The sequence below is a fragment of the Diospyros lotus genome, chromosome 11, assembly GCF_014633365.1.
Source record: "Diospyros lotus cultivar Yz01 chromosome 11, ASM1463336v1, whole genome shotgun sequence".
NCBI lineage: Eukaryota > Viridiplantae > Streptophyta > Magnoliopsida > Ericales > Ebenaceae > Diospyros > Diospyros lotus.
The window spans coordinates 7,494,782-7,566,870 of NC_068348.1; the positions used below are offsets into that span (position 1 = coordinate 7,494,782).

Consider the following 72,089-nt stretch of genomic DNA (forward strand, 5'->3'; position numbering starts at 1 on the left):
CTAGCCAATTATTGGCTATGCATATAATAAATAGCCAAGGGAATATTGCATATTCCTTATCCACCTTTTCCCGCCTCATACCAGGCTAGGGCCAAATTTTCACTGTTGTTCTCCTAATTTAATTATCTACAATCCCCATGTAGAAATATTTAAGGTTTGGTTCACCGAAATACGTGATTTCTGCAAAACAACCCTTAGTGCTCGAAATCAGGTTGTAAACAGTGCTATCGAAGGGTAAACCGATCAAGGTGAGTGGTTCCAGTGCATGCCTCCTCTAGATCAATCATGATTTCATTTGTGAGTGGTCCTTGTGCATGCTTCCTCTTGATCAATCATGATTTCATTTGTGAGTGGTTCTTATGTATGCTTCTTCTTGATCATTCTTAGTTTCATTTGTGAGAGGTTCTTATGCATGCTCCTTGATTCCTATTGATCACTCTTGATTTCCACTTGTGGATGGTTGTTGCTTACATCTCATGTTTCCTTACTTTCGAGCATTTCTTTCCTAATTTGCTTGCATCACAAAGTTGGTTGTTGTGGTTCATCGATGGGATTAAACATGACTACTCTTGCACGTAGCTTGTGGTTTGCATAACATATTTTTCTTGGTTTGTGCACCATGCCTACAGGTGAGGCCGTGCCTACCTGATATTCCTTAGATTGTACATATTCCTTTTGCTTTGTCATAGATCTTGTCATTTGGTGGTTGTGGCTAGTTGGTGGCTTGTCGTGTGTGAACTACCACAGGGGCCTGTGTAACAGAGCTGACTACGTGGGCCTGTGTAAGGGGGCTACCTCGAGCTTGTGTAAGGGGGCCGAGGGGTTCATACATGGCAAGTAAGGAGGATATCTTGTGCCTGTATAAGGGGGCCGAGAGGTTATATCTTATGTGTTTGTTGCGTTTTAGCAAATCTTGCCTATTGCACATACATCTCGGTATTTTTATTTGTGGCTACTTGTTGGGGTATCACAGGGGATCTCGTGCTCTTGCAGTGAGCTGTGATCTTGGGAGATTTTGTTCTTATTTCTACATGTCTCTTGACAAAACTGCATATTACTCTTGCATGCATAGTTTCTTTCTTACCACTCACTTAGATGTGATAATCTAACTCGGGTGTTTCTTACCCTGGCACATTCATCGTCCCAGCTTTATCAGAAATATCAAGTGTTTCAGGTTCCAGGTCAAAGCATGGGCAAGGAGGTGGAGCTTCGCTAGCTTTGGGATTTTGATTTCGCTATGTGTTAGTGTAGGTGCTCTAGACCCAATCAGATTGGGCATGTTGTACACTGACAATTGTAATCATGTTTATTATTTGAATAAGGAGTTGTTCAAATTCACAAGAAGTCATTCTATTAGTTTCTTGTTATTATTGTAATAACCGAATGAAACTAGATAGAAGTCCATATGATGTATACTGTGATTAATTTGTAAAAATGTGAGATGATGCATCATAGTTTCTAGATATCATTAAACGTCCCAAATCATAGCAATGTCAAGAATGGACATTGACAATTGTGGTAAGACTTGTATGTGCTATGTTTTTGCTATGTGATAGCAACGGAGGTCTCACACCCATAGGCATGGGGATGCCTAAACAAGTACATAGGTGACCAATGTTGGAGAACGTCTCATTAGACATGACTCGCCATGAGAATCTATTTTGGTTATATGTTGATGGAATTCTCATACGAGATGGGTGTAATTAATCCTTGGACCTGAGGTTGTCACGGTCATCTCATAAGAAAATTGATATGCTTTGACATCATTTCGATGGGCCTAGATAAAGGCTGCACGTGGGCGATCGTTGGGCATATCGTGAGGCTTATGGAGATGGGCGCATAACCAAGATGGGACTCGTCTATCCCTTGATAGAGGATGATGTATCTAAGGCTCCTTCGGTAGATATTCACTTTAAATCCATAGCCATGGTGAAAGAGATCAATAAGGAGTTATTGATTTACTTTCTAATTAAGTGAAGATATCCGAAAGATCGAAGAAAAACTCATGTGATCGTTATCAATCAACACATCGCCATACTTGAGATCACATAAGATACATTGACGAGAGGATCGAATTACACAGTAACTATGCTCATGAAAGGTTATTTGCAGATTATGAATCCTTCTGAATAATTGGGTAGGCATGATGCCTTGCTAGAGGCTAATCTTGTCTTATGTGTTTGTACCGACACATTGCTAACATATTAGGAAGCCTAATAAGTCATACGCAATAGGCACGGTCCCTGGCTTAAACCAGGAGAGTGGACGTATGGTTAAGTGGGACACTTCGGCAAGAAATTTTGCCGTCGTAGATTCTCACGAAAAAAGAACAAATAAACGTAATGACGTCGATATGACGAGAAGTAGTCATAATGGAAAAAGTTTCCTAAAATGGCAATTGATTAAATTAGAAAGAAGTTTCTAATTTAATAATTTTTTATTTGTCGGAGTGACAAATAGGAAATAAAATATATTTGGGCTTAAGTTAATATTTAGACTAAATTGGATTTGGGTCAAATATTAAAATAAATATTATATTTGGACTAAATTAGATTTGGGCCAAATATTAAATATTAAATATTATATTTGGATCAAATTAGATTTGGACCAAATATTAAATATTATGTTTGAGCTTAAATTAGATTTGGGCCAAAATATTTTATTTAAACTTATAAAAAGATTGGGCCATTTAATTATATTCTTAGTTGGACTAAAATAAACCCATTTAATTAAGTTCCTAATTGGACTAAATTAAATGGGTCGGCCCATGTCCATTAGGGTTTAAGAAACCCTAGAGCTCCTTATAAATACCCATTTATGGGTTGCCCAAAAGTAGTGAGTTTTTGGTGTCATTTTTCAAGAGTTGAAAAATGTATTACCGTTCACTCTTCCCCGTTTCTTTTGGCATCAATATGAAACGAGGGCGTTCTTTTTCCGTCCATACACAAGCCGCGCAAAGGAGAAGGAGCTAGCACTCCTATTCCGCTCTCCTTGCCAACGGACGCGTACCGCGTATCACGAGTTAGAGGCCGAACGCTTAGACGGCTCAAATCTGCAAACGACTCGATAATCAAAAGATTATATTTATTTATTTGTTTGTGAATGATTTGATTTCGACGTTGATCCAATCGCCGGGATCGGGGTAAGGTTCAAAATTTTTGAACTACGCTGCTTGCCCCGTAGCGATCTTGCTTTATTTTCACTATGTACCCTTGTAACCTAAGTAATGTTTTGTGAATAGCAGATAGGATACTCAAGGTTGTAAAAAGTGTGTGTATGTGGGTGTCCTACAACTGTACCTATAGTGGTGAGTTGTGTTTTTGGCGTATTGGAAGCCATGTGCATTTATTACTCTTATAAAGGAAATCTAGTGGAAACCCCTTCATTTAGCTTTAATTAAGCTTGCAGATTCGATCCAATACTTCTGTTGGTAAGGGTTTCCATAACGCCCGAGGTGATGTTAGCTTATATTTTACATCATTGTGTATTTGAAAAAGTGGGGCGTTACAGTTGCTCTGATACTGAACTATATGTAACTGCAGCTTAAAAGGGCTTAATTTCGTAAAAACGGTGGACCGATAAGAAATACAGCAAGAGTGAGTGGTTTCTTGCATTATTTGTGCTTCATATTGATCATTGCTTAAACCATTTGTGTTGAATGTGGACATACTCACTTGCTCTCTTTGATTAGCATGTTACTTTACCTATTTCATCATTTCATGGCATGTGGTTGTTTGTGGCAAGCTAGTGGCCGCCATGAGTGACTCGCGGAGTCACATATGCATGTTTGATATGAGCATGGCGTGCGCGGGGGTGATTGCAACACTCTGGCATGGCTTCCACAAATGAGGTTTCATTTTTGCATACTTGCATTTTCATACATGAGCTATTCTCTTCTTGAAACCATCTCACTTAGATTCTTGTAATCTGACTTGGGTTGATGCCCTTGGAACGTTCTGCGTTCCAGGAATGTTTGGTGTGCCAGGGACTAAGGAAGCAAGGAAGGCAAATGGAAAAAAGTCTGTGGATGTTTAAGTTCCTTTTTTGTCATTTTAATGTAATTTTGTTTCAGAAGCGATGTACTTCTTCAAAGATTGTACTTCTTTTGTTAGGCTAGACTCATATTTTGTCTTAACGAAAGGTTTGTGCGTATTTAGCTTGTATAGGAACCATACAAATATTTCGGCAAGTTCGATCCATTGTTTTCGCTGCTAAGGTTTCCTAACGCCTCTTGGATAACTAGGTGTAAACCTACCGTATTATTTGAAACGAGGAGGCGTTACAGTGGTATCAGAGCGAGGTTTATTATGGTTTTAGGTAAGGTATGATTCACTAATATTGAGGTTTTTGGTGTGTAATAGGATATGGATCCTAATGACATACGCCAGAGGGGTATCACAGGATGGTGGACTGCAATACTTCAAGGGCAGGTCATGAAGCTTGCTGGTGCTTTAGGAACTTTTCTTAACTTGGTTGTTCCAGTTATACAGGAAGTTCCACCATGCCTGACACTTCCATACATAATAGAGCTCCAGATAGGTTACTTAGTATCTATACTGACCCCAGCTATGCAGGAACTGGCACATGGGCTTTTAGAGCAAGCCATCTACCCGAACCTCGAGACCTTTGCAGACCATTTGCGTGAGGCGGAGCAGAATCAAGGGATTGAAGATATGCCGATAGAGGCGAATGATCTTGTGGATTTTCCTGAAAAGAGGGAACTCACGCCTCCCTCTACATCTGAATCTGAGGAAGAGTAGTCTACTAGGAATTAGAACAATTTTGTGGGATTATAGATATGTAAAATAAAGGACTAATCGGATATGCTGTAATATATTAATGATGGTAGGATAGGCGTAACACTTACCCCTTACTTGGGGGAATTTTGGATTGTACGACGGATAGTATAGCAAACTTGGATGACATAGGTGGTAGTGTTTAACAAAATAGTTGTGCATATATAATAAGGATGTAATGAGTTGGTAGTGATATAAAATATGGTGGTCTAATACGAAGTATAATAGTACTGTGTAAATGGACATGTACAGAGTATGTAGACCTTTGGGATTTTGGACAAAGATTAGATGGAAGAAAATGGGTGTTAAGAAGGATAGAATTTGAGATCCTTGGAAGATGCAGGTATTTAAGGACCTAAGGAAAGGTAGTTTGTGAGGAGCGGTTGATCTAACCCTAGGGGTGGTATTATTTTCTTCGATGATTTTAGTAGCTTCAATTATGATTTTCATTAGACAAGTTTAGTTACTTTATTGTATGAGTTCAAATATATGATTCTTAAATATTGTTCTTATAAACTTTGTGGATGTTTCAGATGGTGAACACTCGTCGATTCCAAACTCTTAGATGAAGGGGTGGAAATCAGGAGGAGGAGACACGACGTCCCTAGGAAGAGGGAGTAGAGTTGTCTCAGGGAAATTCTTCTCAAGGTGGAGGTCAGGGAAGTGAGGATCGTATAGAACGGGTGGAGCGAGTTCTGGAACACATGGTCACATATATGCAAGGGACTCGGCCAACGGGTCAAAGTATTCCTCAGGCCCCGGATGTCATCAACTGGTTCCAACGATTAAGTCCCCCTGTTTTTCAAGGAAGGGCAAGCGCTGACCTGAGCGAAAGTGAGTATTGGATAGAGCAACTCGAAAAGATTTTTGATTTTATTGAGTGTGGAGAATGGGAGAAAGTAGTTTGTGCCACTTTCATGCTTCGAGATGAGGCGGACCATTGGTGGCGAACGATGCAAAGGACTTTGCCTGGCCCTACGAGACAAGGTATGCCAGTTGTCACATGGACTCAGTTTAAGGAATTATTTTACACTAAGTATTTCCCTTTATGCAAAAAGTTGGAAAAGAGCCGAGAATTTATGAATTTGAAACAGACTGAGGATATGTCAGTCGCCCAGCATGAAGATAGTTTTTCTTGGTTAATTAAGTACATGCCTATTTATAATTTGGATGAAGAGGCAAAATCTCATAAATTTCTTGACGGGTTAAGACTTGAGACACAGCTGGCATTGTGTTCCTTAGGGGCCCATACTTATTCGGAGGTTGTTATGCAAGCTTTAACTGTTAAAAGTAACCTTGTTCGAATGAATGCTTTAAAGACAGAAGTGCAGGAACCCGAGGACAAGAACGCAGGAAGGAAGCATCACTTAGGAGTCCGAGGAGGAAACTTTAAGCCTAAGAGTAGGTGTCCCAAGTGTCAGAAGTTCCATCCTGGAAGGGCATGTCAAAGCCAGACTCAAGGATGCTATTCGTGTGGAAGAAGTGACCACTTACCCCGTGATTGTCCCAAGGGACCCAAGTGTTTTAACTGTCAGAAGATCGATCATCTTTCAAGGGACTGTCCACAGAGGAAACAAGTCGAACAAGCGGGTGTAGGCAGAGGAGGCCAAGAACCGCGACAAGGCCGGGTGTATCATCTGACAAGGGAGGATGCTAACGCAAGCCTGTCAGTCATACAAGGTACACTAATCTTTCTTAATACACCTGTGCAAGTGTTAATTGATCCTGGATCGACACATTCATTCATTTCACATGCGTTGATACAAAGTTTGAATATGAAATTGGAGGATTTGGAGTGTCCTATGCTTGTGGCTACTCCTTTAGGGAAACAAGTAAAAACTAGCACGGGATATAGGGAAGGAAAGGTTGAGTTGGGTGATAGTGAATTTGCACTTGAACTCACGTCATTAGAAATCCAAGATTTTGATATGATACTTGGAATGGATTTTTTGTCCAAATATAAGGCCCGAATTGATTGTCAGACAAAAATAGTAGAACTTCAAAATAACCAAGGAAGTTGGGAAAAATTTCGGGGGCAAGAGAGTGATAAAAAGATTAAGTGGATCACAGCCCTCAAAGCTATCAAAATGCTAGAGAATGGAGCTTATGGGTACTTAGCAGGGGTGCAAGTAGAAAATAAGAAAATGGAACTTGAGGAGACACCAGTAGTTAATGAATTTTCTGATGTGTTTCCCGAATATTTACCTGGGTTACCCCCTCAAAGGGAGATTGAATTTTCTATAGAGGTTGTACCAGGAACAAATCCCATATACATATCTCCGTATATAATGGCTCCGGCATAATTAAAAGAGCTCAGAAGTCAGTTGCAGGACCTTTTGGACAAAGGATTTATTCAACCCAGTACCTCACCTTGGGGAGCACCTGTGTTGTTTGTTAAAAAGAAATACGGAAGTCTAAGGATGTGTATTGACTATAGGCAGCTAAACAAAGTGACTATTAAAAATAAATATTCTCTCCCTAGGATTGATGAATTGTTTGATCAGTTGCAGGGTGCTAAGATATTTTTCAAAATTGATATGAGGTCTGGTTATTATCAGTTGAGGATTAAGAAGGAGGATATTCAAAAGACTGCCTTTAGATCCCGATATGGACACTATGAGTACCTCGTGATGCCTTTTGGATTTACTAATGCGCCTGCAGCCTTTATGGATTTAATGAACCGGGTGTTCAAACCATATTTGGATCAATTTGTGATTGTGTTTATTGATGACATCCTAATTTATTCTGCTAGTAGAAAGGAGCATGAGCAACATTTGTGGATTGTCTTGGAAACCTTATGGAAGCACCAGTTATATGCTAAGTTTTCAAAATGTGAGTTTTGGTTAAGTCAAGTTGCTTTCCTTGGTCATGTCATATCTGGAGAAGGAATAGCGGTAGATCCCTTAAAGGTCGAAACAATAAGAAGCTGGTCACAACCTAAAACAGTAAATGAGGTACGAAGTTTCTTGGGTTTAGCTGGCTACTATAGGAAATTTGTTGAAGGATTTTCTCACCTTGCTCTACCTTTGACTCGATTAACATAGAAGGGAATTAAATTTGAATGGAGTGAGGTATGTGAACACAGCTTTAAGGAACTTAAGGAGAGGCTAACCTCTACTCCGGTATTAGCGATACCTGATGATACAGGAGAATTTACAGTTTATACTGATGCCTTGAAGACTGGGCTAGGGTGTGTTCTTATGCAGAATGGAAGAGTGATAGCCTATGGGTCTCGGCAGTTGAAAAAGCACGAATAGCATTACCCTACCCGTGATTTGGAGCTTGCAGCAGTTGTGTTTTCCTTAAAACTCTGGCGGCATTATTTGTATGGAGAGAAATTTGAGATCTTCACGGATCATAAAAGCTTGAAGTATCTGTTCTCCCAGAAAGACCTGAACATGAGGCAGCGGCGGTGGATGGAGTTTCTGAAGGATTATGATTGTTTGCTTCAGTACCATCTAGGGAAGGCAAATGTTGTGGCCGATGCATTGAGCAGAAGAGAGCCTGCCTTGATGGCCAATCTGATGACTCGGGAATGGGAATTGATGGAAGCTTTTGGCCAATTGGCGGTAAATGTAATCCCTAAAGAAACTTCTATTTATGTCGCTGGCCTAATGGTTCATTCTCAACTGTTAGAACAGGTTCGGCAAGCCACTAAGGAAGACCCGAGACTGAAACTGTGGGTTGACGACCAAGGGCGAGTCAAGAATCTTAGTTTTAGCTTCTCATATGGCATACTGCGATTCGCCAATAGAGTTTATGTACCTAGGGTACGGGAATTGAGGCAAACTATACTGGACGAAGCTCATAGAGCCAAATATACGATTCATCCTGGCGCTATGAAAATGTACAGGGAGTTGAAAGGTGTATATTGGTGGCCGGGAATGAAAAAGGATGTGGTGCAACAAGTGACTCGGTGTGATACCTGTCAAAGAATTAAGATTGAGCACCAAAGACCAGCCGAAAAGTTGCAACCTTTGGAAATTCCCTAGTGGAAGTGGGAGCATATTACTATGGACTTCGTAACAGGATTGCCTAAAGGACCCTCAGGGAATGACGCGATTTGGGTGATTGTGGACAGATTAACAAAGTCTGCTCACTTCTTGTCAATGAAGACAGGATAGCTGGTTAGCAAACTAGCTCAACTGTACATAAAGGAAATTGTCAAATTACATGGAGTACCAGTTAGCATTGTCTCTGACAGAGATCCAAGATTTACCTCTCGGTTTTGGAGAAGCTTGCAAGAGCGACTGGGAACACGCTTGCAGATGACTACTGCATATCATCCACAAACAAATGGTCAGTCGGAACGAACCATCCAAACCTTGGAAGACATGCTGAGAGCGTGTGTGTAATTGACTGTTCAAAGGGATGGGAAGAACACTTGCCTTTAATTGAGTTCGCATATAATAATAGTTTCCATAGCAATATCGGAATAGCCCCCTACGAAGCTCTCTACGGTCAGAAATGTAGAACTCCTCTATGCTAGACGGAAGTAGGAGAAGGACAAATAACAGGACCTGAAATTGTGCAATGTGAAAGTTAAGCAAGATCGCTACGGGGCAAGCAGCGTAGTTCAAAATTTTGAACCTTACCCCGATCCCGACGATTGGATCAACGTCGAAATCAAACAATCACATATATTATAAAATAAATCTAACCTTTAGATTTTGAGTCGTTTGCGGATTTGAGCCGTCCAAGTGTCCGGCCTCTAACTTGTGATACGCGGCGCGCGTCCGTTGGCGAGGAGAGCGGAATGGGAGTGCTAGCTCCTTCTCCTAACAAGGCTTATGAATGGACGGGAAAATAATTGATTTTCAACTCTTGAAAACCAACAAAATAAGAGGCATAATTTGGGCATCTCATAAAGGGCTATTTATAATGAAGCATCCTCCTAGGGTTTTCCCAAACCCTAGGGAACATGGATTGGGCTAGCCCATTAATCCTAGTCCAACTAGAAATTAAAGTGGCCCAAATTCATTTATAAATATGTGGCCCAAATCTAATTCAAGCCCAAATAATTAATATTTAATATTTGGCCCAAATCTTATTTAGCCCAAATATAATATTTATTATTTAATATTTGACCCAAATCTAATTTAGCTCAAATATTTAATTTAATTTAATATTTGGCCCAAATACTTTATTTGGCCCAAGTATTAAATTAAGCCCAAATTATTAAATTAGAAACTTCTTTCTAATTTAATCATTAAGTTAGAAACTACTTTCTAATTTAATCAATTGTTATTTTAGGAAACTTTTTCCTTTATGACGACCCCTCGTCATATCGACGTCATTACGTCTGTTTGTTCTTTTCCCGTGAGAACCTACAACGGCACAACTTCTTGCCGAAGTGTCCCACTTAACCATACGTCTGCTTTCCTAGTTTAAACCAGAGACCGTGCCTATTGCGTATGACTCATTAGGCTTCCGAATATGTTGGCAATGTGCCGGTACGAACACATAAGACAAGATTGGCCTCTAGCAAGGCATCATGCCTACCCAATTATTCAGAAGGATTCGTAATCCGCAAATAACCTTTCACGAGCATGGTTACCGTGTAATTCGATCCTCTCGTCAATGTATCCTATGTGATCTCAAGTTGGCAATGTGTTGCTTGATTATGATCACATAAGTCTTTCTTCGGCTATCCGGATATCTGCACTTAATAGAAAGTGAATCAATAACTCCTTATTGATCTCTTTCACCATGGCCATGGATTTAAAGTGAATATCCACCGAAGGCGCCTTAGATACATCATCCTCTATCAAGGGATAGACGAGTCCCTTCTTGGTTACGCACCCATCTCCATAAGCCTCAAGATATACCCAACGATCGCCCACATGCAGCCTTTATCTAGACCCATCGAAACGATGTCAAAGCATATCGGTCTTCTTATGAGATGACCGTGACAACCTCAGGTCCAAGGATTAGTTACACCCATCTCGTATGAGAATACCATCAACATATAACCAAAATGTATTCTCATGGCGAGTCATGTCCAGTGACACGTTCTCCAACATTGGTCACCTATATACTTGTCTAGGCATCCCCATGCCTATGGGTGTGAGTCCCCATTGCTATCACATAGCAAAAACATAGCACATACAAGTCTTACCGCAATTGTCAATGTCCATTCTTAACATTGCTACGACTTGGGACATTTAATGATGTCAAGAAACTGTGATGCATCATCTCACATCTTTATAGATTAATCACAGTATACATCATATGGACTTCTATCTAGTTTCATCCGATCATTACATTAATAACAAGAAACTAATAGAACGACTTCTTATAGAATTAAATAACTCTTTATTCAATATGAAATATGATTATAAATGTCAGTGTACAATTTGCCCAATTTGATTGGATATAGAGCACCTACACTAACACAATGGACAAATGAGAAAATCAAGATAATCCGAGAACAGATCAGAATGGCTCAAAGTAAACAAAAGTCTTATGCGGACCATCGGAGAAGGGACTTGGAGTTTCAACCAGGCGATAAAGTATATTTAAGGTCATACCTTCTCAAGTAATATCCCAAGGAAAGAAGAAAGGGAAGTTGAGCCCTAGATACATTGGACCATATGAGATCTTGGAGTGAGTCGAGGTAGTAGCTTACCGTCTGGCATTACCTCTGACAATGTCCAACATACATAATGTTTTCCATGTCTCTCGACTTCGGAAGCACGAGCCTGACCTTACTCAGAAGATTCCTGTTAAGGTTATCGAGCTACGAGAAGATTTAACCTATCTTGAAGAACCAGTCGAAATTTTGGATACAAAGGAACAAGATAATACCACTAGTGAAAGTCCTGTGGAGACATCACAACATTGAGGAAGCTACTTGAGAAAGGGAAGAAGAGATTCGGCAAAACTATCCAAACCTATTTGACTTTATGGAGACTTAAAGAAATTTCGAGGACGAAATTTGTTTTAGAGGGGGAGGATGTAATACCCCAAAATTTAAATGTAAAGGATGGATGATGTAATAAAGTGTGTTTTAATGAAAGTCTTGGATTTAAGTGCAAAAGGAAATGGCTTTAAGGACCTAAATACAAATAAGAAAGGATAACTTCTCCAACAATAGGAATAATTGTAATTATAAATGCTTATTCAAGAAGCTTTGTGTTGGAGAAATGGGATTGGAAGGTTAACCTAAAAGTCTTAAAGCATTAATTACTTACACCCTAAATTCAAAGTAAGAAAGATTTGGAAGAATTCTATTGGTTCTCTAAAAGATGAAGATAAGAAGGGTTGCTTTGCAAGCCATGTAAAGGGGAATGGAGGAATGAGATTGGAAGAATAAAAGCTTTCAAAAGAAGAAAGAATCAAATGGTAAAGTTTTCAAAGTTAGCCATCATTACTAGGGTAGAAAATAGCCAACCTAAGAAGATAAGAGCAATCTTGAAGCTTGGGGATACAGGACTATAAAAGCGGTAAGAAGGAAGGCCACATAGAGGAAATCTAGTGGAAACCCTTCATTTAGCTTTCATTAAGCTTGCAGGTTCGATCCAATGCTTCCGTTGGTAAGGGTTTCCATAACGCCCGGGGTGATGTTGGCTTATATTTTACATCATTGTGTATTTGAAAAAGTGGGGCGTTACAGTTGCTCTGATACCGAACTGTATGTAACTGCAACTTAAAAGGGCTTAATTTCGTAAAAACGGTGGACCGACAAGAAATACAGCAAGAGTGAGTGGTTTCTTGCATTATTTATGCTTCATATTGATCATTGCTTGAACCATTTGTGTTGAATGTGGACATATTCACTTGCTCTCTTTGATTAGCATGTTACTTTACTTATTTCATCACTTCATGGCATGTGGTTGTTTGTGGCAAGTTAGTGGCCGCTATGAGTGACTCGCGGAGTCATATATGCGTGTTTGAGATAAGCATGGCGTGCGTGGGGGTGATTGCAACACCCTGACATGGCTTCCACAAAGGGGGTTTCATTTTTGCATACTTGCATTTTCATACATGAGCTATTCTCTTCTTGAAACCATCTCACTTGGATTCTTGTAATCTGACTTGGGTTGATGCCCCTGGAACGTTCTGCGTTCCAGGAATGTTTGGTGTGCCAGGGACTAAGGAAGCGAGGGAGGCAAATGGAAAACAGTCTGTGGATGTTTAAGTTCCCACCTCGACTCGCTCCAAGATATTCCCACTACTACATCTTGGACCAGATGTTGGATATTGCGAATATGGATATTTGGAATTTGTTGGATTGATGGCAAAACTTGATGTTCTCAAAATTTGGGAAAATACACAACTTGGGAACTCAAGGAAGATACCTTAAGTCAAAGGGTAGTGTCCCTGATGCCAAGATTGATTATCGATTAAGAATAATAGAGTTGTAAGACGATTATGGGACATGGGAAAGGTTTCAAGGGTAAGTTGTAATAACCTGGATTATTGGGAATAGTGGGGTGATCAATTTATGGTTTACCAATGATTAGATGGTTATGAATGTTTCTGGAATTATTTTACTAATAAGGTTTGAGTATTGATCATACGATTTTGAGTATGACTGTTCGAGGCAAGAAGTGCCCGAGGCTTGGGACAAGACATGGCCTGGGAATCTGAGGAAGGAAACTTCAAACCAAAAGGTAACTATCCCAGTTATTTTATTTTGGAAAATCTTGCAAATTTGGAAACTTGGTTGGGGGCCAAACGGGAGGCCAAAGAGTGTTATACTTGAGGAAAGGGGTGACTGCTAGCCCGGGATTGTCCAAAGGGTTTAGGTTGTCCTTTTCGGGAGAGTTATGGTGGACAATATGAATTTTGATAATTTCATTTGAGTTGGTTAACCCTTATGGGTTTGAAAATAAGTCAGTAGGGGTACAAAAAGTCATAACTACTGCATTGTGTGCTAAGTGGGCTTGGGAATTAGGAGGTTTGGGAAAGGCGTGGTGGAACTGTGATTGCATACATGGGTCGGGGTAGGTCATAACCATGGGTGGAATGCTTCCCAGTGTAGGCATGTGTGTGGAATGGGCTTGCTTAGGAAAGTGTGTTTCCCAGGATAGCAAGCATGGGGATATCTGTGTTCCCCAAATTTGGCCTTGGGAAGGGAGATTTATTTTGGTTACTGACCTGACCTTCGGTTTAATGTGCGAATTATTATACACCCCAGCTATTGTGAGCAATTGGCTCTGATTGGATTATTCTGAATCTAGCCCTAGCACAGATGTTGATGTAGTAGTGGGAATATCTTGGAGCGAGTCAAGGTGGGAACTTAAACATCCATAGACTCTTTTCCATTTGCCTCCCTCGCTTCCTTAGTCCCTGGCACACCAAACATTCTTGGAACGCAGAACGTTCCAGGGGCATCAACCCAAGTCAGATTACAAGATTCCAAGTGAGATGGTTTCAAGAAGAGAATATCTCGTGTATGCAAATGCAAGTATGCAAAAATGAAACCCCCTTTGTGGAAGCCATGCCAGGGTGTTGCAATCACCCCCGCGCACGCCATGCTCATCTCAAACACGCATATGTGACTCCGCGGGTCACTCATGGCGGCCACTAGCTTGCCACAAACAACCACATGCCATGAAATAATTAAATAAGTAAAGTAACATGCTAATCATAGAGAGCAAGTGAATATGTCCACATTCAACACAAATGGTTCAAGCGATGATCAATATGAAGCACGAATAATGCAAGAAACCACTCACTCTTGCTGTATTTCTTGTCAGTCTACTGTTTTTACGAAATTAAGCCCTTTTAAGTTGCAGTTACATACAGTTCGGTATCAAAGCAACTGTAACGCCCCACTTTTTCAAATACACAATGATGTAAAATATAAGCCAACATCACCCCAAGCATTATGGAAACCCTTACTAACGGAAGCATTGGATCGAACCTGCAAGCTTAATCAAAGCTAAATGAAGGGGTTTCCACTAGATTTCCTTTACAAGAGTAATAAATGCACATGGCTTCCAATACGCCAAAAACACAACACACCACTATAGGTACAGTTGTAAGACACCCACATACACACACTTCTTATAACCTTGAGTACCCTATCTGCTATTCAAAAAACATTACTTAGATTACAAGGGTACATAGCGAAATCAAAATCCCAAAGCTAGCGAAGCTCCACCTCCTTGCCCATGCTTTAACCTGGAACCTGAAACACTTGATATTTCTAATAAAGCTGGGATGATGAATGTCCCAGGGGTAAGAACCACCCGAGTTAGATTATCACATCTAAGTGAGTGGTAAGAAAGAAACTATGCATGCAAGAGTAATATGCAGTTTTGCCAAGAAACATGTAGAAATAAGAACAAAATCTCCCAAGATCATTTAAGTTTACAGAAGTATCATTTCTCAAGTTTTCGTCTACGCTAAAACTTGAAGTTCATAAGAATATTATTTGATGTAATACCCCAAAATTTTAATGTAAATGATGGATGATGTAATAAAGTGTGTTTTAATGAAAGTCTTGGATTTAAGTGCAAATGGAAATGGCTTTAAGGACCTAAATGCAAATAAGAAAGGATAACTTCTCCAACAATAGGAATAATTGTAATTATAAATGCTTATTTAAGAAGCTTTGTGTTGGAGAAATGGGATTGGAAGGTTAACCTAAAAGTCTTAAAGCATTAATTACTTACACCCTAAATTCAAAGTAAGAAAGATTTGGAAGAATTCTATTGGTTCTCTAAAAGATGAAGATAAAAATGATTGCTTTGCAAGCCACGTAAAGGGAAAATGGAGGAATGAGATTGGGAGAATAAAAGCTTTCAAAAGAAGAAAGAATCAAATTGTAAAGTTTTCAAAGTTAGTCATCATTACTAGGGTAGAAAATAGCCAACCTAAGAAGATAAGAGTAATCTTGAAGCTTGGGGATAAAGGACTATAAAAGGGGTAAGAAGGAGGGCCACGTAGAGTAAAAGTGTGAGAGAAAAAAAGCAAAGGGAAAAAGAATTCAAAGGAAGAAAGCAAAAGAAGTCAAACAGGGAGACCAAATTGAAGAAACACCAAAAACGGAAGAGAAACCAAAAAGGTAAGCTGTTTTTCTTTCCGTAGGGTCGTAGTACTCTGAAAGGGGAGTCTGTAGGTTCAAACGGAAGTCGAATCGGAGTTAAAATGAAAAAGTTATAGCCCTTTTAAACATCAAAAACAGAATCCGTAAGAACCAGGGGCTCGACACGTGTAACGCACGCACCTACCACAGCTGCGCGTGAGGGCGCGTGGCCACCCTTCTAGTGGCGCGTGAGGGCGCGTGGCTATGCCGCTTACTCTGAAATTTTTATGGTTTGTTCCTTAAATGATTTCCTACAATCCTATGTAAAAATATTTTAGTTTGGTGACCCGAACTGTATATAACTGCAGCTTAAAAAGGCTTAATTTCGTAAAAATGGTGGACCAACAAGAAATACAGCAAGAGTGAGTGGTTCTTTACATCTTTTTCACTTCATATTGATCATCCTTTGATTCATTTGTGTTATATGTGGACATGCTCACTTATTTCCTTTGTTTGGCATGAAATTTTACTTATTTCATCACTTCATGGCATATGGTTGTTTGTGGCAAGCTAGTGGCCGTCGTGAGTGACTCATGGAGTCACGTATGCGTGTTTTGAGGTGAGCATGGCGTGCGCGGGGGTGATTGCAACACCCTGGCATGGCTTCCACAAAGGGGGTTTCATTTTTGCATACTTGCATTTTCATACATGAACTATTCATTTCTTGAGAACATCTCACTTGGATTCTTGTAATCTGACTTGGGTTGATACCCTTGGAACGTTCTGCGTTCCAGGTATGTTTGAACTCTAAATCAGCCAAGCACCACCTCTGAATCCTTGCTTGCGCTAGAGCCTGGAGTACCTGATAAGCTTAACATACCTGGAACGTTGAATGTTAGTCAACTCAAATCTTAAATCAAAACCACAAATTCTAGCTCTGATACCAACTGTAACGCCCCACTTTTCTAAATACACGATGATATCAAACATAAGTTAACATCATCTACGGGCGTTATGGAAACCCTTACCAACAGAAGCATTGGATCGAACCTGCAAGCTTAATCAAAGCTAAATAAAGGGGTTTCCGCTATATTTTCTTTACAAGTACATGAAATGTAAAAGACTCTCAATACTCTAGAAGGACACAACTTATTAATGTAGTACAACTGTACGATATCCTTTTGTTACAAACTTTGAGTACCCTAGCTGCTATTCACAATATGTCACTTAGGTTACAAGAGTACATAATGAATCCAAGATCCCAAAGCTAGCGAAGCTCCACCTCCATGCTCATGCTTTAACCTGGAACCTATAACGCTTGATACTTCTGATAAGGCTGGGATGATGAATGCCCCAGGGGTAAGAAACACCCGAGTTAGATTATTACATCTAAATGAATGGTAAGAAAGAAACTATGCATGCAAGAGTAATATGCAGTTTTGCCAAGAGACATGTAGAAGTAAGAACAAAATCTCCCAAGATCACAGCTCACCGTAACGGGATCCCCTGTGATACCCCAACAAATAGCCACAAATACAAATACCGAGATGTATGTGCAATAAGCAAGATTTGCTAAAACACAATAAACACATAAGATATAACCTCTCGGCCCCCTTACACAGGCACAAGATATCCTCCTTATTTGCCATGTATGAACCCCTCGACCCCCTTACACAAGCTCGAGGTAGCCCCCTTACACAGGCCCACGTGGTCAACCCCCTTACACAGGCCCCCGTGGTAGTTCACACACGACAAGCCACCAACTAGCCACAGCCACCAATACCAAGATCTATGACAAAGCAGAAGGAATATGATCACAAGCCACCGAGTCACCATCATCCTTGCCGGCACTTGTGTGAAACATCTCAGCCTCACCTCTAGGTTAAGCCCCACCTCTAGGCACGTGATCATGGTCCAATCCCTCAGCCTCACCTAGGCATGACCCCACCTCTGGGCACGGGATTACCACCCTTGTAACGCCCAAGATTTTAAAACTGAAATATAATGTAATACTTGGGATTTTTAGCTTCTAATACTTGAGGAAATATGTCCTTTCAAGGGATTATAGAAACCTTGAGACAAATGATCAGTTTTTGAGCCAGTGGCAAAATCGTAAATATTGAAGTTCGGGTAAAAATGTAATTTACCTAAAATCTTGGGGTATTAGCGTAATTTATCCTTTCTTCGGGGGCTAAAATGCAATTAAAAAATAGCCCGAGGACTAAGTTGCAAGAGCCTAAGTGCAAATTATCCGAAAATTTTGGGCCAAGGTGCAATTCTTGAAACCTAAAAATATCTCATCAAAATATCTCAAACTAAATAGTTAAAGTAACCAAATATAGCTAACTAGTTAAAGGTGTAATGATGGGATATGGAGAAAATCAATTAACCATGTGGGTGTAATGATGGGATATGTAGAAACTCAAATAACCATGTGGGAGTAATAATGGGAAATGTAGAAAATAAATTAACCATGTGGAGTAATGATGGGAAATGTAGAAAAATGAATTAAATCGTATGAGATGTAATGATGGAAGTGTTGAAAATGTAATTAAGCATGTGAGGTTCAAAATATCAAGGACACATGGCAAGCTTCCACTAGTCATTACAAAGATAAGATAAGAACACATGGATATAAATGATTATATGGGACACATGGCACCATTTGATAAGAACACATGGATAGAAATGATTATATAGGATATTTGGCAATGTGAACACTTGGGAGTCATGATGAGTCCCAAATAATTACATGACACGTGGCAGGTTATGATTTGTTGGATAATTCTATAAATAGAACCTTTGGGTGAGTTTTGGGTATTCCAAATCAATCGAAACTAAGTTTATGCCATATTGAGAGGTGTAAAGGTGAAGCCTTAAACATTCAAATCTCATCAAACCAAGTTGAGGTAAGTATATTATGAACTATTTATGATGTTTAAGCATGTCCATGAACTATGTTATGTGGTCCCTCATGTTATGTCATGTTCACGCAAGTTTCGGGACCGGAGCTCGGTAGCGCTACGCACTAGGGTTCTTACCCCTGCAAGTTGGTGGAACCTCTCGTGTCTCCATATGATATGTTATGTTATGTCATGACTTGTTTAAATACATATGATGGTTCTCTTGTACTTACTGAGATTTGCGTAATCTCACCCCTTATATTTCCCCCCCCCCCCCAGGTGATTATGAATGAGGAGATCGGGACGTGGAGCGTGGTGGATCAATGAAAAAGAATTTTTCAAGAATTTAAGTTTTAGTTTCCTTTTGAAACAAAGTTCTTGGGGTTGAACTCTGATCTTTTCTTATATGTATGCCATAAAGCATGTCTTGGATTTTTATTTAATTTCAAGGAAGTATGAGTTTGGCTTTAAGCTCCGGATATTTTTATATATGTTATTGCTATAAAGAATCTTCGCGAAGTCTCGTTTCTTCTGTTGAAACCATGTTTCCATGTCAAACTTTATATTTACACAAAACTTGCTTTGAATTTTTATTATGTTCTAAATTTTACTTAAGTTTATAGAAGTCTGGTTTCTCCAATTTTTCTGCGCTAAACCTTAAAGTTCGTTCGAATATTATTATTTATTGTTAAGCATATAAGTAAGTTACGGGTGTCACATAGTGGTATCAGAGCAAGTTTTACTTTCCTGTAGACTCAAATTGTTTTGAAAGAAAATTTTGTACTTTTAGTAAAATTTGTAAGGAAATTCTTTTAAGGAAACATGAAAATCCACCACGTCCCGTTCAAGCTTCTGATCTCCGGGTAAGTTATAAGAATTGCTATGCTTATTCTTTATGGATACTATCTTCATGCAAGCCATATCCCCCTTAACTATGTAGTTATTCTCTCAAGCTATATTTATGAGCATATGTTGTTATATGTATGCACACGTATGAAGCTCATGTTGGAATAAGTATGTGAGAGATATGATTCTTATTTGCCATTAATTAGTATGTGTTTTTCGCTAGTGATATTGCTCCAAACTCAAGAGTTTATGATTATAGCGGAAATACTTGTTTAGGAAGGGCTTATTAGAATGAAAGCAATTAGGAATCAAGTCCATCAAGAAAAGCTTGCATAATGAATCGTAATTAAACACAGATCTATTGTTGAGTTTATTGATATGTGTGATCGCGCTAAGGGCTTTGTCAAAAAGACCTAAACTGTTTAAGGCGAGCTTGGGACTTAAGTGGTCCACGTGACCCCCCTCCTTACCTGGAAGCTCCTTAGTTGCGTGTTATACATATTGGTATATGAAATGATGGACTAACAAATCATAGTTAATATGAAGTTCCACAATAGTACTCTTTATCCTTAAGGACCCTACATTCAGGAATTAATTATTCTTTTTCACATAAGGTTATGGAAACCCGTGCAAGAAGTGCCAATAGTAGGGGCAGGCAATCGCAAAATGAGGCTAGCGAAACCAACAACCTCAACGGGCAGTTCATGCAGTTCATTGATGCCATCCGCAACATGACGCCACTTGCCACACCACCAGTTGCACCTCCCCAAGAAAACCTAAGAAATAATGCTACCCTGGTTGAGCAGTTTTGGAAGCTTCAACCACCAACTTTTGAGGGTGGGTTGGACCCTCTGGTAGCTGAAGATTGGATAGCAGCAATTGAACGGATCTTTAATCTCATAGATTGTCCAGACCCTAGGAAGGTAACTTGTGCTACATATATGTTACAACATGGAGCAAGGCATTGGTGGGATTCTACTGCCAGATCCCGACCCTAGGGACATGGGTGGACCTGGGATCAGTTCAAGGAACTTTTTCTTAAGAAGTATTACCCCGCTAACATCCGTAACCAGAAGGAAGCAGAGTTCCTCATGTTAAAACAAGGTAGCTTGACCTTAATTGAATACGAAAGGAAGTTTGATGAGCTATCACGTTTTACCCCAGCCTTAGTGGATACAGAACAAAAGCGGGCAAGGCGCTTTGAACAAGGGTTGAGAGATGATTTACGGCAGGCAGTCGTAACTTTTGAGTTAGGCACGTATCATGAGGTGCTAGCTAAGGCCCAACTGGCGAACTTTAGAGAAAGCTCCAGCAGCAATAGCAAGCTATCGCAGTCTGGACCACTAGAAAAACGTAAGTGGGAGGATAAAGGTAAAGGAAAGCAGGATTATTCGAAGAAGAATAAAGGAGGCGATCCAACATCAGGGTATTATCAACTGAACCCAGTGTGTGGCAAATGTCAGAAGCGTCATACTGGACTGTGTCTCATGGGAACCGGCGCCTGTTACAGTTGTGGTGAAATGGGTCATATTGCCAAATTCTGTCCCAAGGGTCAGGTAAAGAAACAGCAGCAACAACCATATCAACAGAAGCCAGGAAATCCCCCTAAGGGGCAAGCTAGGGTGTATGCACTCACAGGACAGGAGGAGGATCAGGACCGCAACGTGTTGGCAGGTAACATCCTCATCTCTAGAATACCTGCTTATACTTTGTTTGATTCTGGTTCAACCCATTCTTTTATATCCCCTAAGTTTGCAAGTAAGCTTAATGCACATGTGGAACATGTAAGTACTCCCTTAGGAGTAACGATACCCTCAGGAGGTATAATAAGCACGAATCATGTAGTAAGAACAGCTAAGGTGGAGGTCAAGGGAAATTTTTTAGAAACGACCTTATATGTCTTAGATATGCAAGAATTCGACGTGATTTTGGGAATGGACTGGCTTTCCAAGCACCATGCGACCATTCTATGCTTCGAAAAGGAAATAGTTTGTAAGTATCCTGAAGGGATAGAACTTTGCCTTTCAATGGCTGAGACAAAACACCTTCCCCGTGTCATTTCAGCATTAAAAGCTAAGAAACTATTGCAGTCAGAAGGATGTATTGGATTCTTAATGTCAGTGATGGTTAAGGGAGGAAAAGAATTAACAGTGAATGATGTTAAAGTAGTAAAGGACTTTCCAGAGGTCTTCCCTGATGACCTGACTGAAATGCCACTAGAACGAGAAATAGAGTTCACTATTGATCTAGTGCCCGGTTCCGCACCTATTTCTAAAGCTCCTTATAGGATGGCACCAAAGGAGCTACACGAGTTGAAAACCCAGTTAGAGGAACTTTTGGGGAAAGGATTTATTCGACCAAGTGTATCCCCCTGGGGAGCACCAGTATTATTCGTCAAGAAGAAAGATGGATCAATGAGGATGTGCATCGATTACCGGGAATTGAATAAGATTAGTATTAAGAACAAGTATCCTCTTCCCAGGATCGAGGACTTGTTTGATCAGTTACAAGGTGCACGAGTATTCTCAAAGATTGATCTAAGGTCAGGATATCACCAGTTGAGGATCAAATCTAGTGACATCTCGAAGACAGCTTTCAGAACTCGGTATGGTCATTATGAGTTTTTAGTCATGCCCTTTGGCTTGACTAATGCGCCTGGAGTTTTTATGGACTTAATGAATCGAGTTTTCTATGAGTACTTGGATAAATTTGTCATTGTCTTTATCGATGATATATTGGTGTATTCTCGAAGTGAAGAAGAGCATGAAAAACATTTGAGGGTTGTTTTAGGGATCTTGAAGGAAAAGAAGTTATTTGCAAAATTCAAGAAATGCGAGTTTTGGTTGGAGCGGGTGGTATTCCTTGGACATGTTGTCACAGCTCAAGGAATAGAAGTGGACCCCAGCAAAGTAGAAGCGGTATTAAATTGGTCAAGACCAACCAATGTAAATGAGGTTCGCAGCTTTTTGGGTTTAGCTGGATACTATAGGAGGTTCATCGAAGGGTTCTCCAAATTGGCAGGGCCTTTGACACAGCTGACTCGCAAAGGTACTAAGTTTGAATGGATAGAGAAATGTGAAACTAGTTTTGAAGAATTAAAGAAGAGGCTGGTCAACGCGCCAGTATTAACTATTCCTGAAGGGTCAGGAGGTTTTGTTATTTATAGTGATGCGTCCAAACAAGGAATTGGATGCGAATTGATGCAAAAAGGTAAGGTAGTTGCATATGCATTAAGGCAGTTGAAGCCTTATGAGCAAAACTATCCTACACATGACCTAGAACTTGCTCAAGTCAAGAGAAGGATTAGGATCCTCACGTGTTGGCCGGTAATGTCCTCATCTCTAGAAGGTCTGCTTATACTTTATTTGATTCAGGTTCCACACATTCTTTCGTATCTTTAAATTTTGAAAGTAAACTTAGCACATATGTGGAACATGCAAGCACTCCCTTAGAAATAGTTATGCCCTCAGGAGGAACAGTAAGCACAAATCAGTTAATGTAGAGATTGGCAGGCAGTTTCTAGAAGCAACCCCTATATGACTTAAATATGAAGGAGTTTAAGGTGATTTTGGGTATGGACTGGCTTTCCAAATATCATGCGACCATGTTGTGCTCTGAGAGGGATATAGTTTGTAGGAGTCCTGAAGGACTAGAACTTCACCATACTGTGGTAGAAATGGAACACCCCTTTGTGTCATTTCAACAATAAAGGCTAAGAAGCTACTATGGTTAGAAGGCTGTATTGGATTCTTAATGTTAGTAGTAGCGGAGGGAGGTGACAAATTGGAAGTAAATGATGTTAAGGTAGTCAAGGATTTTCCAGAAGTATTCCCTGATCATCTGATCAAGATGCCACTAAAACGAAAAGTAGAGTTCATTATTGATCTAGTTACTGTTTCTGCACCAATTTCTAAAGGTCCTTATAGGATGGCACTAAAAGAGTTGCAAGAGTTGAAAACTCAATTAGAAGAGTTATTAAGGAAAGGATTCATCTGACCTAGTGTTCTTTAAGACTCCGAGGAATGATCTGGTGTATACCTCGTGAGTTCTCATGTATTAACAATTGTTCAGGCTCGATAGGGAATGATCTGGTGTATACTCCACGAGTGTTCTTTGAGACTCTGGAGAATGACCTGGTGTATACCTCGTGAGTTCTCAAGTATTAACAATTGTTCAGGCTCGATGGGGAATGATCTGGTGTATACTCCACGAGTGTTCTTTGAGACTTTGGGGAATGATCTGGTGTATACCTCGTGAGTTCTCAAGTATTAGCCATCACAGGGAATGATCTGATGTATACTCTGCATGGATGGCATAGTGTTTCTCATGCTTATACTTTCATAGAGGATTGTGTTTCAATGGAATTGGTAAAGAATTATGACTACGAAATTCATTACCACCCGGGTAAGGCAAATGTGGTAGCTGATGCCTTGAGTAGAAAGAAAATGGGCCAAGTAGCAACCTTGACAACACAAAAACCTTTGTGGAAAGAATTTGAGAAGTTAAGGCTCAAGATAGTTGCTACAACATCTAGTTCTAACGCTCAAATGGTAGCTCTATCCGTCCGTCTGACCCTTCGTGATCGAATTAAGAGCCACCAGAAAGGAGATCAATATTTTGAGTATATCAAATCTAAAATTGATACAGAGAAGCAGAAGGATTTCACAGTAGCTAACGACAACACACTTCAATACCAAGGGGCGCATCTGTGTGCTAAATTTTGAGGAACTAAAGCAGGAAATTCTAGAGAAAGCCCACTCCACTCCCTACTTGGTACATCCTAGAAGTACAAAGATGTATCATGATTAAAAGGTAATATTTTAGTAGAGAAATATAAAGGAGGACATAGCTAAATTTGTTGAGAAGAGTCTGGTATGTCAGCAAGTGACAGCTGAGCACCAGCGACAGTCAGGGTTGCTGCAATCACTAGAGGTTCCAGAATGGAAATGGGAACATGTGACAATGGATTTTATTGTAGGTTTCCCAAGATCAATAACAGACCATGAGGCTATTTGGGTGATCGTGGATCGACTTACCAAATCTACTCATTTCTTACCTATTCGAATCACATTTACAATAGACCAATTTACACGACTGTATGTCAAAGAAATAGTAAGATTGCATGGTGTCCCAGTATCCATTATATCCGATAAGGACCCTGGGTTTACATCGAACTTTTGGAAGAGCTTACACCGTGCTATGGGCATCAAATTGAGTTTTAGTACAGCTTTCCATCTTTATGTAACATAGAGATGGCAAAATGGGCCCGGCCCGGGACCGGGCTAGGGCCAGCATTTTGCTAGCCCATTTAAGGTCGGGCCGATTTGGCCCGGCCCGCTGGGCCCGGCAGGCCAAATGGTGGCGGGCCGGGCTGGCCCGCTAATCGGCCACAAACCCCCCTCCCCCCGCCCCCCTCAACCTCACCTCTCACCCTCACCCTCACCCTCTGTCGCCCTCGCCCTCACCCTCGTCTCGCCCTCTGTCTCGCCCTCGCCCTCACCCTCGTCTCGCCCTCGCCCCTCGCTCGCCCTCTGTCTCGCCCTCGCCCGCGCCCCTCGCTCTCGCCCTCACTCGCCCTTGCCCTCGCCCTCGCCCTCCCCTTGCCCTCGCCCGCGCCCGCGCCCCTCCTCTCGCCCGCGCCCCTCGCTCTCGCCTTCCCTCGCCCTCTGTCTCGCCCTCGCCGGCGCCCCTCGTTCTCGCCCTCTGTCGCCCACGCCCCTCGCTCTTAGTCTCTCCCCTCGCCCTCTCTCGCTCACGCCGCCTGCCTCTGGGCCAAAAATGGTATCAAAAAAAAAAATTGGGCGGGCCCGTGTAGGGCCGGGCTAGGGCCAGCAATCTGCTAGCCCGTTTTTAAGCGGGCCGATTTGGCCCGGCCCACTTGGCTCGCAGGCCACTTGGTGGCGGGCCGGGTCGGGCTGGCCCGACCCGTTTGCCATCTCTAATGTAACACCTCCTCGTCTCAAATAATACGGTAGGTTTACACCTAGTTGTCCAAATGGCGTTAGGAAACCCTAGCAACGAAAACAATGGATCGAACCTGCCAAAATATTTGTAGGGTTCCCATGCAAGCTAAATACGCACAAACATTTCGTTAAGACAAAATATGAGTCTAGCATAACAAAAGAAGTACAATCTTTGAAAAAGTACATTGCTTCTAAAACAAAATTACATTAAAATGACAAAAAGGAACTTAAACATCCACAGACTCTTTTCCATTTGCCTCCCTCGCTTCCTTAGTCCCTGGCACAACAAACATTCCTGGAACGCAGAACATTCCAGGGGCATCAACCCAAGTCAGATTACAAGAATCCAAGTGAGATGGTTTCAAGAAGAGAATAGCTCATGTATGAAAATGCAAGTATGTAAAAATGAAACCCCCTTTGTGGAAGCCATGCTAGGGTGTTGCAATCACCCCCGCGCACGCCATGCTCATCTCAAACACGCATATGTGACTCCGCGAGTCACTCATGGCAGCCACTAGCTTGTCACAAACAACCACATGCCATGAAGTGATGAAATAAGTAAAGTAACATGATAATCAAAGAGAGCAAGTGAGTAAGTCCACATTCAACACAAATGGTTCAAGCAATGATCAATATGAAGCACAAATGATGCAAGAAACCACTCATGTATGAAAATGCAAGTATGCAAAAATGAAACCCCCTTTGTGGAAGCCATGTTAGGGTGTTGCAATCACCCCCGCGCATGCCATGCTCATCTCAAACACGCATATGTGACTCCGCGAGTCACTCCTTCCACAAGAATAGCATCCTAGAGTCCGGCTTTGGCACGCCCTTCCAGGATGGAACTTCTGACACTTGGGACACCTACTCTTAGGCTTAAAGTTTCCTCCTCGGACTCCTAAGTGCTGCTTCCTTCTCGCGTTCTTGTCCTCGGGTTCCGGCACTTCTGTCTTTAAAGCATTCATTCGAATAAGGTTACTTTCAACAGTTAAATCTTGCATAACAACCTCTGAATAAGTACGACCCCCTAAGGAACACAATGCCAGCTGTATCTCAAGTCTTAACCCACCAAGAAATTTCTGAGATTTTGCCTCTTCATCCAAATTATAAACAGGCATGTATTTAATTAACCGAGAAAAACTATCTTCATACTAGGCGACTGACATATCCCCAGTTTGTTTCAAATTCATAAATTCTCGTCTCTTTCCAACTTTTTGCATAAAGGGAAATACTTAGTGTAAAATAATTCCTTAAACTGAGTCCATGTGACAACTGGCATACCTTGTCTCATAGGGCCAGGCAAAGTCCTTTGCATCGTTCGCCACCAATGGTCCGCCTCATCTCGAAGCATGAAAGTGGCACAAACTACTTTCTCCCCTTCTCCACACCCAATAAAATTAAAAATCTTTTTGAGTGGCTCTATCCAATATTCACTTTCGCTCGAGTCAGCGCTTGCCCTTCCTCGAAAAATAGGGGGACTTAATTGTTGGAATCGGTCGACGACATCTGGGGCCTGAGGAATACTTTGACCCGTTGGCTGAGTCCCTTGCATATATGTGACCATGTGTTCCAAAACTCGCTCCACCCAATCTATACAATCCCCACTCCCTTGACTTCTAACTTGAGAAGAATTTTCTTGAGACAAGTCTACTCCCTCTTCCTAGGGACGTTGTGTCTCCTCTTCCTAGTTGCCACCCCTTCGTCTAAGAGTTTGGGATCGACGAGTGTTCACCATCTGAAATATCCACAAAGTTTATAAGAACAATATTTAAGAATCACATATTTGAACCCATACAACATAGTAACTAAACTTGTCTTATACAGATCATAATTGAAGCTACTAAAATCCTCGAAGAAAATAATACCACCCCTAGGGTTAGATCAACCGCTCCTCACAAACTACCTTTCCTTAGGTCCTTAAATACTTGCATCTTCCAAGGATCTCAAATTCTATCCTTCTTAACACCCATTTTCTTCCATCTAATCTTTGTCCAAAATCCCAAATGTCTACATACTCTGTGCATGTCCATTTACACAGTACTATTATACTTTGTATTAGACCACCATATTTTATATCACTACCAACTCATTACATCCTTATTATATATGCACAATTATTTTCTTAAACACTACCACCTATGTCATCCAAGTTTGCTATACTTTCCGTCGTATAATCCAAAATTCCCCCAAGTAAGGGGTAAGTGTTACGCCTATCCTACTATCATTAATATATTACAGCATATCCGATTAGTCCTCTATTTTACATATCTACAATCCCACAAAATTGTTCTAATCCCTAATAGACTACTCTTCCTCAGATTCAGATGTAGAGGGAGGCATGAGTTCTCTTTCTTCAGGAAAATCCACAAGATCATTCGCCTCTATCGGCATATCTTCAATCCCTTGATTCTGCTCCGCCTCACTCAAATGGTCCGCAAAGGTCTCGAGATTCGGGTAGATGGCTTGCTCTAAAAGTCCATGTGCCAGTCCCTGCATAGCTGGGGTCAGTATAGATACTAAATAACCTATCTGGAGCTCTACTATGTATGGGAGCGCCAGGCCTGGTAGAACTTCCTATATAACTGGAACAACTAAGTCAAGAAAAGTTCCTAAAGCACCAGCAGGCTGCATGACCTGTCCTTGAAGTATTGTAGTCCACCATCCTGTGATAGCCCTCTGGCGTATGGTATTAGGATCCATATTCTGTTACACATCAAAAACCTCAATATCAGTCAATCATACCTTACCCAAAATCATAATAAATCTCACTCTGATACCACTGTAACGCCTCCTCGTCTCAAATAATACTGTAGGTTTACACCTAGTTATCCAAGAGGCATTAGGAAACCCTAGTAGCGAAAACAATGGATCGAACCTGCCGAAATATTTGTAGAGTTCCCATTCAAGCTAAATACGCACAAACCTTTTGTTAAGACAAAATATGAGTCTAGCATAACAAAAGAAGTACAATCTTTGAAGAAGTACATCGCTTCTAAAACAAAATTACATTAAAATGACAAAAAGAAACTTAAACATCCACAGACTCTTTTCCATGGCACTCTACGGTCGAAAATGTAGAACTCCTCTATGCTGGACGGAAGTAGGAGAAGGACAAATAACAGGATCTGAAATTGTGCAACGGACAAATGAGAAAATCAAGATAATCTGAGAACGGATCAGAATGGCTCAAAGTAGACAACAGTCTTATGCGAACCATCGGAGAAGGGACTTAGAGTTTCAACCAGGCGATAAAGTATATTTGAAGGTCATACCTTCTCAAGTAATATCCCAAGGAAAGAAGAAAGGAAAGTTGAGCCCTAGATACATTGAACCATATGAGATCTTGGAGCGAGTCGGGGTAGTAGCTTACCGTCTAGCATTACCTCCGACAATGTCCAACATACATAATGTTTTACATGTCTCTCGACTTCGGAAGCACAAGCCTGACCCTACTCAGAAGATTCCAATCGAGGTTATCGAGCTACGAGAAGATTTAACCTATCTTGAAGAACCAGTCGAAATTTTGGATACAAAGGAACAACTGCTAAGGAACAAGACAATACCGCTAGTGAAAGTCTTGTGGAGACATCATAACGTTGAGGAAGCTACTTGGGAAAGGGAGAAGAGATTCAGCAAAACTATCCAAACCTATTTGATTTTATGGAGACTTAAAGAAATTTCGGGGACAAAATTTATTTTAAGGGGGGGAGGATGTAATACCCAAAAATTTAAATGTAAAGGATGGATGATGTAATAAAGTGTGTTTTAATGAAAGTCTTGGATTTAAGTGCAAAAGGAAATGGCTTTAAGGACCTGAATGCAAATATGAAATGATAATTTCTCCAACAATAGGAATAATTGTAATTATAAATGCTTATTGAAGAAGCTTTGTGTTAGAGAAATGGGATTGGAAGGTTAACCTAAAAGTCTTAAAGCATTAATTACTTACACCCTAAATTCAACGTAAGAAAGATCTGGAAGAATTCTATTGGTTCTCTAAAAGATGAAGATAAGAAGGGTTGTTTTGCAAGCCACGTAAAGGGTAAATGGAGGAATGAGATTGGAAAAATAAAAGCTTTCAAAAGAAGAAAGAATCAAATGGTAAAATTTTCAAAGTTAGCCATCATTACTAGGGTAGAAAATAGTCAACCTAAGAAGATAAGAGCAATCTTGAAGCTTGGGGATAAAGGACTATAAAAAGGGTAAGAAGGAGGGCCATGTAGAGTAAAAGTGAGAGAGAAAAAAAGCAAAGGGAAGAAGAATTCAAAGAAAGAAAGCAAAAGAAGCCAAACAGGGAAACCAGATTGAAGAAACACCAAAAACGGAGGAGAAACCAAAAAGGTAAGCCGCTTTTCTTTCCTTAGGGTCATAGTACTCTGAAAGAGGAGTCCGTAGGTTAAAACGGAAGTCGAATCAGAGTTAAAATGAAGAAGTCATGGCCATTTTAAACATCAAAAATAGAATCCGTAAGAACCAGGGGCTCGACGCGTGTAACACACGCGCCTGCCGCAGCTGCGCGTGAGGGCGCATGGCTATGCCTCTTGCTCTGAAATTTTTATGGTTTGCTCCTTAAATGATTTCTTACAATTCTATGTAAAAATATTTTAGTTTGGTGACCCGAACTGTATGTAACTGCAGCTTAAAAGGGCTTAATTTCGTAAAAACGGTTGACCGACAAGAAATACAACAAGAATGAGTGGTTCTCTACATCTTTTGCACTTCATATTGATCATCCTTTGATTCATTTGTGTTATATGTGGACATGCTCACTTATTTCCTTAGTTTGGCATGAAATTTTACTTATTTCATCACTTCATGGCATATGGTTGTTTGTGGCAAGCTAGTGGCCGTTGTGAGTGACTCATGGAGTCACGTATGTGTGTTTTGAGGTGAGCATGGCGTGCGCGGGGGTGATTGCAACACCCTGGCATAGCTTCCACAAAGGGGGTTTTATTTTTGCATACTTGCATTTTCATACATGAGCTATTCATTTCTTGAGAACATCTCACTTGGATTCTTGTAATCTGACTTGGGTTGATACCCCTGGAACGTTCTGCGTTCTAGGTATGTTTGATGTGCCAGGGACTAAGGAGGCGAGCGAGGCACATGGAAAAAAATATGTGGACATTTAAATACTTTTTATCATTATATGTAACCTAATTTCATAAATGTTGTAACTACTCAAAGACTGTACTTCTTTTGTTATGCTGGACTTATATGTTATCTTAAGGAAAGGTTTGTGCATATTTGGCTCTCATGGGAACCCTACAAATATTTTGGCAGATTCGATCCATTGTTTTCGCTGCTAATATATCCTTTATTTTCATACATGACATTTACAGTTGGTATCAAACGGAGGTCGAATCAGAGTTAAAATGAAGAAGTTATGGCCGTTTTAAACATCGAAAATAGAATCCGTAAGAACCAGGGGCTCGGCGTGTGTAACGCACGCGCCAGCCGCAGCTGCGCGTGAGGGCGCGTGGCCACCCTTCTGGTGGCGCGTGAAGGCGCGTGGCTATACCTCTTGCTCTGAAATTTTTATGGTTTGCTCCTTAAATGATTTCCTACAATCCTATGTAAAAATATTTTAATTTGGTGACCCGAACTGTATGTAACTGTAGCTTAAAAGGGCTTAATTTCGTAAAAATGGTGGACCGACAAAAAATACAGCAAGAGTGAGTGGTTTCTTGCAATATTTGTGCTTCATATTGATCACCCTTGATTCATTTGTGTTATATGTGGACATGCTCACTTAGTTCCTTTGTTTGGCAAGAAATTTTACTTGTTTCATCACTTCATGGCATGTGGTTGTTTGTGGCAAGCTAGTGGCCGCCATGAGTGACTCGCGGAGACACATATGTGTGTTTGAGGTGAGCATGGCGTGCGCAGGAATGATTGCAACACCCTAGCATGGCTTCCACAAAGGGGGTTTCATTTTTGAATACTTGTATTTTCATACATGAGCTATTCTCTTCTGAAACCATCTCATTTGGATTCTTGTAATCTGACTTGGGTTGATGCCCCTGGAACGTTCTGCGTTCCAGAAATGTTTGGTGTGCCAGGGACTAAGGAAGCAAGGGAGGCAAATGGAAAAGAGTCTATGGATGTTTAAGTTCCTTTTTGTCATTTTATGTAATTTTATTTCAGAAGCGATGTACTTATTCAAAGATTGTACTTCTTTTGTTATGCTAGACTCATATTTTGTCTTAACGAAAGGTTTGTGCGTATTTAGCTTGCATGGGAACCCTACAAATATTTCAGCACGTTCGATCCATTGTTTTCGCTACTAGGGTTTCCTAACGCCTCTTGGACAACTAGGTGTAAACCTATCATATTATTTGAGACGAGGAGGCGTTACAGTGGTATCAGGGCGAGGTTTATTACGATTTTAGGTAAGGTATGATTGACTGATATTGAGGTTTTTGGTGTGTAACAAGATATGGATTCTAATGACGTACGCCAGAAGGCTATCACAGGATGGTGGACTACAATACTTCAAGGATAGGTCATGCAGCCTGCTGGTGCTTTAGGAACTTTTCTTGACTTAATTATTTCAATTATACAGGAAGTTCCACCAGGCCCGGCGCTCCCATACATAGTAGAGCTCCAGATAGGTTACTTAGTATCTATATTGACCCCAGCTATGCAGGGACTGGCACATGGGCTTTTAGAGCAAGCCATCTACTTGAACCTCGAAACCTTTGCGGACCATTTGCGTGAGGTGGAGCAGAATCAAGGGATTGAAAATATGCCAATAGAGGCGAATGATCTTGTGGATTTTCCTTAAGAGAGGGAACTCACGCCTCCCTCTACATCTGAATCTGAGGAAGAGTAGTCTACTAGGGATTAGAACAATTTTATGAGATTGTAGATATGTAAAATAGATGACTAATCGGATATGCTATAATATATTAATGATGGTAGGATAGGCGTAACACTTACCCCTTACTTGGGGGAATTTTGGATTGTACGACGGAAAGTATAGCAAACTTGGATGACATAGGTGGTAGTGTTTAACAAAATAGTTGTGCATATATAATAAGGATGTAACAAAATAGTTGTGCACATATAATAAGGTGTGAAGCCTTAAACATTCAAATCTTGTCCAACCAGGTTGAGGTAAGTACATTATGAACTATTTATGATGTTTAAGCATGCCCATGAATTATGTTATGTGGTCTCTCATGTTATGTTATGTTCACGCAAGTTTCGGGACCGGAGCTCGGTAGCGCTACGCACGAGGGTTCGTTCTCCCGTAGTTGGTGGAACCTCCCGTGTCTCCATATGATATGTTATGTTATGTCATGACTTGCTTAAATACATATAATAGTTCTATTGTACTTACTAAGACTCGCAAGGATGAGAACCTGCAAGCTTAATCAAAGCTAAATGAAAGGGTTTCCACTAGATTTCATTTACAAGAGTAATAAATGCACATGGCTTCCAATACGCCAAAAACACAACACACCACTATAGGTACAGTTGTAGGACACCCACATACACACACTTCTTACAACCTTGAGTACCCTATCTGCTATTCACAATACATTACTTAGGTTACAAGGGTACATAGCGAAATCAAAATCCCAAAGCTAGCGAAGCTCCACCTCCTTGCCCACGCTTTGACCTAGAACCTAAACACTTGATATTTCTGATAAAGCTGGGACGATGAATGTCCCAGGGGTAAGAAACACCCGAGTTAGATTAATACATCTAAGTGAGTGGTAAGAAAAAAACTATGCATACAAGAGTAATATGCAGTTTTGCTAAGAGACATGTAGAAATAAGAACAAAATTTCCCAAGATCACAGCTCACCGCAAGAGCACGAGATCCCCTGTGATACCCCAACAAGTAGCCACAAATACAAATACCGAGATGTATGTGCAATAGGTAAGATTTGCTAAAACGCAACAAACACATAAGATATAACCTCTTGGCCCCCTTACACAGGCACGAGATATCCTCCTTATTTGCCATGTATGAACCCTTCGACCCCTTTACACAAGCTCGAGGTAGCCCCCTTACACAGGCCCCCATGGTAGTTCACACACGACAAGAGACCAACTAGCCATAGCCACCAAATGACAAGATCTATGATAAAGCAGGAAGAATATGTACAAACTAAAGAATATCAGGTAGGCACGGTGCACAAACCAAGGAAAATATGTTATGAAAACCACAAGCTACGTGCAAGAGTAGTCATGTTTAATCCCATCGATGAACCACAACAACCAACTTTGTGATGCAAGCAAATTAGGAAAGAAATGCTCGAAAGTAAGAAAACATGAGACGTAAGCAACAACCATCCACAAGTGGAAACCAAGAGTGATCAATAGGAATCAAGGAGCATGCATAAGAACCTCTCACAAATGAAACCAAGAATGATCAAGAGGAAGCATGCACAAGAACCACTCACAAATGAAATCATGATTGATTAAGAGGAAGCATACACAAGGACCACTCACAAATGAAATCATGATTGATCCAGAGGAAGCATGCACAGGAACCACTCACCTTGATAGGTTTACCCTTCAATAGCACTGTTTACAGCCCGATTTCGAGCACTAGGGGTTATTCTGCAGAAATCACGCATTTCGGTGAACCAAACCATAAATATTTCTACATGGGGATTGTAGATAATTAAATTAGGAGAACAACAGTGAAAATTTGAGGACAAAAGGAGCCCGGACGTGCCCTCACGCGCCCCTAGAAGGTTGGCCACGCACTTCCCCCTTCCTTGTTTCGAATTTTGCAACCTAAGATTAAAACAGCTATATCTTGCTCATTTTTTATCCGATTCGCTCTCCGTTTGAACCTACGAACTCCTCTTTTAATGCTCTACGATCCTACAGAAAGAAATTTGGCTTACCTCTTCGAATTCCCTTCTTTGGCAGTTTTCCAGCCAGATCTCTCTTTCATTTCTTCTTTGCTTTTTCCTTGCACTTTCTTTCTTTCTTTTTTCCTTAGCTTCTCGTGGCCTTAATTCCTTCCCTTTATATAGCCTTTAAATGCCCAAATCCTCAAGATTTTACTTGGCCTCCAAGTTGCTCATTTTCCACCCAAGTAATAATTACACATTTGAAATTTTTGCAATCTTCTCAAGCAAGCTTCCACTTCTTCCAATCCTAGGCTTCCAACTACACTTCCAAGATAAGCCTTATCATCTTCTTTCCTTGCAAGCAACTCTTAGTCAATCCTAATCTTCCAACTTTAGACTTTAGGATAAAAATCGATCATTGCAATCTTTGATTTTGATTTCATCTTCTCCTTCAAGCCTTTACTTCCTTCCGATCAAATCTCCCTTTCACGTGGCTTTCATGATAAGAACACTCAAAGACCCTTATCTCTTCTCTTTCAAGCCATTCATAGCCTTCCAACTCATGCCACTTAAGACTTTTGGGGGAAGAATCAATCATTACTTCAAAGACTTTAGAGAAAATTCTTAAACCAATCCTATCTCTCCAACACATGGCTTCTAGGATAAGGAATCATTATTCCTTTTGTTGGGAACAAGCTATCCCTTTTACAAGTTGTGGTATTTGCATTTCGGTCCTAGAACCATTCATGTTCACACTTTAATTCCAAACTTCCATTTTAAACATTTCATTGCATCATCCAACCTTTACATTAAATTTTGGGGTATTACATCTAGGCTTCCAACTCATGCCACTTAAGACTTTTGGGGTAAAAATCCATCATTACAACCTTTGAATATTTTCTACTTTGATTCTATCTTCCAAAGCAAGCTTCTCCTTTCTACCAATCTTAAACCTTCAAATACTCCTTCACGTGGCTTTAGGATAAGCTCCATTATCCTCTTCTTTTGCAAGCCAATGTAAACCTTCCAAGTTTCATTACTTTTGACTTTAAGGGTGAAGTAATTATTTTCATCACAACCTTTAGGACTTTTAGGGATAATCCTCCAATCCAACTTAAGACTTCTTGCATAAGCATTCATCACATAGGTCGGAAACTGTTAAACCAAGGAACGTATGTACAAAATGGGTTGGATTCAGGTTTGGGTTTAATATTGAGTATGGTCTTGATCTAGATTGATATGTCCAATATTGTGGATACTTTGGCCAGAGGGCATGATGGGACTCGTAGATGAACCCGAAAAATGATTGTTATTTCTATTTTTACAAGACTGAGGATTATGTGTAAGTACACATATGAAAATGGTCTATGTATAACAGAAACGGATAGTATATGATGATTATGATGTTGACAAATGTTACTAACTGTTGAGGAGCCTTGATGGCAGGATAGGTTACGTGTTACTAGAGGATATTCTTGGTAATCACAAAAGTGGTATGTGGTATCTTGAGGTATGCTTGGTGTTATGTTGGTTTTACTAATCTTGAGTTTTGATAACAAGATAGGTTACACGTTGATCGAGGTAACTCGGTGAGTAAGTTAGAATGAAATGTAAGTAAGTATCTTATTTTATCTGATGGTCTAATTATTTGTGCTTTGGGAGATTTGTTAATATTGGTCCATGGGACCTTATGCTAATTTGAAGATTTAATGGGTGTGATGGGTTGTTGCTTTATGGGATAAGCAACGGCAGGAGATATGATAGTTACCGAGTGATACTAATCTTTGGGATTCCTTGGTAATAGGTTGAGTTACATGGCTTACCTTTGAGGATCTTGGAAGATGAAACGGTGGTATGAAATGTTATGGTATATACTTGATGTTATTAATCTTTGAACTTTGATGACAGGGTAGGTCATGGAACCATTTGAGAGGTATAGACGGTCGTTGGCAGAATCTAATGAGTATGTAAGTTGGGGGTGTGATACAAGTAAGTACTCTAATTGTGTGATGGATTAAACCATTTTTGCTATTATTTTGGGTGACTCATTGGATTTTAGGAAAAAAATTGGATAAGGCTTCATTTGAGGTTTTCTTAAATGTTAAGTGATTTGAGGATACTAACCTTGTTAAGTGATTGGGTTAGGCGAAAGATCAAAGATGGATGGTCGTTATATGATTATGATGATGTGATTGAAATAGTACGCGTAAAGGAGACACGTGATAATCTAAAGTCTAGGTACGATCTGTGGAATGGGATATGTGGATAGGTTATGCCTTAGGCAACCACATAGGACCCAAACCATTTTGAGCTAACTGGTAATGAGAACCTTGAGGAGATGAGGAATTGGGAGACATTTTTATGGTTTGCTAGAATCTCATATTAATGATTATATGTTGCAAGAGTTTGGCAATGACCATTGGAGAATGCTCCACTGTTTCTATTGCTTCCAGGAGTTTTGATAATAAGTATTTGGGGGACCTATTGAGTCTTGGAGATACATATATATGTGATTCGTTAGAATCCTGTGTAACGACTATTTTGCAGGAACTTGATAAATCTAGAATCTGGAGGATTCTAGGAATTCTGGAATTCGGGACCAATGATTACGGACTTGAGGTAAGTCTAGTAATTCTTATATCAATCTTGAGGATATTTGGGTGATGATAACCTATGATTGACAATCAAATAGACTTGCGAAGAATCCTCGAAATCCTATGGTTCTTGGGCTACGATTTACCAGTTGATTGTGGATAGTTGGAGACCATTGGGGAGACTAACTAGACTTTGAGGACGTTTGATTCACAGTTCGTTGGAAATGTTTTGTAGGTATCTGATGGCTTCAAAATTTTGAAGACTTTAGGTAGCAAGTGCTCAGGAAATTGTTTGGATTGAGGTTACAAACCTGATAAAGGTTTGGTAAGTACCTAGTTCGTGAAAATCCTACTACATATTGCAAATATGGATATTTGGAATTTGTTGGATTGATGGCAAAACTTAATGTTCTCAAAAATTTGGGAAAATACACAACTTGGGAACTCAAGGAAGAAACCTTAAGTCAAAGGGTAGTGTCCCTGATGCCAAGATTGATTGTCGAGTAAGAATAATAGAGTTGCAAGACGATTATGGGACATGGGAAAGGTTTCAAGGGTAAGTTGTAATAACCTGAACTTTTGGGAATAGTAGGGTGATTAATTTATGGTTTACCAATGATTAGTTGGTTATAAATGTTTTTGGAATTATTTTACTAATGGGATTTAAGTATTGATCATACGATTTTGAGTATGATTGTTCCAAGCAAGAAGTGCCCGAGGCTTGGGACAAGACATGGCCTGGGAATCTGAGGAAGGAAACTTCAAACCAAAAGGTAATTATCCCAGTTATTTTATTTTGAAAAATCTTGCAAGTTTGGAAACTTGGTTGGGGGCCAAACGAGAGGCCAAAGAATGTTATACTTGAGGAAAAAGGTGACTGCTAGCCCGGGATTGTCCAAAAGGTTTAGGCTGTCCTTTTCGGGAGACCTATGGTGGACATTATGAATTTTGATAATGCCATTTGAGTTGGCCAACCCTTATGAGTTTGAAAGTAAGTCAGCGAGGGTACCAAAAGTCATGACTACTGCATTGTGTGCTAAGTGGGCTTGGGAATTTGGAGGTTTGGGAAAGGGGTGGTGGAACTGTGATTGCATACATGGGTCGAGGTAGGCCATAACCATGGGCGGAATGCTTCCCAGTGTAGGCATGTGTGTAGTATGGGCTTGCTTGGGAAAGTGTGTTTCCCAGGATAGCAAGCATGGGGACATGTGTGTTCCCCGGATTTGGCGTTGGGAAGGGAGATTTATTCTGGTTACTGACCTGACATTCGGTTTAGTGTACGAATTATTATACACCCCAACAATTGTGAGCAGTTGGCTCTGATTTGATCTAGCCTAGCACAGATGTTGATGTAATAGTGGGAATGCTTTAGCAGTGCTATCTATATGAAAAGTTCGAGGTCTTCATGATTGCTTGAGGAGCCTGTTTTTTCAGAGGGATTCGAATGCAGGATGACGACGATGGATAGAGTTTTGAAGGGTTATGGTTGTGTGATCCAGTACCATCTCAGGAAGATGAACGTGGTGGCTAACAGGGCTGCTCTAATAGCCTGTTCTAGGTGAATGTGGTGGCTAATGCAGGAATGAGCCTGTTCTATTGACCCGAGAGTGGGGACTGGTGGAGGCTTTTTAGCCTGTGGCATTGGATGCGATTCCTGATGAAACATCTATTTACGTCGTTAGCCTAGCGATTCACTCTCATCTGATGAACAGATCTGGAAAGCTATTCTAGAAGACTCGAAGGTATGGTTATGAGTTGATAATTGGGAAATGGTCGAAAACCTTGAAACTGCTTTTCGGACAAAACATTTTGATTTTTGAGTTAAAAATATGCGCCTTAGGCCAAGAGTTAAGGCAAACCACATTGGTCGAGGCGGCCAAGTCAAATAAATCATCGACCTCAAAGTGAGTTTTGAGGAGTAAAATAATATTTCTTAGAGAGTGTACTATGAAAACACCATGATATTGAGGAATTTGTTTGGGAAAATAGATTCTAAGTGAGTTATGAAGGAAATTTCGGAGATGAAATTTATTTTAAGGGGGGGAGGATGTAATACTCCTAAATTTAATGTAAAAGTTGGATTATGCAATAAATTATTTTAAATGAAAGTTTTGAATTTAAGTGTAAATTAAAAATGGTTTAGGACCTAAATGCAAATATCATAATTGGTAAGAAATGATAACTTGTCTCCAACAATAGAAATATTTGCAATGATAAATGCTTATGCAAGAAGTCTTGAGTTGGATTGGAGGATTATCCCTAAAAGTCCTAAAGGTTATGATGAAAATAATTACTTTCACCCTTAAAGTCAAAAGTAATGAAACTTGGAAGGTTTACATTGGCTTGCAAAAGAATAGGATAATTGAGCTTATCCTAAAGCCATGTGAAGAAGTATTTGGAGGTTTAAGATTGGAAGAAAGGAGAAGGTTGCTTTGGAAGATAGAATCAAAGTAGGAAATATTCAAAGGTTGTAATGATGGATTTTTACCCCAAAAGTCTTAAGTGGCATGAGTTGGAAGGCTATGAATGGCTTGGAAGAGAGGAGATAAGGGTCTTTGAGTGTTCTTATCATGAAAGCCACGTGAAGGGGAGATTGATTGGAAGGAAGTAAAGGCTTGAAGAAGAAGATGAAATCAAAATCAAAAATTGGAATGATTGATTTTTATCCTAAAGTCTAAAGTTGGAAGATTAGGATTGGATAGGATTTAGCTTGCAAGGGAAGAAGATGATAAGCTTTATCTTGGAAGTGTAGTTGGAAGCCTAGGATTGGAGGAAGTGGAAGCTTGCTTGAGAAGATTGCAAAAATTTCAAATGTGTAATTATTACTTTGGTAGAAAATGAGCAACTTGGAGGCCAAGTAAAATCTTGAGGATTTGGGCATTTAAAGGCAATATAAAGGGAAGGAATTAAGGCCACGAGAAGTTAAGGAGAAAGGAAAGAAAGCAAGTGCAAGAAAAATCAAAGAAAAAGCAAAGAAGAAAGGAAAGAGAGACTTGGCTGGAAAACTGCCAAAATAAAAGGGAATTCGAAGAGGTAAGCCAAATTTCTTTCCGTATGATCGTAGAGCACGAAAAGAGGAGTTCGTAGGTTCAAACGGAGAGGGAATCGGAGTTAAAATGAGCAAGATATAGTTGTTTTAATCTTAGGTTGCAAAATCAAAAACAATGAAGGAGGAAGCGCGTGGCCACCCTTCCGAGGGCGCGTCCGAGCTCCGTTTGTCCTCAAATTTTCACCGTTGTTTTCCTAATTTAATTATCTACAATACCCATGTAGAAATATTTAAGATTTGGTTCACCGAAATGCATGATTTCTACAGAACAACCCCTAGTGCTCAAAATCGAGCTGTAAAACCGTGCTATCGAAGGGGAAACGGTCAAGGTGAGTGGTTCTTGTGCATGCTTCCTCTTTATCGTTCCTGATTTCATTTGTGAGTGGTTCTTGTGCATGCTTCCTCTTGACCATTCTTGGTTTCATCTGTGAGTGGTTCTTGTGCATGCTTCCTCTTGATCGTTCCTGATTTCATTTGTAAGTGGTTCTTGTGCATGCTTCTTCTTGATCATTCTTAGTTTTTGATCATTCTTGGTTTCATCTGTGAGTGGTTCTTGTGCATGCTTCCTCTTGATCATTCCTGATTTCATTTGTGAGTGGTTCTTGTGCATGCTTCCTCTTGATCACTCTTGGTTTCCACTTGTGGATGATTGTTGCTTACATGTCATGTTTCTTTGCTTCTGGGCATTTCTTTCCTATTTTACTTGCATTACGGAGTTTGTTGTTATGATTCATCGATGGGATTAAGCATAACTACTCTTGCTCGTAGCTTGTGGGTTGCATATCATATTTTCCTTGGTTTGTGCACCGTGCCTACAGGTGAGGCCGTGCCTACTTGATATTTCTTAGTTTGTATATATTCCTTCTGCTTTGTCTTCAACATGTTATTTAGTGATAGTTGCTATTGGTGGATCGGGAACTTGTATATGATGGTTGGCAGCTTGGTTGTGAAACGTCACGATGATCGGAAAGCAATCTCATGCCTAGAGGTGGGGCCGTGCCTAGAGGTGAGGCTGAGGGATTGGACCATGATCACGTGCCTACAGGTGGGGCTGAGATGTTTCACACAAGTGCCGACGGGCATAATAGTGGCTTGTAATCCCGTGCCTAGAGGTGGGGCTGAGGGATTGGACCACGATCACATGCCTAAAGGTGGGGTTGAGGGATTGGACCACAATCACATGCCTAGAGGTGGGGCTTAGCCTAGAAGTGAGGCTGTGAGGTTTGACACAAGTGCTGGAAGGGATGATTGTGACTCGGGGAGGTTTTATTTTGATATGGTCTTGGAAGATTTATACTTATTTCTGCTTGTTTCCTGGCATAACTGCATATTGCTCTTGCATGCATAGTTTCTTTCCCTGTACCACTCACTTAGATATAATTATCTAACTCGGGTGTTTCTTACCCCTAGGGCATTCATCATCCCAGCTTTGTCAGAGGTATCAAGTGTTTTAGGTTGCAAGATCAAAGCGTAGGCAAAGAGGTAGAGCTTCACTAGCTTTGGGGTTTTGGTTTTATTATGTACCCTTGTAATCAAAGTAATATATTGTGAATAGCAGCTAGGGTACTCAAAGTTTGTAATAAAAGGATGCCCTACAGTTGTACTACATTAATAGGTTGTGTCCTTCTGGAGTATTGAGAGTCTTTTACATTTCTTGTACTTGGAAATGAAATCTAGTGAAAACCCCTTTATTAAGCTTTGATTAAGCTTGCAGGTTCGATCCAATGCTTCCGTTGGTAAGGGTTTCCATGACGCCCGTAGATGATGTTAGCTTATATTTAATATCATTGCGTATTTGGAAAAGTGGGGCGTTACAATGGTTCTCAAAATTCTCTAGTGTTCTTGTTTAGAATGGATTTCATCAATATCAATCTGATTATTCTCTTTTTACTAAAGGTACCGGTAGTTCCTTTGTGGCCCTCCTTGTATATGTAGATGACATAATCATTACTGGTCCTAATGTTAGAGTTATTAATTCTCTCAAGGGTTTTCTTCATAGTCAGTTTCAGTTGAAAGATCTTAGCCAATTAAAATATTTCCTTAGGCTGGAAATTGCTCAATCTTCTTTTGGTATATTTTTCTCACATAGGCATTACTCTCCAACTTCTTGAGGACACTAGTTTTCTAGCCTATAAGCCATCATCTTTGCCTATGATCCCTAATTCCAAACTTTGTTCCTTTAAGGGAGAGTTATTGGCAGATCCATCCTTATATAGAAGACTTGTTGGTCGATTATTGTATCTCACAGTTTCTCAGCCTGATATTATATTTGTTGTACACAAGCTGAGTCAATTTGTGTCTCAGCCTCATTTAGATGCTGCTCATCACCTTCTCCAATATCTTAAAGGCACTCTCGGTCAAGATTTGTTTTTTTCTACTTCTTCTTCTCTTTAGCTACGGGCCTTCTTTGATGCTGATTGGAGATCTTGTTTAGACTCAAGAAAGTCTACTACTCGTTTCTGTATCTTCCTTGGTGACTCTTTGGTTTCTTGGAAGGCTAAGAAACAGAACACTATTTCCCGTTATTCAGCTAAAGCTAAATACAAGGCTCTTACCATGACTACCAGTGAGCTTACCTGGCTCACCCAGTTGCTATCAGAATTTCAAATCAAGGCTTCCATCCCTGCTCTCCTCTTTTATGATAACCAAGCAACAGTTCATATTGCCACCAATCTGGTATTTCATGAATGTACAAAACACATTGAGTTGGATTGTCATTTTGTTCGTGAGAAAATCGTTATTGGATTTATTCGGTTGCTCCATATTTGCTCTTAGCACTAGCTAGTTGATGTGCTCACTAAGCCCCTGCGAGCAACCTAGCTTTCATCCTTGTTTTCCAATATGGCCATACTTGACATCCATGGTCCATCTTGAGGGAGACTAACAAATGTTGATATTAATATATTGTTGGTTGTTTTTTTCTGTATTTCTTTCCATTGTACAGTTAGAGTAAGCAGGATTATTTTCGTCTTTTCATATATTCATTCCTATTGTATTTAAGCTTGCTGCAAGACAGCTTTGGGAATAAGACAGAATATTTTTTTTCCAGGTTTTCTTCCTCTGTTCTTGATAAGATCAGGCCTCTAGTATTCACGAGACTCAAAATTCTGAGCTGAACCAGTATTTGTAGGAGTTAGTATTTCCAGGTAGAGAGAATTTTAAAATCCTTCATTGGCGGGAGATCAACAGTGCTAAATTTCCTACATTAGCAAGGATGGCTCGTGATATTTTAATGTGGGAAGTAGGACGATTGATGAGACGCCCACCTCTTTACCGCCAGATATATTGTGGAGGCTTTGGCAACTGGAAATGATTGGATTGAGTTCCAAACATAACAGTGCAAGTAAATTCACATTAATAATTTCCATTGTGTTTCCCATGAAGAAACAGTATAACCCCGTCAGCCAAGATTATATCAAGCATCAGAAAACAACTCAACCAATAATAATAAGAAGAAGAATAGGACTGAATAAATAGATCCATTCAAGTCGCCAATTAACATGCAAAAATTCAACAGACTAATAGAAAGATAAGAACAGAAGAAGAACCGAAATGCCTAATATCATTACTACCCTCCTCAGAAGAATACAAATCCCCCGCCAGCGCCGTTTCAAAATTTTATTTTATTTGTAACATAAACTGCAATCAATCAATTATTATACTTAAAATTCAATTCTAACAGTATATTTTCTAATATTCTTAGAGATTGCAATCTATCCATGCAAGTAATTCACTTCAATTCCGGATTTAAACTTGATAACACCATCATCTTCAAGTAAGCTGTCACCAGCGCGCAAAGAAGAGCATTTACCTGCTTGTTTTTATTCCAACAAGATCAGAAGAACCAAAATGCTAAAATATCATTATTACCTTTAAATTTTATTCTTAATTCTATCCAGATCGGCTATATCTACACACACACACACACACACCTTTCATCAACTCATTTTTTAGATTTTCATGTTCTTGGTAAGAAATGAGCAAAATTCTATCGAAAGGTAATATTTGTTGATGATAAAAACACTATCAAATGCACTAATTTTTTTAATAAAACAAAATAAACAGATAATAAATAACTGGGAATGCTGAATACATAAAAGAGTGACAGTAGCAATCAACAGAAATAGCCCTCTCTTGGCTGCTTTCAAATGAATAATGGAAAACGCAGATATGACCTTTCCTTCGGTCTCTGTTTACTTTCCATAAACATTGCTTATTGTGCATAGAAAAGAATATATATATATAACAATCTTAAGACAAGAAACAACTCCAGCGCAAACTACTACTTCAAATGGTTCAGGACACAACTCTTCAACAGCTGACGGTGGAAAGTTAACGCCTCCCAGACGCCACTGACTCAGCTGAGAAGAGGTACTTCACTCGTGAAAGTACCGAATCGTGTGTGGGATCGTAAGGATGGTCCTTTGATGGGATCTCCAAAATTGCTGGAATCGGTTTGTTGTAGCCATCTACTAAGAACCTTATCATGTTTGCAACCTGAACAATAGAAGTGAAAAGGCTTAGGGGCCAACTTAACAGGAGGCGCAGCCCAAAAATCCCACCCCATCCCTGATGACTACAATCCCCATGTTATACAACATGGACCAAGAGCTTTGAGGCACCAGCTTGTCTCCAATAATCATGAACACAAGGACATATAATAATTAATTCCAAACTTCGCCAATACATTTTTTGTAATGAAAAATTGTGTTCATACACTAGCATGCAACTCTTTAGGGTTTGGGGTTTTTAGGCAATTAGTATTTTATGTATAATTTTATACAAAACTCTTACTTGCTCATATTTCATATTCATTAATTCTCACCGGACTCGCATGAGCTCAATAGAATTCCGATGTCAAGCTAATTCTTATTCTTATTATTACTTACTTTCATTTTTGTAAACGCCTAGCTAATTCTTATTCTCTTTCAGAGATGTTCCTAGGTAATTGATGGCTCCTGAGAATATGACAAGACCGCCGGTTAAACAGATGATCTTACAACTCGTAACACTAAGGCCACGACCTGAACAGTACTTCTTGAAAAACTCTCACCTTACGCTCACTCATCTTCAGGGTTTCTGTTCCACATAGCATGGCCAGATCAGACTACCTATTTTGGCAAGCAACTCCAGTAGTCAATCCTACCAATCTTACATAACAGCTGCTTCATTCAGATCAATGGCTGTTTGGCAATCAAGTATCTTCATAATATCCTCCTCTAGAAAAGTTAACCGGCATTTGCCAAGTGCAAGAAAGGATCCATTGCCAAATGTCTAGTGATATTAACATGCCAGAATTTGTAAAACATGCATGCTTAAAATTTCAAAATTTCTCCACATAATTAGACAGGAGGAAAGACATTCATGAGGTGCTTGAGATATATATAAGATGTCGCATAGACTTGCACCAATTTAACCAATTCAAAAATTATCATATACATAACCAATGAGAAGCATAATGGACCAACCAAAAAATAATGAGAGAGGTAATCACTTACGTATTGACTGATTAACACTACTGCAATGTCCTCTCTTGTTGTGAACTCTCTGAATGCATCCTCAATTTGTTTCATCGTTGTTTCTGAAAATGAGAAAAAACGAAAACAAGAATCAGGCTTCTTGTAAAAGTTGGTTCCAAGTCCATGGCGTTGTCATGTTCAAATTTTCTTCTTTTCTTCTCAACAGTTTGAAAAAACAATTTGGATGTCCCTTTTTTTCTTTTCCCTCTTTTAGTTCCATTCTAAAGGGACAACGTTATGGCTGCTGGGAAAAACATCTGCAGCATAAAGGACCAAAGTAATTGACATCTTTTAACAGTCTGAATAGGGTTTGCTGACAAACCAGCTGCATTTTAGACAGTTTTTTTCCCAATTTATAGGATCGTAAATTGCTAAGCTTAGCCATTTGTTTTGGTGTGATCTCCCAGGAACAACCAGGAAATGTGAAAAGATCATGAGCCAGTCAATTATTCTTGGGATGTTTACTCTTTGTGGTGTTTAGACTCGCAAAGTATCAAAAGAATGGGTAATTTTCAATTTAGATGTGGAAGAAAATAAAAAAAAATACAATTGAAATATAATGGAGAAACTTCCCCCATAACTAATGGTTAATCACAGAGATCCTATTCATCATGCCTAGCATGCAAGAGAATTCACAACATTTGGATCTCATAGGCATACTTGAGTCCACAATAAGGTAATTTGTCTTCCTTCGCAAGTCCACATTGCCAACTCCAGCTAATAGAAATCCAGTTACTGTGTCCTAAAAATCAGATTAGTTATACATCAGACAAGTTACAGAAGAACAAAAGAAACTTAGCAGACATCTTAAACACTGATTACAAAACTAGAATGAAATAAGGATCAACAAAGAACATAAACCAAGCCATATGATTAATGTTGCATCTAAAGTACATAATATTTCCTCCTATTGTCGACTCACAAACTACATGTGCATAACATGTTACTCGGAAAGGAGTAACCAAGAGAAAACGAGGGTATCACTAAACACTAAATTGATCAACTGAACTTTGCTTGAGCTCAACTCAACTCAAGCAAACCTCATACCCCACTGTTTGGAGTCAGCCAAATAGATTGACTTTCATCATTTTGCTTTAATAAGTCCCTTAGTTTAAATCAAAATATATCATATATTTACTGTTTCAGCTCAAGCTAATTTCATCCTTGCCTATACCTTTCCATTACACTTCAGGATACATCACCTTTCCTTCCTTTTGGGTCAACCATTGGTCTTTCATGTATGATTAGACCATTTGAATCATTTTTCTCCCATTTTATCTTCAGTAAATCTAACTTTATAGTCTCTCAGAATCAATTCTCCTAGGTGTGATGCCTAGGAGTTATTTTCTTCCTATCTTCCCTACTCTTCAATTTCAGATTATTATTTTCATAACCTTGCTTCCAGACCTGTTTTCAGCCTTCTAGGCTTCGCACCTAATAATATATCTAAACACTAGCCTTTTCAACAATATTATCTAGCCTTTTAATCCTAAATAAGCCTCTAAAAAGTAGGTATTCTCAGAATACCAGGTCTGTCCTACATCATTTTATATACTGGGTGGTTCCACTATTAAAGCAATCATAACGAGCTCAAGATTATTACCTCATCGGCAATCATAGCAATGAGTGCAGAGTTTCTTGTTGGAATTTGAACTCTGTTGGCCATTCAAACAGATAACAGAACTGCAGGAGACAACTACATGAGAATGCCATATGTTTATGTGAATTATCCCTCAGAAACACACACTAAAAGCCAAACAAGCAAATTTGCTAGAATCACGTATCCAATTAAAATGTGCATAAGATGACAAATCTAGGCGTCACAAACCAGGCGATGGCATTTATCCCAATGCTAGGCTGACCATAACCCCTGAGATCAACAAGCCTTGAGAGTACACCAATTTAACAGTAAAAAAGAATATTCATTTAACTAATGCTCATTATTTATAGTTAAATTACCCCATGAGGGAAAAATCATTTAAAATTTGAACATTAAGAGTGTATGCATGTCTTATTCCCAATTAATAACGAAATGAAACTGAGTTATGAATTCAACATATGTGCTTGTGCAGCTAAAGAAAAACTAAACTAAAACTGTTAAGCTAACATCTCCACGGTGAATAACTAAGTAAAAGCTATTGGACCAGTGAACCTGGAGAATTGAACCCAACACCTAAGAACTTGAAAAATGTTAAATACAATGATATGAGCCCCAAGGGACCTGCAAGTAACAAAAGTATGCCATGACCACTTGGAGAAAACACAAAAAAATAAAATAAAATAAATAAGGTCACAAGAAACATGTGAAGGATAATTGCAGTGTACATATAACTCGATACATCAGTTAATGCAGATTTCAGAAATCATGTTAGCATGTGACCGGTCACGCATTCATGTAAACATGTAAATGGATTTTTTTTCTTTTAATAGTCAATCAGTAAAAACTTATAGTTCATGCAACAGTTGAACATGCACGTTTGTTAGACTGTGCCCTAATTAGGAGTGTGTTAAACAGATAATCAAAAGTTGAGATGACACTACAACCTCTCACAGAAAACAAATACATGGTACCATGGCCCATAGATCCCTGCTGTGTAAGCATCCAGGGTTCTCATTAACTAATTTCATATGCAAGCAAAACCAAGATGCCCTTTAGACTGGATTTTTACCAAAACCCTTTTACCAGTAACACAATTTGGACAATCATTCATAGATACTAGACTCAATTCAGACTTTTCCTTTTCTCTTTGGCAGTGGACTTAAAAAGGTTTGATGAACAAAAATCTTTATTTTGGTCATGTGAGAACAGTTATGTAGTTAAACATTCACAATAGTGCATATACTTTTATATATGACATAAACATTGTTTTACTTGGCATGACAAAAGTATATATATATTTTAGAAGTAAACACACACACGCATAGATATATACATATATATATATATAGATATTGCATGTGGCCTTTTTTCTTTTCTCTTCCCTAAGGATGGGTATATATGTAAGAATTATCTTATGGCTCACATGGTAATTAAAGGAAATATCTCATCAAATAAATTAGTAATAATTATCTGGTATATTACAATATAATTAATATAAATATTGTATCAGATATTATGGTGTTTATCTGATTAAATAATCAAATCCAATATCAAATATGATGTGTTAATCTAATGAGATAATTAAAGGATTTAATAAGATAATAGATTACTTTATAATTCTATTTGGTTTAGAAGATGTGAATGCTAACTCTTAAAGAGTCTTGATGGGAGAATACTTTTACTACTATAAATAAGGGGTTTGGTCCTCTCTCTACCTAGCACATCAAAGCAATTACAGTTATATTTTATATACACCATTACAGTTGAGGTGAAAGGGAAAAAACCAGATTTGAAGTGTTTTCGTCTTCAACCGACAATTCTCTTTACGGCTTAATTTCTGATGGATCTAGCTATGCATTTAATTATTAAATTATGTGAATTACATGAGTTTTACAATTATGGGCATGATGTTTAATTGTATGTTATTATTATGCATACAATATTATAGCTTACATGTGGTATTAGAGCCAACGTTTTATAAAACTCGTGTATTTTTCATTTAAAGTTATTTAATTTTTGTCTTTACGAAAATTAATATTAAGTAAAGAATAAAAGGAAGATTCACTGTCCGATAATATTAATCGCCGAAAAGCTGACTACCAGCAGTGACACGATGTAAGCCGTGACCCTTCAACTTCTTCAACTGTTCTCTCCTTCATTTTAATTGTGAATGGTCATACATAGTTTGATTAATAAAAGTATTTTTTTTCTCTTAATACTTGGAAATGCATTCATCTTTATGTTTACCTATTTAGATGAAGCCCAAAGAGTGTAGTGATGTCAATCGGGTTATAATGAGATCATACTAATAATATTGAATGACTTATGCTTCATTCTTAAACTATTCCTAGTCATAGGACTATAGAGTGGGGCATCTATAGTACCGTCAAGACCAGTACACACTATGCATGCTCGTAAGGAGGGTAGTTGATCTCATTGACTACTTGTGTAGTGGCACTAATGCAAGTGTGTAGATGCTCATTCTCTTTACCCTTTGACGGTACACACTATGCATGCTCGTAAGGAGGGTAGTTGATCTCATTGACTACTTGTGTAGTAACACTAATGCAAGTGTGTAGGTGCTCATTCTCTTTACCCTTTCGGTAGAGGATAGTGTAGTCCAAACCCATTAGTTTAGACACCCCCTTCCTTTGTAATTGGGACTGCAGCCTTTGCTCGGAGAAAAACCTTAGGCTTTCATGATCTATCTTGATTATAAACGGATTGCCCTCTAAGTAATGTCTCCATTTATCCACTGCCTTCAACACGGCCAACAACTCTTTGTTGTATACGCTCCATCCCTAGTGTTTAGGCCCCAAAGCTTGGCTGATGTAAGTGATAGGCCTTCCTTCTTGCGTTAGGACTACACCAATTCCTTTTTCACACGTGTCTGTCTCCACCACAAACTGTTTGGTGAAGTCTGGGAGGGCTAACACAGGGGCTTGTGTCGTGACATTCTTTAGAGTTAAGAATGTTACATCTGCTTGGGGATTCCAGATAATCCATTTGTCATGGTCCTAAGGTTTATCCTAGGACTAGAATGGAAATCGGAAGGGATATGATACAGTGAAGGTCAAGAACATAATGTATAGAAGGGAAGTTGAAGAAGAATGGGAAGAGAAATTAGAGAGAATTGAGGGAGAATGGCAAAAGAACGAGAGAGGGAGAGAAATTGGAATTTCTATTATCAATCAACATGAGAATCTCATCCATTTACAGCAGCCTTATATAGGCATATTTGTCTTCCTAACAGCCTTGCATATGCAGCCATGTGCTCCTAACTAATTGCTAAAATATCTCCTAATAAGCCTATTACTACATTACCCCTTTAATGCTCCTTGGATCATGACAATTCCCACCTCGAGAGAGTTCTTGTCCTTAAAAACTTACAGCAAGTAGCTATTGCTTCATCCAATTCCCGCCTTTGCTCTCTAATCCATCTTTCTTTCTTTCTCCTTCTATGCCTCTTCTTCTTCCTCGTTCTAAAGTGTCCAAGATCAACTCCAAGCCTAAGTTGCTCCACTTCCATAGGAGAAACTTTATCGAATGCAAGCCCCATACAACCACCTCCTTCTATAGCTGTCTAATCAATTTCGATCTTCCATTAAAAAACATGATCAGCCACACCTGACCTGATATGGTTAGTAGTTGGAACTTGGAGTCTAAAGGAAGAGTTAACTGTATCCATGGCTTCCTTGGATAGTTCATCCCCGTCCCATACAAGTAAGTTAAGCAAGTATCCCTAGATGCAGTTATTGCATTTCCATCCAGCCCACTGCCATGTTCTATTGCAAAATTACCAGCAACATCTTGGAAATGTAGCAATGGGAAATTGTTGACTTGCCTTAGATACTTAGACGAAGCTTGCTTGTGAGCTTCAAAACTAAGTGTTGTCACAACCCCAATTCCAGCAGCCGGTTCCTTTGTCAATACAGTAGACAAAAACATGAATTTTCCCACTGAAGCAAAAACCACTAGAGCAACTGTAGTTCCATTCCTTACTACCAAACTTTCGGCTTCTTCAGTTATCTCTCTCAACTTCCCACCAGTTATCAGCTATCATTGAAATTCCTTACCCAATCCACACATCTTCACAGTGTTAAAAGATGTTTCCACCGGGGATACATGCCATTTCCAGTGATAGTAAGGGACTCAATCTTCCTTCCCAACCAAACCTAGCCCTAATATTGCAGCTCACCAACCGGGATTTGAACAGTTGCAACAGTAGGAAACTTCTTTCCCAGAGCTGTTTCCTAATCATTGTCATACACCCCATACTTATCTACTCTACTTTCCTCTTCTAACCTTTCAGTAGGTGCTTCCTGAGATATTATTTCTTCTTCTAACTCATCAATCACTACAGCTGAAACCCTCTCCAATTCTAGAGATTCCTTGGTGTCTCTTGTCATTCCTAACAACTGATTGAATGCCTTGAGCATCTCTTGTTTTGGACTTCCGATATTATCATCTGGATCATCCTCATCAACAACCTCATTTCCAAAGGAATCAGAGTACTCCTTTAATTCTTCTTTTATCCAAACACCTTGAACCAAGCTCTCGGACTTTCTACTGTTGCTGCCAGCACTGTCCTGACAGCCACCATCCTTGTCAATTCCACCGAAACTAGTATCCTTCTTCCACTCCACTCCAAGGAATTCCTCCTTGTTAAAACTTTTGTGATAATCATCGAAGTATTCCACCAGAAAGTTGTAATGATACTTCTTAATAAGTATCATCGCAAACTCTTGCAGCTTCTCGCGTATCATAAGGCCAAATTCCTTGCTCGTTTCATGTATCCCATTGCTTGTTCCTTTGTCCCTATTGCTGCCAACTGAAAATGCAGCCTTCTTTGGTTACCATTGAGGCTCCATTCCAACTAAAAATGAAGCATTCTTCTACTGCAATTGAGGGCTCATCTACTTCATGTATGCACTACTCCCAAGGCCTCAAGAGCAGGTCATTCCCCTGAAAATGCAGCACCCTTCTGCTACGACTAAGACTCCAATGTCCTCGTGCGTGCACGACTCCTCCTAGCCAAAATCTCACTAACTGGAAAAGCAATAGGCCAAGAAACCGAAGCTCTTTCCATCATAAATGCCCACACTTCCCTTCTGTAACTGCCTCACCCAATCACCTCTAAAATTGATCCAATAAGTGGCAAATTACAGCCACTATTATGCTTTAAGGTCAAGCCTATTGTAGCAGCGGAAGAAGTCGCACAATTACAGCGACTTGATCAGCCTTCTTAAGTCCCCTAGATCGCAATCAAAAGTGAGAATTGATCGCTATACCGGTCACCTTCACAACCGAGATCGCTTGAGTCAAGGAACTGATCTAGATCGTCTGCTGCTCCCGATTTCCGTAATCGCCTTCAATTTCCGAGAGTCAAGCTCGTTGCGTCGGAATCCATTGGCCAAGTCATCTTCCAATTCCAAGCCTCAAATATCAGCCGACCTTTCGTAATCGCCTTCAATTTTCGAGAGTTAAGCTTGGTGCGTCGGAATCCAATTTCTGCTTCGTCCTCAATTGCACATGCTGATTGACTCTAATGCAGTCGACATAATTTGCTGGATTCAATCCGAAATCCTTCTGACCCTGCTTCGCACATCAAATCCGAGCAAGACTTGTTAAAATTTGATGTTGTTCGTCAACATCTTGCCTCGCCCATTCTGAATCTGTTGCTGGATCACCTTCGTAAATCACTGTTGGAGATTAATATCTCCAAACATCAACCACCTTCTAGGTCCAGAGTCGCCAGACCTAATCGCCAACCTATCAAGCGGAAACACCAACAACGCACCAGTCAGTCACTCCAGTCACGACCCTCCTAGCTGTCTACGTCACCACCTTCGACAAACTCCCACACCAATCGCGAATGCTCCTTAGTTCGCGTCGCCAACTTTAGCAGATCTCCCGTACCAGTCGTTTGCTCTAGTCGCGAATCCTCTTGGCTTGCTTGTCTTTGATTTTGGACAAGATTATTGGAGCCTTAGCCACGAGCCAATCCCCTACTTCTCCTTCAGATCCAAGCCAGCACTCATTTCCTCGTGCATCGTAATCAATTTCGAGATTCAATGGTCGTGGATCATAGGCTCATTCAGCCTCCAAACAATTGGTTCCAAATCCGCCTAAGCTGTTATCGACGGCTCCAAGAAAATCGAACAACTCTTCCAGATCACTAGTCGTGATCACTTGTAGCTCAGCTTACCCAAACGCTTCCTGTAACTCGACCGGCTTCAAGAACTGTCCTCCAAAGTAGCCTCAATCAGTTCCGAGGAACGCCTTGCTTGGTGACGATTTGTCCTTGGTTCCTTAGGAATCGGATCGAAATTGCTAGTCGATCGGTTCTGTTGAAGCTCCTTGACAGTTCGCCCATATCACTATATTTGCCTCAATTCCATCTAGAATCGATTGAAATCACAGCCGAGGAACGATGCTCTGATACCAATTTGTCATGGACCTAAGGTTTAGCCTAGGACTAGAATGGAAATCGGAAGGGATCCGATACAGTGAAGGTCAAGAACAGAATGTATAAAAGGGAAGTTGAAGAAGAATGGGGGGAGAAATTAGAGAGAATTGAGGGAGAATGGCAGAAGAACAAGAGAGAGAGATTGGAGAGAAATTGGAATTTCTATTATCATTCAACATGAGAATCCCATCCATTTACTGCATATAGACATATTTGTCTCCTAACAACTTTACACATGCAGCTATGTGCTCCTAACTAATTGCTAAAATATCTCCTAATAAGCCTATTACTACATTACCCCTTTAATGCTCCTTGGGTCATGACACCTTCCTCCTTTTGAGCAAGTCTATCAGGGGTTGACTAATCAATCCACATTGCCTTCAAACTTGCAATAGTAGCTTGTTAACCTCAAAAATCCCCTTATTTCCCTCATCATATAGGGTCTAGGCCAATCCACCATTATTGTGACCTTGTTGGGATCTGTTTTAACTCCTTCTCCTTATATGATGTGCCCCAAATAGCCCACCTCATCTTTGGCAAAGATACATTTGGATAGCTTGACATACAAGTGGTTAGTCGTAAGGACCTCAAATGCAGTTTTAAGATGGTCTAGGTGTTGGTCCAAGTTTGGGCTATATTTGAGAATATCATCAAAGAAAACTGGATGAATTTTTGGAGGTAGGGAGCAAATATTTTCTGCACAAAATCACAATCCACTTATATGGCATATAGTCACGCATGAATATATGTATATGTATTGTATTTATATATGTATTATTTTATATATTTTATTTATTTTTATTTTTTTATTATTATTATTTTTTTTTTTTTTTAAATCTTTGAATATGCCCTAGTGTTGATTTAATCTTCATTTTTCATATAAACTTGCATATAATCACTAAATATTCAATTAAACCTAATTTTAAGATTAAAATAAAGGTATAATTATAACAAAATTTTATAAAATGGACCACTAAAGCTGCGTTCTCTTTGTTGTTTTTAAGTCATTTTTAGTTTTAAATTTTCTAAAATAATGAAAACGTATTTTCTTTACTGTTTTTAAAAATACATTTTTGAAAACAAAAAAAAAATTGTAAAGAAAACTCAAAACAAGTGTTTTCATCCAAAATAAACTCTAAACTCAAAACATATTTATTTATTTATTTATTTATTTATATTTTATTACTATAATGAAAAAAAATTATAAAATTTATTAACTTTAAAATGTATATATATTTTTAATAATTTATAAGCATTAAATATTTTTAATTTACTAAATAATCAAATTTATTGAATAAAATATTATTAAAAAATTATTTTCAAAATTTCAAAGAGAGCGCGTTTTTTAATTTTTTGTTTTGAGAAATAGTTTTTCAAAATGATAAAGAGAATGTGTTTTTAATTTTTTAAAAATTGACTACCAAAATAGAAAATTAAAAATGAATTCGAAACTCAAAACTAAAAATTGAAAAGTAAAGAGAACGCAAGCTAAACAGTTCGGCCCAAAGTTCCAAGTAGAAGAAGTGATCGTTTAGAAGTCCATCCTTGCTATGTTCAGTCTCCACATAAATGGGAATGGGAATTGCATTGCTCTTCACAGTTCTTTTCTGGTGCTTAGATTCGTCGGAATGAGTCTTAATAGAGGGCGACAGAGTTTTGAGAGAAGAAGAGCATCCCCGTTTCCCCCCAGCAGTAGAACAAGCCTTTAACGGAGTTGGGAGTAAACCTGCTCCGGACTGAAAACTTGGGCAACTGATATCTTTGAAGCCTCTGGAAGGAGGCGATCCAAATGCATCAAATCTTGAAGGGCAGTGAAATCTGGCCTTACCATAGCATGCTGAGCAACGACTACCATCGTTTCAAGCATATTATCACCGAGTCAACTAGTATTTACCCGCTCCAGTTCTACCTTTTCTAACACATCAACACTCTAGATCTACCACTACAGCCTTTACCAAGGGCTCAGAACTCTAGAAATTCACCTATTTGGAGTTAGAATCCCCGGGAACCAACAGTACCTCTAGATCTTCTCCACAACCACCGAAATCCAAACAGATTGGCGTTGATTTCAGAAAACCAAAACCACACAACAAGCATATATAGATCAGGAAGAACCAGAAAATGAATCCTTGATCTGGTCAATGTAAGCGCGGAATCAACAATCAGATCCATTCGAAACGAGACAGAACAGATAGAAACCAAATCAAAAACTTCACATCAAACAGAATCAAGAAGAGAAATGAACATTGTGAATACCTGAACAAGACCAAGGCTTTAGGGAAGCGACGACTACAACAGGAACAGGCGAGCAGCGGAGGGATCTCTTCACACCGACTGGATTAAAAAGTGTGAGCTTCTCTTTTCTCTTCGTCTCCCAGCCTCATAGCATATTATAAAAGCAAACCTAAATTGATTTTATTTATTTTTATATTTTGAACATAAAAAAAGAAATATTATTTTTAAAATAGTATTTTACATCCATGAAAAAAACAAACATTTAAAATTAATAAAAAAAATATTTAAATGTGTTTGATTACACATATTTATTATAAAAAATATATAAATATTATAAATATTTTTTATAAAAACAATCAAACACTCTTAATTTTTCTATAAAAAAATGTGTATGGTACAAGCATTTAAAGATTTTTTTCATAGAATTCATTTTCCAAGAGGGTGGGGTGGTTTTTATTTTCTAAACAATCATTACTTAAAATTAAATTCTAGATAATACAATCAAACACACCCTTATTTAAATAATTTTGATAACTTGCAAATAGTTTTGAAACAAGAAATAAAACTATATTACAAACACAAAATACTATAGTGTAAAGATATTTTTCATGTTATTTCCTTTAAAGCCATATTTGAGATTTTGGGACCCTGAGTTGAAATATAAAAAATGGATCCCCGAATTGTAGTGTACATTCAAACTTTAATTTTTCATAATAAAACATCAAAAAAATAATTAAATATTTATACTATGTCAAAGAATAAAATCGAAAAATTTCTAAATTATCAATTTAAAACTACTCTCCTTATAATTTTATAAGCAAATATATCAATCACGTTTACATAATCAAATTATTTAAGCATTTTTTTCTCAATAAACAACATATCCAATCCATTTAATTTGTCTTGTGATATAGTTGAGCAAAGATAAGTCTTGATCAACTTTAACTTAGAAAAACTTTTTTCTGTAGATGTAACTGTAACTGGTATAGTCAACAAAATTTTATAAGCAACACAAGCATTAAATAAACACCCATTCAGTCTCTTCAAATAGTTCATCACATCAATTATTATTTTTTTCTCTAGGTAAATAGTATTTCAAGACTGTCAACCCCAAAAATAAATCATCTCCATCAATATCGGAATAACTATTATGTATCAAGGATTTTTTAAGATTCTTATAAGACTCCAACAAAATATCATTATCAACACACTTCAACCTCTCCGAATTAAACAAAAATCCAAATGTTTTCTCATATTTTTTAAATTATTCAAATCTAGTTTGAAATGAAAAATGAGCTCGATCAATTCAGAGCTGGCCCAACCAGTTTAGGGGCTCTAGGCAAAAAAAAATAAATTGAGGCTTTTTAAAAGCATTAATTTTTTATAAAAAAATAATATATATTTTTTAAAAAAATTCATCATTTCATTAAATTAAAAAAAAATTGAAGTTCAATCAACTACAAAATTTGTTAATTTTTTATTTCAATCAATTACATAATTGATGTCATTTTTTATTTTTATTTATTAATTTTTTTAAAAAAAATTGAAAACATCATTTAATTTTACTATATTTGTATTCAACATCAAATTCATACTGTGGGTAAAAAAATATTATTGGTAGACCTACATTAATTCAATTATTACAATTATTAGTTATGTTACGGATATTTTCCGCTCTACTCCTTATGGGCTGGACTTAATTCAATGGGCCAACCCAATCGTGAAAGGCCCAATAGACCTCGAGCCAAGCTCATTGAAGTGAGCTCACATGCTGTTAGAGCCCAGGCTCATATGGCGGGGCCAAGCGAGCTCCCGATAATGCCTCTAACTTATCAATCTATTCGGGCGAACCCCCAGCTACGTTTTGATCGAGCTCTCAGTGACCCTTGTAATTCGTTGGCTCGGCCAATCAACTCGCGTAACGGGAGGGACGTATGCCATGGAATATCGGTATGTTAAAGGCCGCCCCAACTGGACCATTCAGGCCTATTTTCTTTACCCATTTGACCGGCCCATGCCGGTCCCATCCTGCCCTCTTTGCAACAACATCATTACAGCCACATCTGGGTTTTCGCGCGTTCACCTCAAATTCCATCCTCATTAATGACGGATCCCATCCACATTAATGAGGGTCTCATCGACGCCTTGCTGCTGCATGAACGAACATTCTCGCCGACACCGGCTATTCCATCCCATCATCTACATATGTACAGCGCATGTAGAAGGGCATGTCCTCCTATATATCAACCAGCTCTTTTGAGAGCCAGGATATGTTTTTCCCACTGACTAATACCTTACATACCTACTTACTCACTCACTGACTTAGGCATCGGAGTACCTTGTAGGGATGGGCCGGTGGGTTAACAGGTCGAACCAAACATCCCATATCCTCCCTCTCGGATCCACCACACTAGTGCAGGCCAATGAATCACCGTCGACCGATTCCGAAGGTCGACATTTTGGCGCTAGAAAGAGGGCCGCTCTGGTCAACATCAATGCCGAAAACAAGAAATATAAGAGGTTCTGAAGTAATGACCAATCAACCTGTGAATCATGCTAACCGTCTACCAAAAATTCCACAAGCTAGGGGAGTTGTGGCATCCATTTCCATGCCTCATCCTGCTGGATCTATCCCTGGAGCCCCCGTGTGGTGATCTTATCCACCCGTGGCTCCTACCCCTAGTGCAGAAGTGACGTAGACCTGATAGCAATATCAAGAAACATTGGAGAACACTGTCATGCAGCTCGCTAACGCGGTTAAGGCGTTAGCTCAGACAACACAGGTGTAAGCGAGGGCTTCTCGACCTCCAGATGGAAGGCCTCCTCCAGAGGAAAGAGGAGTCGGAGGGATACGCAGCGAGCTAGATCTGTTCGCTCCTCTAACCTACACTCTCGAAGGACGGAAGAATGGCGACGCCACGATGAGGAGCCGGGGGTGCACCTAGCCAAACAAAGGGCCGGTGCGAGCCCTTGTAGAAATCGCTATGAAGGCATTCATGAAGGAAGTCGTCGACTTGAGAATCCGCGCCGTGGGGATTCCTCGGTCGGGATCAGCAGTAGTCACGCTGCCCATCGCTACTCCCCTGATCGTGAGAATAGGGGGCGACCTCCCCCGCGAGATCGCCACCCCTCAGAGCAAGACACCGCACAGGAAAAACAACCCCCCACCAGGCGGTCTGCAAACCAGGACCCTATAATGGGGGAATTACTGCTAAGGATCCAACAGCTGGAGGTGAGACATGGGGCACACAGCCGGAGGGAAGGCCGTGAAGAGAGGACCCCATTTTCCAGAGAAATCGAGATAGAGCCTCTTCCCCGCAAATTTAAGGTCCTCAGTATCCCTTAGTACAATGGGGACAACGACCCTTACGACCACCTGGACGCCTTCAATGTTCAGATGGACCTGCAAACTTTCGGCTCATTAGCAAAATGCCGAGCTTTCCCTGCGACCTTGGGAGACATACCCCGGGCGTGGCTAAGAAGGCTCCATCCTGCAGTATTTGCAATTGGGATGAGTGTCAAATGAAATTCATAGACCATTACAGGTCACTCCGAAGGCAGCTTGCCCCAACATGCCATATCGCTATGGTGTTCCAACGGTCTGGCGAATCTTTGAAAGATTATATAAAAAGGTTCAAGCGCAAAGTGAATAATGTGGAGAGCCCTTCCGATGAAAGTATACTGACCGCGATCTTCGCCGAGCTTCGAAATGATGGGAAGCTCTACGAAAGCATTTATAAGTCCCCAATAAGAGACCTCGGCGAGTTTTTTGAGCGAGCTGTAAAAGAGGTTCGATAGGAGGAAGCTTTCAGCTTGAAAAAACCAAGTGACCAAAAAAAAGAGGGAGAACACACCGGCCAAAATAAGAAGAGATGTGACGAAGACACCAGCAAAAGAGATCGGGGACAGAGCCCCAACGATCAGACTGCCAAGAAGGCAAGATATGGTTAGGGAGTGGAACGACTTGCACGCCAAGGACAATATGAAAGTTATAGTGTCTTATCTGACTCCCAAGACAGGATCTTTGCCACGGAGCGCAACAAGGAAGACTTTGGAAGGCCTAACCCTCTAAGGACTCCCAACAAATACAGTAGCAAGAGCTAATTTTGTGCCTATCACAACAAGGCAGGGCACACCACCTCCGAGTGTTGGGCACTAAAGGACACGATTGAAGAACTAATCAGGAGGGGTCGGCTGCGTGATGTGGTGCGTCCAAGAGATCAACACTCCGAACAGCCAGCCCAACCGAGTCCTCATCGAGCTCCCAAGCCAGACCAAACACCTACGGTGAGAACCATCTTCACCATTCATGGAGGGCCTCATATTGCAGGGACTTCTAACAGATCACACGAACGGTACGTTCGGGAAGCCGGTCACTTTTTACTCGTTGGGGATGGCAGCTAGGAAGGATCCTCCAAGAAAGCCAAAATGGCTTCAAATGATATATCTTTCACTAAAAATGATTCTAGGGACATGCATTGGCCAAACAACGATGCCCTCGTGGTCCAAGCTAAGATTGGCAACATGGAGGTGCGAAGGGTCATGGTGGACATGGGTAGCTCATTAAACGTCATGTATAGGGGATGTTTTGACCAGATGGGACTAGGGCCAGACCAGCTGACAGCCTCTCCAAAGCCGCTGTATGGATTCACTGGCGACGTAGTAATCCCGAAAGGACGTATAAAACTCCGGCTAACGGTTGGGGAATCAGGCCTCCAGGCCACAACAATGACGAATTTCCTTATCATTGATAGTCCCTCCGCATACAACATCGTCATGGGGAGACTTGCCATGAAGGACCTGGACCTACTTGTCTCAACCAATGCCCTGACCATCAAGTTCCCAACCCCAAATGGGACCGAATGCATGAGGGGCGAGCAGTATTCGATAAAATGCTACTATGAAGAGGCACTGAAAATAGGACTCAAAGGAAAAAAAGTGAATATGGTCTCTGGAGGGGAAGCCCAAGTCACTAGTAGTCGGGGAGTCAGTCACAACCTAGACCCGCGTGACGTGGATTGCGACGGAGCTGCCAGCCCAACAGATTAATTGGAAGATGTTGTAGTCAGTAGCCACGATGCTGAAAGGCACCTCCAGATGGGCAAAAGTCTCTCTCTCGAGGTAAAATCCCAACTTACTGATTTCCTTAAAGCAAATTTGGATGTGTTCGAATGGAACCACGAAGATATGGTGGGAATAGACCCAAATATAATGCAGCATCAAGTTAATATCAATCCCAACTATAAGCCGGTTCGTCAGAAGAGGAGACTAATGACGGTTGAGCGTTATATGACCCCGAAGGAAGAAGTAGACAAGCTTTTGGCCAGCGAATTTATTAGGGAGGCCCATTACCCGACCTGGGTGGCGAACCCGATCTTGGTGAAGAAAAAGAATGGAAAGTGGAGAACTTGCATCAACTTCTAGGACCTAAACAAAGCCTTCCCAAAAGACAATTTCCCTCTGCCCAGAATTGACCAGCTTGTAGATGCAATGGTTGGCCACCAACTTTTGAGCTTCATGGATGCCTATTTGGGGTATAATTAGATCCCTATAAACCTCGACGATGAAGAACATACATCATTTATGACTGATCGAAAATTATACTACTATAAGGAATGCAGGAGCGATGTACCAATGGCTAATCAACATGATGTTCGGAGATCTAATCGAAAAAACCATGGAGGTATACGTTGATGATATGCTGGTGAAGTCCAGACAGACCGCTGACCACATTAACAACCTAGAGGAAGCATTAATTCCAAGTTCTGAGGAAGTACCAAATGAAGTTAAATCCACTCAAATGCTCATTCGGCGTGGCTTCTGGAAAGTTTTTAGGGTTCATGGTGAACGAAGGGGGGATCGAGGCCAACCCCGAGAAAATTCGAGCTCTACTGGACATGCGATCGCCCACCAAGACTAAGGAAGTGTAAAGCCTTAATGGACAGGTCACTGCTCTCAGCAAGTTCGTCTCCAAATTGTTTGATAATTCCATCCCATTCTTTAATATTTTGAAACAAGCAAAAAACTTCATATGGATAGAGGAGTGTGAGAACGCTTTCCAGCAGTTGAAAGAATATATGGGACGGGCTCCCCTCATGTCAAAGCCAAAGGAAGGGGAGGAATTGATTGTCTACCTGGGAGTGTTTGAATATACAGTTAGTGCCGCATTAGTGCGAGAAGAAGACCGAGTGCAATACCCGGTATACTATGTCAACCACAGACTACTCGATGCCGAAATAAGGTACTGCCCCATGGAGAAGCTCGCCTTTTCCCTTATGGTCACGTCTAGAAAGCTACAATCGTATTTTCAAGCTCATCGGATTGGCGTGCTGACCAAACATCCGCTAAAACAGATCTTATAGAAGCCTGATTCATCTGGCCGCCTGCTCAAATGGGCTATTGAGCTAGCCTAATTCAACATAGAGTACAAGCCAAGAACGGCCATAAAGGGGCAAGTATTGGCAGACTTCGTCGCAGAATTCACAAAACTAGTGGAAGAGCCCTCCCTCTCATTCTCTCCAATCTGGGAGTTATTCGTTGATGGTTCTTCCAGTGAGCATAGGTCCAGAGCTGGCGTACTCTTAATAAGCCCAGAAGGACACAAGATTCCTTATGCACTAAGGTTTGGGTTCAGAGCGACCAACAATGAGGCTGAGTACGAAGCACTACTGGTTGGTCTGCGCTTGGCAAAAGAAATCAAAGCAGAGCAATTAAAATTTTTTAGTGATTCCTAGCTCGTAGTTTGTTAGATACAAGGGGAGTATCAGGCAAAAGGCCCAAAGATGATAGCATACCCTCAGAAAGTCCATGAATTATTTCACCTTTTCGAGGAGTGCGAAGTGAATCAAGTCCTCCGGAGCCAAAACTCTCACGCTGATGCCGTAGCCTACTTAGCATCAGTAGGAGATGCAGACTCATTGAGGGCCATCCCCATAGAGTTTCTAGCAACACCAAGCATAGAGGGGAAAATTGAGACGTTGATAATTGAGCTAAGGCCAGGTTCATGGATGAAGCTGATCGTTGACTATTTGCAAGAAGGGAAGTTGTCAAGTGACAAGCTAGAAGCACGGCGTACTCGAGCTCAGGTAGCCAGATATTGTATTTACGATGATGTGTTGTACAAGCGAGGATTCTCAGCCCCATTACTCAGATGCATCGACAAGCTTGATTGTCGAGTGGTTCTCACTAAAATCCACACCGGCCACTGCAACAATCATGCTGGGGGAGTGTTCTTGGCTCAAAAGGCATTTCGTCAGGATTTTTACTAGCCTACTATGAAACGAGATGCTACGGACTTGGTGAAGAAATGCAACGCATGTCAAAGGTTTGCAAATGTACCGCGAGGTCCCCCCGTCTATCTTCAACAAATGAACAACCCTTGGCCTTTTGCCATATGGGGCATCGACTTGATCGGGCTACTTCCGACAGCTCGTGGTGGGTATAAGCATACTATTGTGGCCTTAGATTACTTCACCAAGTGGGCAAAGGTGAAGGAGCTCGCACAGATATCTACCGCAAAGGTAGAAAAGTTTGTATTGAACAACATCATCTGCAAGTTCGGAGTCCCTCAAAAGATAGTCACAGACAACGGAACCCAGTTTACCAGCGAGCAGTTCGTCCAATTTTGTGAGTCACTAGGGATCAAGAAGAGTTTCACAGCCGTGGACCACCCACAAGCTAATGGGCAGGTTGAAGCTGTCAACAAAATAATCAAGCAGATATTAAAGACTAGGTTAGAAGCCAGAAAGGGTGCCTGGGTGGACGAACTACAAACTGTGCTCTGGGCTACCGAACTATAGCTCGTACAACCATGAGAGAAACCCCATTTTCTATGGTATATGGATTTGAGGCGATGATCCCAGCGAAAAATGAAGTAACAAGTCAACGAAGAGCCACTTTCAACCCAAAGAGCAATGATCGGCTACTAGCCACGAATCTCGATCTGATTGAAGAAGTAAGGGAGGTAGCTCGCTTGAGAGTCGTTACTTACAAACAGCGCGTGGCGAGGTACTATAATCGGAGGGTTCGAGTTCGATACTACAACATCGGCGACCTCGTGTTGCGCCTTATTCTCCCCGGGGCTTGTAAGAGCAGCGAGGGAACATTAGGACCAAGCTGGGAAGGTCCCTACACTATAAAGGAAAACCTCGGCAATAGAGCATATCACTTGGCCGACATGGGTGGAGCAACTCTCCCATGCGCTTGGAACTCAGAACATCTAAGACCATATTTTCGATAAGCAAACATTTTTCCCTTTCTCGTATTTCCAGTTATCAATTAATGTCTTGACTTCGTTGATATCACTTTATTAAATTGAATATTCTGTTTGAACGATATGTCTTTCATCTCAGCTAAATCCTTTTACACCCACACTTTGGTGGTTAAAAATACAAGTCGGAAGGCGGCCTGGGGTTAAAAGGCTATGGTTTGCAAGCTGGGGCCCATTCATCTTGGCCGACATGCCATGGTTTGCGGCTTATCTAAGCATTTATCTTAGTCTTTGCCCTAGGTCATGGTCAGCGAACTAGAGTCCACTCATCTTGACCAAAGTGTCATGGTTTGGCACCTATCAAGCCACCACCCCAATATATATATATAAAAAAAAAACCTTTTGAGTCACTAGCCGAGGTCCTCTTATCTCGATAAAAGTCGTGGACTGCGACCTACTTGGGTGTTCATCTTGACCTCGCTAAAGCCCTTAAAAGTCATGGTACGACAGATGAGATCGAATTACAATATGCCTGGATGTATAACTTAACGACAAAATATGAACTAATTTAACGATTCAACAAGCTACTGTATGTTAGCTTAGATCGTGACCTATTGGACATATGGCTCGAACTGATAGTACCTTGTTCAAACATATTATCTAAAGTTGCTTGTTTCTAAGCTTTATTAGGCAATGAGCTAGGGGTATTCTCGGATTAACCAAATTTTAATTTTGTCTCTGTGTTCAGCTTCCAATTCGCAGCAAATGACGAAGAGGCAGAAAATTCAATTGAATAACAAATGTGTTGCTCCCAAAGTCTAAGTACAAGAATAAGGAAAGAAAAGAGAAAAGAGTCTAATGGCCTAAGGAGACTGGGCTGAAGCTGCCACTTCTTAGGGAGCCAGATTGGTGGTATCCTTAGCAGAAAGATCGACCACGATCTGATAGGGTTCGGATGGGGTTGCAACGACTTTTGAGCTCGCACCATCGGCGGCATATTTCTTCACCGCCTCCATCGCTTCCTCGCCGAAGCAGGAGAAGTCGAGGTCTGGGTGCACTTTCCACAAGGTGAAGACAAACGCACTACATATATCAGACTCGACCTCCTCACGCTCCTTCGAGATCCGAACCTCGAAGTCGACTTTCAACTGATTGAACTCCTGCCGGGATTGCTCCAAAGCACCTTGCGCCATAGCCAGCTCCGCCTCGGCCTTATTTAGCTTTGAGGTCACTTGGGAGAAGGTCGACTCATACATTCTCTTCTCGCGTCCTAGCTCGTCCTCAGCCTCCCGCTTAGCTCTCTCAGCCTCCTTAACCTGGTCTTGCATTCCCTCGGCCATGTTCCAGTATTTCGTGGATTCACTGGTCACAAAAGCCAGGTTCTCTTCCAGTTTCTTCTTATCTTTTTTTAGTGCCTCGACGGCGGCCTCAAGTTTCTCATTTTCTTTCGCGGTGCAAGCTCTTTCTTCTTTTTGCTTGAAGACGCCCAGGAAAGCCTACGAAATTTGAAAAGTCAGCACACTAGAAAAAGATAAAATAGAGAAGTACAAGAGAAGGAAAAGAACCTTACAAGAAGACCGTGGCAAGTGACATAATCGTCAAGCGCCTCACCCAATACTTCCCTCCTGTTCAGATTCCTGGCATAATTACCAAGGACCCGATCCAAGCAATCAAGGAGGGAGGAGAAGTACGTCCCACGGGCTATGATGTCAGACGTGCTCGGCTCTGCAGAGGTGCTCGTTTTCTTTCTCTTGTCAACCTAGGCCTGCTGAGCTACTTGCGAGGTCGGAGGAGTCTTCCTTTTGCTCCCGGGAGCCTCATCGTGAACCACGGACTTCCCGCGACTCACGGTAGCTATGGCCGCCCTGGGCTGCAAGTAGGTACTTGCGGGAACTGGCTTTGAGGAAGTCACGACCGTTAGTATGGGGTCAAGGCAAGCAGACTGATGGGGTCGCAACTCGAGCCGGCCGCTTCAATATGAGCTCCCACCCCTTGAGCTTTTGCAGGAGAAGAGGACGTGTGAACGGCCTTAGGCACGCTCGAGATAGTGGAAGAACCAGGTTGTTCGAGCTAGAGCCTTATCGCCTCTGATAACGTTGGTAAGGCCGCAATTGTAATTTCACCACGAGCTCTACCCTCCCTGATTGGGCTCCCGTCAAAATTAGCCTTGTCAAAGACTGACCTTATCTCCCTTTGTCCACGTACTCCAATGTCATTTTTTCTGTCTTCCTTGATGTTGAAAGGAGAAGCAAGCTCGTAGTCGCAAAGCAGAGAGTCGCAGAACTCGTAGTCGTCTTCGTCGGTCTTTGCTTTCAAAGCCGCTTGAAGGTCTTGTGCCTCGGAGATGGTTAGCTCAGGCTGCCCCCTGGTGACGTCTGTAAAATTGGAAAGACACCCGTGTATAAAAATTAAGAACAACTAAATTGTTCCTACATGTGCGGGCTGAAAAACTACTTACTCGGCGCAAGAACGAAGCTAAAGTTTTTAAGGTTTTGAAGAGAAGAGCAGGAAAGGTAGAACTATTGGGACTTATAGTCCCCTATATTGGACCTGCCTTTGGCTTTCCCTTGAGGCAAAACTTTCTTGCAATCCGAGGAGTGAGCTGCCATATAGTACAGCCCGTCCTTAGTACCTTTGAAAGAATAAATGTACCTCAGTATTCTGGGGGTTGGAAGAGGAAGTTTGTTCCTTTTGAAAAGAAGGGCAATAGAGGTTATCTGAGCGTATGAGTTCGGAGTCAGTTGGAAAGGAACGAGCTTAAGGTTATTTAAGATATCTATGAGGTAGGGCTGGAATGCAAACCTAAAACTGAATTCTAAGTGTTGGGGCTGATGGCGATGAACCCCACAGGAGGAAAAGCTGCGTGTTCACCAGGAGAAGGGACCATCAGACGAGTACCGCAGAGGAGACAGTACATGGAAGCATACGATGTCAGCTCGCTGACTATCAACCTCGAAGGATACTGCTTGAAGATCTAGCGAGTTGCACACTCCTTGGCAGCTCACTGGGTCAATACGGGGGCAGTACGCTAAGAAACCCTCTCAGCGACCTTTGAATCAGATGAAGCCACGTTTTGAGTAGTCCGCGGTAGCATCATTTCTCTGTGCTCCGAAGAACTAGAGGTGTCATCATCCTCTACCCTGTGGTTGTGGCGCTTCCGACCTGATGTAGACATCTACGGAAAAAAAAAGAGAGAGAGAGAGAAAAAGAATCAGAACGCTGAACCGAAACTCCTAGAGACACCTCCTATCAATCAGGTCGCGTGCTTCGCAATAGGGTACGGCACGAAAGAAAATGGGGCTGGGCTTTCTAAGCCTATTAAACCTCTTAAAATAAATAAAAGTTAGTCCTATAAGACACACAACCATCGCCAAGAGATGGGACATAGGGACGAAATTAACGGGAAGAATGGAAGCAGAGACGAGATAGATTAAGGGAATGCAAGAAACTTACTGTCCTTGAATCAGTTGCTGCAAGAGTCAGGGATAGGAACCAGTTGAGAAGCGAGGGAAAAGAAACTTCGGAACTGACGTCAATGGAGCCTTGGAGTCGAGAGGAAAGAAGTTGCAGAGGCAATGAGTGTTTTCGAAATAATGCGGTAAAGAGGGAGAGGGTAAACCCCTCTCCCTTTTATAATTCAAGGCACTCCACTGTTGGATGAAGAGACCGACGAGCTTCCCTAGATCCAATGGCGGTGCGAGAAAGCGTGGGGCTTACGGACATGATGATTGAGCGGTTATGGGAAATGTGCGCATTAAATGCACCGCAGACAAGACATGCTGCATGAAATGGAGCTATATGAAATGATTGGGCGGGAAGCTAAAAAATGTATTAACAGCTGGAATGACTGGTACATGTCAGCTCCCAATCCGAAGGTCGCATCGCGAGCTGGGGGGCTTAATGTTACGGGTATTCTCCGCTCTACTTCTTATGGGCTGGGCTTAATTCAGTGGGTCGGCCCAATCGTGAAAGGCTCAGTAGACCTCGAGTCGAGCTCATTGAAGCGAGCTCACATACTGTTGGAGCCCAGGCACATATGGCGGGGCCAAGCGAGCTCTCGGTGATGCCTCTAACTTATCAACCTATTCGAGCGAACTCCCAGCTACGTTTTGAGCGAGCTCCCAGCGACCCTTGTAGTTCGTTGGCTCAGCCGATCAGCTCGCGTAACGGGAGGGACGTATGCCACGGAATATTGGTAGGTCGGGGGCCGCTCCAACTGGACTATTTCGGATCATTTGACTGGCCCATGCCGATCCCATCATGGCCCCTTTGCAACAACATCATTAAAGCCGCGTCTGGGTTTTCGCGCGTTCACCTCAGATCTCATCCTCATTAATGACGGATCCCATCCACATTAATAAGGGTCTCGTCGACGCCTTGTTGCTGCATGGACATCCTCGCCGACGCCGACTATTGCATCCCATCATCTGCATACGTACAACGCATGCAGGAGGGCATGTCCTCCTATATATCAGCCAGCTCTTTTAAGAGCTAGGGTATGTTTTTCCCACTAACTAATATCTTGCATACCTACTTACTCGCTCACTGACTTGGGCATTGAAGTACCTTGCAGGGACGGGTCGGCGGGTCAACAGGTCGAACCAAACATCCCATCTCCTCCCTCTCGGATCCACCACACCAGTGCGGGCCACCGAATCACTGTCGACTGATTCCAAACGTCGACAAGTTATAAATTAAATGAGTAATTTAATTAAATATTAAAAATAACCTAATGATTTTTTTTTAAATTTACATTAGACCCATGAAAAATGTATTATAAATTTATATTAGACTATATCTCAAATTATCTATGTTAAATAAAAATGGTTGGAGATACATGTTGGTTGAAAAGTAACAAAAATAAAAGAAAAATAGCTAGCTTAGCTGTTAATCAATAATCACAGCACAACAATCAACAAATTAAAGTAAAAAAAAATATGCACGCAAGAATACAAAAACTTAAAAAATAACATATGTTATACACCCAAAAATAAAAGTTAAAAGGAAAAAAAATCAAAATTATTGAACACAAATGTTGTTGTTTCTGTCTGCAATCTATCGAAACGACGAAGCCTGAAGATTGAAGTTGAAGGCTTGAAACGAGGCTGCAAATCGCACTGTGAGTTTGTGGAAATTGAGTCTGAAGCCTGAACTCTGAAGCAAGCAAGCAAGCGAGAGAGAGAAAGAGAAAGACACTGAGAAGTGAGAAGAATGAGTGAACGGAAAAAGTGAAGAAGAAGAACACGTAATGAGCCAGTGACCCAGATTGCAGAAAGAGAGAGAGAATAGGGGAAAATGGGTTTAATTGAAATTTTGAAAGAGAGAGATAGGAAAAATGAGGGGAGGAGAAGAGGTGAAAGTGAAAAGTGAGTTTAATGGGTGAGTTTAAGAATTAGGAACTCTGAATACACTACAAAATTGGGCAGACAACGGTACAAAATTGGACAGAGAGCATGGGAAGGAAATATAAAATTAGTATTTTGTATTTAATTTTTTAATAAAATATTTATTATTAAAAAATAAAAAATATATAAAAAATTATAAAATTTAAAAAATGGGGCCTTTCACAATTGGGGGCCTTGGGGCAATCACCTATTTGGCCTTACAGTAGGGCTGGCACTGAATCAATTATGAAGATGAAATAATCTATATATATATATATATATATATTATAACAAAATAGCCGTCAAATTTCTTTCCCGCCCATTTTCACTTTCTATTTTGATATTTTATTTATTTTTTTGCTTACCCAAAATGAAATTTTTATAGATCATTAATTAAGTCTAGATTTGTGAAAAACGTGTAGTTCTTGAAACTTATAAATGATTTTATTTATGGTTAAATAGTGTTTGGAGAATATGTAAGCATGCTAGTATATGAAGAAGAAAGATCTAATTCATATTATTAATTTTTAAATATTAACATAAAATTTAATTAAAAAAATTACAGAAAAATAAGATTTTTTTAAATCGGGAGAAATCTTGAGATATCAAGTAATATTGCTAAATACTGACTGCCAAGCATATTTTTAAAAAATATATATTTTTTTATTTCCCATAATTTACCTCTTCTCTCTCAATAAAGCCACCACTCAAAACTCTAAAACCCTTAATTAGTTTTAGAACCATGCAAAAAAAGTACAAATCTTATATATGTTTATATTACTACTTAATTTTGAAAAATAATTAGTTTGTAGGTTATGTTAAATTAGTTATTTAGGCAAAATTGAATTATTTTAAATAAGTCGTTTAAGTTATTTTGACAAAATTAATATTTTGTATAGGCTATTTATATTTATTATATGTTGTCATATTTCTTTTGAAAATTTTATTATGTTTTATATTTTTATTATTTATGTTACTAATTTTTTTATATGTTTTCATATTATTTATTATTTTATATAATCTATTTATATTTATTATATGTTAAATTAATTATTAGTTTATAAAAAATGTGTAGTTCTTGAAACCTGTAGATGGAATTTATGGTTGTGAGGTGTCAATTTTAAATAAATTCAATATATATGAACTTTCGTATATCGCACAAGGGATGAACTAGTTTACTCTAAAAGAATCTTATGTTGATTGTGTTACCTCATCAAAGATATCCTCATCAAATTGTTTCTTTCTTCGAATCATATGTTTTTCTCAAAATACAACTTTAACTCTCATTTCATTTGCCATTTGTTTCGCTTCAACCATGGCTTGTCAAATCTAGATTCTCTACAGTCATCGAGAAACAAAAGAAGTCATTCTAAAAGACTGATAGCAACATCAATATCCTTAATTTTAACTTGAAGAAATTAACTTACAATGTTGATTGCATGTAACAACTTGTACTAAATTACCATGTTAAACAAAAACTCAAAATTTTGAAGTTCATATATTGCTAAAAACTCAGTTTCGCTAATTGTTTTAGGATCTTCACTAGTATTTGCCAAGTCAAATAAAACATTTCTTATTTGTATAGTTTGCTCTTTTATAGGCCTAACACTTTCAATATGACTTTCAAAACGTGTTTGTGATAATGGTTTAAGTGTAAAACCTTTCACATGATCTTTGAAAAATTTTCACTACTTGGTAGAAAAAGAAAACAACGTATAGATGTGTTGTATCACTTCAAAAAATGACATAACTTTAGGATAACAATTTGTCATATTACATAATGTCAAATTAAGACTATGACAACCACATGGAATATTTAGAAAGCTCTCAGATTTATTTCAAGTAGTCTTATCTATACACCTTTATACTTCCTTTTCATATATTAAACCTTTTGTCATACCCTTGACCTCTTACATCGTCAATGTCAAGCTCAAGATTGGTTAACATGTTTTTAAGCTCAGTAAAAAGTCTAAGCCTTGATGTATCATCAACCTTAAAAAATTTTACCCAATATTTTTTTATCGTTATAGAGTTTGCTAAATAATCCACACGTCGTATTACAAGATACATTTTCTCTTCATGACTAGCATCTAGAGTACAATCTAATATGACCAAAAAATATTTTGCTTGTTTAACTTTTATAACAATTGAACTTTTCACCTCATTTGCCAACATTTGTATCAATTCATTCTAAAATTTAGGGCCCAAATATGTATAATAAGTCTCACTTGTTTGAATACGTCAAATGTGCTATTTCATAATCAGATCAAGCTCAACAATCATTTCAATTATTTGCAAAAAAAGACCATTGTTTTCCACATAAAGGTTCTCACAATCTCTTCAAAATGCCAAGTTATTTTTTTCCAATCTTTGCACAATAGCTATTATTCTCTTCAACACTTGTCTCTAGTGTTTTCTTTCTTTATTGATTTCAATCTACACACTTTGATCACTTGTTTTATTTTTTCATAGTCTTGTTTCTAATTCAATCTAACTAGTCATGCAATTTATATGTTCCTTACTTGATTCATGATTTTTAAGATTCCAACTCATATTATGCCAATCTTTGTATCATTCATTTCCCAATAGACCAATTTCACTCATTATTTTTTGAGTTTTAAACAACTTGCACCAAAAACAAAAAATCTTATCCAAATGAATTGAAATACACTAGGCATCTCTTATCATTTGTTTCTCCATTAGGCAGTACTAGCTTATATTATGA

The 72,089-nt window shown here is 39.9% G+C and overlaps 4 protein-coding genes across 9 annotated transcripts; 3 read left to right on the forward strand and 1 right to left on the reverse strand.

The window, feature by feature from the left end:
* The first annotated feature begins 5,500 nt into the window (after positions 1–5,500).
* Positions 5,501–7,099, forward strand: LOC127812702 (uncharacterized). Its single transcript, XM_052353222.1, has one exon. The coding sequence runs from the start codon at positions 5,501–5,503 to the stop codon at positions 7,097–7,099; it is 1,599 nt and encodes a 532-aa protein (XP_052209182.1).
* Positions 7,100–20,140: 13,041 nt separating this feature from the next.
* LOC127812703 (uncharacterized) lies at positions 20,141–21,449 on the forward strand. Its single transcript, XM_052353223.1, has 3 exons — positions 20,141–20,446; positions 20,597–21,307; positions 21,429–21,449. Exons 1-3 carry the CDS (start codon positions 20,141–20,143, stop codon positions 21,447–21,449), a joined length of 1,038 nt encoding a protein of 345 aa, XP_052209183.1.
* A 4,183-nt stretch (positions 21,450–25,632) lies between these two features.
* LOC127813018 (V-type proton ATPase subunit F-like) lies at positions 25,633–55,916 on the reverse strand. Of its 6 annotated transcripts, none has more exons than XM_052353684.1 (6): positions 55,793–55,913; positions 47,620–47,688; positions 47,071–47,150; positions 46,128–46,209; positions 45,447–45,529; positions 43,980–44,445 (listed from the first exon to the last, which is right to left on the reverse strand). In XM_052353684.1, the coding sequence occupies exons 3-6, from the start codon at positions 47,131–47,133 to the stop codon at positions 44,281–44,283; spliced, it is 393 nt and encodes a 130-aa protein (XP_052209644.1). In that variant the 5' UTR covers positions 47,134–47,150; positions 47,620–47,688; positions 55,793–55,913; the 3' UTR covers positions 43,980–44,280. The 6 variants fall into 6 exon arrangements, with proteins under 6 accessions (XP_052209647.1, XP_052209644.1, XP_052209642.1 ...); XM_052353682.1 differs by having other exon boundaries at positions 47,296–47,688; XM_052353685.1 differs by lacking the exon at positions 47,620–47,688 and adding an exon at positions 55,555–55,670 and having other exon boundaries at positions 55,793–55,892.
* A 7,129-nt stretch (positions 55,917–63,045) lies between these two features.
* Positions 63,046–63,570, forward strand: LOC127812704 (uncharacterized). Its single transcript, XM_052353224.1, has one exon. The coding sequence runs from the start codon at positions 63,046–63,048 to the stop codon at positions 63,568–63,570; it is 525 nt and encodes a 174-aa protein (XP_052209184.1).
* The last annotated feature ends 8,519 nt before the right edge of the window (positions 63,571–72,089 follow it).

Bases quoted from the DNA above. Each gene is read 5' to 3' on its own strand.
- LOC127812703 (XM_052353223.1), top strand. From the start codon at position 20,141: ATGGAAACCCGTGCAAGAAGTGCCAATAGTAGGGGCAGGCAATCGCAA. The intron at 20,447-20,596 runs GTAACTTGTGCT...ATCCGTAACCAG, and splicing joins ATTGTCCAGACCCTAGGAAG to AAGGAAGCAGAGTTCCTCAT. The intron at 21,308-21,428 runs GTAAGTACTCCC...TATATGTCTTAG, and splicing joins TTAATGCACATGTGGAACAT to ATATGCAAGAATTCGACGTG.
- LOC127812702 (XM_052353222.1), top strand. From the start codon at position 5,501: ATGGTCACATATATGCAAGGGACTCGGCCAACGGGTCAAAGTATTCCT.
- LOC127813018 (XM_052353681.1), bottom strand. From the start codon at position 47,133: ATGGCCAACAGAGTTCAAATTCCAACAAGAAACTCTGCACTCATTGCT. The intron at 46,210-47,070 runs GTAATAATCTTG...TCTGATTTTTAG, and splicing joins TTGCTATGATTGCCGATGAG to GACACAGTAACTGGATTTCT. The intron at 44,446-45,446 runs GTAAGTGATTAC...TCTATTGTTCAG, and splicing joins TAGTGTTAATCAGTCAATAC to GTTGCAAACATGATAAGGTT.
- LOC127812704 (XM_052353224.1), top strand. From the start codon at position 63,046: ATGAAACGAGATGCTACGGACTTGGTGAAGAAATGCAACGCATGTCAA.